This window comes from Dryas octopetala, chromosome 8 (genome assembly GCF_963921425.1).
Source record: "Dryas octopetala chromosome 8, drDryOcto1.1, whole genome shotgun sequence".
Classification (NCBI taxonomy): Eukaryota; Viridiplantae; Streptophyta; class Magnoliopsida; order Rosales; family Rosaceae; genus Dryas; species Dryas octopetala.
In genome coordinates this window covers 14,844,600-14,916,688 of record NC_141373.1, presented here as the reverse complement: position 1 = coordinate 14,916,688, position 72,089 = coordinate 14,844,600, and the positions used below count along the sequence as shown (strand labels likewise).

Genomic DNA, 72,089 nt, shown 5'->3' with positions numbered 1-72,089 from the left:
TTGCTTATAATATACAATCCATCGGCCCATTTGTGAAAAATAAAAGAAGCCCAACATGAAAATAATAACAATTAACGATAATAAACATTATCATCACCCTATTGTCATCACTTTTTTCATATTAGACAGGTGTTCCCTTTTCTTTGCTGTGGAATATTTCCATTGGAGCAAAACGCCAAACTATATCATGTCTCACGCTAAACTTAAAAAATTAACAAAATCCTAAACCAGATCATTTATTATTAATCAAGTGGTTGCTTTTACTTATAGAAATAGAAGCCAAACACAAAGAAGTGAAAAGCCCTTTTACTTGACTTTGATAATTTCAGCCTCTAAACAAAGGATACGATTTGTGTTGAACGAATTGAATTGTTGAAATTGGCGTTATTATCTTGATTCAATTCCTATAATAATTGAATAATTTCATTAGTTATAAAATTCAACAAGAAAGATGTTTTGAAATTGAGTATATATTAATTTCTCAACTCTCATATAAATTATGTTAGTTTATTCTTAATACCATTAATTTGGAGGAAATCAAATAATTGGGAGCTAAGGACCAAAATGTTATAATTAAACATGTCATACTATTCGGTTCGGTCTTCGGTTTAGGGGTTTCGGTTCGGTTACCGATCCGAACCCACATTGTGAGTAGTATGGGCTGGAAATTCTTGTTTGCAAGTATTACATCTAGCAAAAGGCCACATAATCTTACGCTGCTCATGCATTTTTTCAAACTTGGTGCAATGTATCCACACTATAGACTTGGTCTTCTTAGATTTGGTTTCATTCTCTACTTGGTCATCATTCTCATCTTGGGTTTGGGTTGAAGGTGAAGGTGTAGGTACTGGTTGGTTTGGTCTGTTTAGAGGTGACATTATTGTAGGGCAATTAAGGTTAGTAGAGGCATTCATAGTGCTTGATTGGCTAGACTCCATGTGCCCTAAATTCCTAATTGACAAAGTGTAATAAACTCAATTAAATTTAGACAACAGCAATCAGCAATCATGATAAGTGAAAACAAAGAAAAGTAGAAATCACCAGCTGAAAACAGATTGCAAATTCCATTTACATTTACATTTACATTTAAGAAGCTAGTTCAACAATGAATCACACAATCAGCAGGCAGCACCAATAATCATTCAATCATTATCAAAAATTCAAAATTACAAGGCATACGACATACCTCAAGCAGGCTAAGCAACAGGTAGCAGCACCAACAAGCAGGCTAAGCAGCAGCACCAACAAGCAAGCTAAGCAGCAGCACCACCAACAAGCTCTTCAACCTTGCAAAGAATCCTACATTAATTAATAAATCATCAATTCTGAAACCCTAACCTAAACTGATTCAAACCCGAATATTGACCCCAAACCCTAAATTAATTATTAATCAATTTAATCCATAATATTGTGACAGGACCGCCCCCGGATTCCACCCTGAAACCCGGAGAGGTCCTGTGGGATCCAAAATCAAGGAAAATCCTACCAAAAATTCGGCAGAACTTTTTTTTTTTTTGGTTACAAAGGGAGGCCAAGGAAAGAGACCTAGAGGGGGGAGGGGGGGATCGAAACCCGGTGAGGAGGGGGGCAGCACAAATGCTTGGCCAACTGGCCTACCCAAGTCCTCAAAATTCGGCATAACTTCCCCAAAAAATGGACTAACCCAAAATTTCAAAACCTGTTAAAAAGCACTTCTAAGATAACAACCACCTCTACCACAACCAAAAAGGGGTCTCAGACCCAACAATTTCAAAATAACCTTATAGTTCAAGTATGGTTATCAAAGTCACTACTCCTATTACAGCAATTATTACATTTAAAGAAAATGAACTTCCAAAATGGAAACGAATCCCTACAAGATCAGGGGCAAAAAATGGATGTGATTTGCCTCAACACGAATGGCACGACCTCCACCAAAGCTATTACCTGGGGGGGGACAATTTAAGACATAAAATAGAGAAATAGTGAGTTAACTCAGTGAGTGGACAGATTTATTGAAACGAAACAACATTAAAATGTCATTTCAGTACAATCCTGTAAAACCATGTTTAACTTCTTCTTTGAAATCCGCCAGTTTTAAAACGTTTTCAGAACACATTCCAAGCTGCTATCATAATTTAAATAACCAAACTGAGGCGTAAATCATTTATCAAATAAAATTTAAACATTTAAAGTTTGAAATAGCTTATAAATTTAATATGAACAATCGCATTAAAACTGTATGATACATTCATAGTAAAACACACCCAGTTAGTTACCTGTAGAATCTGTCATACATGCGCAGAGCCGAGAATCTGTCATAGCATGCAGAGCCATAAATTTTGTCTTACGTGCACGCAGAGCCACCCCCAAAGGGTTAAGCATCACGACACATGGCCCAAAGCCTATGTGTGTGCCGCAATGGGTCCCAAAGACCTATCTAATCTGATAACCTAGAAGGGTACTGAAGTGGGTAGTTTGAAAATCAATAACAACTCATAAATTCATAAAAACCAATCTCAAGTCCTTTCATTTTCTTTCCAAAGCTCCCCATAACAAGTCCAAACTCATCAAATATGCATTTGTTCAACTCACAATATCTAAATTCATGAATCCATGAAACTTTGAAAACAAAAACCATAACTCTCAATTTAAACTTAGGAAAGAAGAATTTAAAAGCCAAATTTTAACTCAAAAATCCTTTAGCTTAAATTCAAACTCAATATAGCCAAGTAATAGAGTTTAATCATCAACATATAAAACATTTCAGAAAAATTAAAAGTTAGTCCACTCACAGTGAGAAAATCAAATGTCGATCCTCCGCCGGATCATCGCGAACCCCGATCGTATCGCCTATACCATCAACGAAAAAGTAAGAAATTAGACTCAACTCCAATATATTAAATCTTGTGTGTGCGTGTGTGTTAATCCTAACGTCCCGCTAAACCCACGCTCAACGTAATGGTTAAAAAATCATTTTTCTCAAAACTATACGCTCCCTAACCTATTTCTACACTGTCCCGAAACTTCCCGGCTCACACCAACACCACTCACAATTCTAAAACCAAATAAAAACCTCAAAAAATAAATCTACGTAGCCAATCTAAAATGAGCACACCGTCTGAGAAAAGTTCGGTATCTAAAAACTATCCAATTACGATCCAAATTTGAAATTCTCGTCAACCCAAGGGGCATCCACCTAACCAAAATCAATAATCAACTTAATTTGAGTCTCAAATTTATATTATCCAAATAAATTGACGACTGGGTGGTCAGAACCATCACCGTCGTCGCCCAAAGTGACGGATGTCTAGCCTAAAAGTCACCAATTGTCCAATTTCTTAAATTTTCTAATTCTAATAATCAAATATCATTTCCTAGGGGTGTAAATTGTCCACAACTACATTAATATCATCCAATTTCCGAAATTCTCAAGAGGAACCCGAAATGGGATCTAAATCCCCAATTTCAATTCTCCAAAATTACTCAAAATAAAGCACCAAAACGCCGAGAAATGACAGCCCATACCTCAAGGAGAATAACCCACTTAAACCCTCGAAAATTGATGCTGAAATCTGGCAGGAAATTGGAGGATGGGGCCGGCGGTTTTGAGGTGGTTCTTGAGTTGTTTCCGACCCAGGGGAGCTGCTCGGTGCAGGAGTAAGGCCGGGCTGAGCTGGTCAGCCAAATGAAGGGTCGCCGGAGGTCTCAGATGGCCGGAATGGCCGGCGGCGTGAGCGATAGTGGTGACTGGGTGCAGGGGTTGGGTGCGCACAGAGTAAGGAAAGAGAGAGAAAACACGGGGAGAGAGAGAGTAGGCTCGGGGGAGGTGGTCGGCGCTGGGAGGGGGTGTTCGCCGGAGCCAGAGGTTGGCAAGGGGTGGCCGGTGATGGTGGGTGGTGGTGGCTGGGTGATGCGCGCAGGGGAGGGTGCGGGAGAAGGAAGAAAATGAAGAGAGAAAGAGAGAGAGAAATGGGTTGATTTAAATTGTGGGGTTTGGGTTTTTGAAATTACCCAATTGCCCTTTTTAGAAAATTCTCCATCTTTCCTACTAAAATTCCTAAATTGAACACCGTTTTTGTTTACGCGTTTGGAAACTCAAGTTCTAATTAACCGTCTCGAACTTAAAGGCTACAAATTTGAATTAAAACATCCCTCTAAATGCTAGAATTCCTTTTCAAAAATTTTAATAAGGCCCGCTCAAAAGATTAATTTTTATTAAAGAAATAAGACTTGGGTTCGGGTCGTTACATATTGACCCGACCCTAACCCTTAAATTGACTCAAATCTGAAACCCCAAACCCTAAATTAATTACTAATCTATTTAATCCCCAATATTGACCTCAAACCCTAACCCTTAAATTGACTCAAACCTGAAACCTCATACCCTAAATTAATTATTAATCCATTTAATCCCCAATATTGACCCCAAACTCTAAATTGATTCAAAGTTTCAAACCCTAACTCTTACCTGCGGAGGTGGTGGTGACAAGCGATGCTGCTCTGTGAGGTGGTGGTGACGAGCGGTGCTGCTTTGTAAGGTGGTGGTACTGGTGATGAGCGGTGCTGCTTTGTAAGGTGGTGGTATTGGCAGAGAACAGAGACACAAAGAGATCGGTGAGAAGATAGCCATGAAATCACACAGAGAGTGAGAGTGTGAGAGAAGAGTGACAGAGTAAGATCAAGTACTTACTTGGATCGAGACTGAGAGAAGAGGCAGAGACTGAGAGAGGAGCCAGAGACTGAGAGAGGAGGCTGAGAGGAGACAGACTGGCAGAGAGTGAGAGAGGAGGCGGAGAGTGAGAGAGCCAGAGAGGAGGCGAATTCGAGAATGAGAGAGGCAATGAAAAAAATTAGGTCTGTTGACTTAAGTTAGTTTTGTTTAAGTTTTTTTTTTTTTTTAATTAAGACATTAGGGTATTTTGGGGTTTGGTTTAGGGTTTAGGGTATTTTGGGGTTGGAATTGGGGTTTGGGTGGGGTTTGGATTTTTTTATTTTTATTACATATGTTTTTTAGTATATTGTTTATTAGTTTATATGTTTTTTAATTTATTTCATATCTTAATAAAAAATATTATACCATATCCTAAAATAACCTTAGGGTATAGGACTATAGGATATACTATATAGTATATAGTTATATACCATCATACCATATACTATATAAGTATATAGTATATTAGACTATAAGTATATAGTCTATACAATAATACAATATAGTGATATACATATAGGATATTATTGTATTAAACCCCAAACCCTATATAAGTATATAGTATAACTATATAATAGTATAATACCATATAGTCATATACTATTATACTATATAAGGCTTATAAGTATATACTATATAGTAAATTAATTATATACCATAATACCATGTCCTAATATAGTAATATACTAATATACTAATATAGACTATATAGTAATATATACCATAATAGTATAATACCATGTCCTATTGTCCTATATAAGTATATAGTTATATACTATATAATATATTAATTATATACCATAATACCATCTATGGTATATTAATTATATACCATATATGATATAAAGTATAAACCACAACAATGAATCACACAATAGGGTTTAGGCCCTTAGGGGCTTAGGGCTTAGGGCTTAAGGCTTAGGATATATACATACTCATATAGGATATAAATTATAATGATATATAGGGTTTAGAATTTACTAATTTAGTATAATATATTAATATTATGGTTTAGGGTATTTTTAATTAGTTTATATATATATATTAAAAAACATATAAATTAAAATTATAGGGGTTTATAAATTTATATATGTTTTATATAAATTATAGAAATGTATTATATAAAATTATAAATTATTTATTAGAAATGTATAAGAAATGTATTAGAAATGTATAAAAATGAATTATGTAAATGATTTGTTAAGTATATTCGGTTCGGTTCGGTTTACCGACGGTTTAAGGATATGAGAACCGGGACCGAGTCCAAACCTCCCAGTTCCGTAGTCAAACCGAACTTCTGGTACGGTTTTCTTTCGGTACGGTTTTTTTCGGTATCGGTTGGGTCGGTTTCAGGCTCGGCCTCAATTTTTCGGTCAACCCGACCCAGCCCTAGGTTATATGCAGGATGGGAAAATGGGACCAGTGATCAGGACTGTCCATGTGTGCTAAATTGAGGTTAAAAGTGCATGTCAATTATTCATACTTATCTTTCTGCAAACTTGTAATTATTGATGGTAAGTTTGGGTCAATTACATGACATTCAAAGCTGAACTTTGAGTGGCCAAAAAATAAAAAGCTGGACTTTGGTCTTTCATTAATGCTCTCAAATCAAATTTTTGCTTTAACAGAATAATATACATTTATATACCACATGTCCACAGCTCATATTTCTAATAAAAGTAAAATTTATTTGTTTTAGAGATTTGGTCAGCAATGCGAATTGCAACTACTAAAGATATCTGACAAAAAAAAAAAAAAAAAAACTCAGCTAAAGACATGATTCATGTTATGGTTTAGAATCTTTAGATACATAGTTTTATTATTATTAATTGCTACTATCATCTGCCTCCTTTCAGTTCTGGCTTCAAATGACCAACTTGGAAATTCCTGTTTGGGTCTTTCTTATATAAAAAAGGGGGAAGGGGGGTTTTAAATTTGTTGTGTGCATGTGAAGGTGGCTAAGGTGGGTTCAGGTGAGATTCAATGGACTGATGACGGTGGTCTTTGTGAGATTGATTTGGATTGGACTCCTGAAGCCCTGAACTGACACTTCTTTCTTATTGGAGATCTGAAAGCCTTGCGATTGTCCTCAAGTGTTTTTGTCCACACATCATGGGGCTCTTATTGAATCCAGTCTTTCTGTGAATAAAATGGAAGCAAGGTTGGGGCCAACTGGGTTAAACAAGAGAAGGGGGTTTTACGAAGTTGGGGCCAATTGGGCAAGTTGTGTGATAAGGTGCAGTGTCATTAGACTCATTACTCTGCACCTTTTTTATGTTGTAGGGGAAGGCAAGGGCAATGTGGGTGAGGTCATCCCAAGTTGGTGCTGTATATGGGGGCCTCTATGTTATGTTACGGTAGGCGCCTCAAAGCTGGATTCCTATCTCTCATTCATTTATTATAAAAGGAGCCAAAAAGTAAAATGTAGGTCTTCACCTTTTTGTTGAAAGAAGTAGATGTTCTTTGCTTTACTTACCAATGCATACATAGAACATCATTCTTATTTACTTTGCTTTATAGAAAACTATGGTGCAAGCTGCCTCATGTACCATCACCATCCTCATGAATTGGGTTTGATCATGACAAATTCTTTGGCTTCTATATTGAAATTCAAACATATCACCCGCTAAATATACTTTTAGCAGATGATAGCATGTCCTTTTATTGTAGATTGTAAAGGTTTGTATGAATGGAACACTAACCTGAATTCACCATAGCAGCATCCATCTTGTCGAAACAGAGATAAGCCTAGACCTTCTTCACACTGCAGCACCTTAACACTATCTACGTAATGAGGAGTAGGACCTTTTGTGTATCTGCTGCGTGCAAAGGGATCTATGCTTTATATATATATAATGACTTTATCCTAAGAGTTCGAATCCCATAACCAAACTCATTAGAGTATCCTTATTCATTTAGTATACTGATTCATTATCCTATAATAACTAGGAATCCCTTTAGCCTCTATAAACCATTAACACTTAATCCTTATAAGGCTGCAAGGTGTAATCCTTATGAAATTCTTGGTATATGCTTGAACTACAATTTCCTGCTGCAACTAGGTGACCAAAACCATATTGAAGTTGAAAACGATTCCAACATTTATGACAACTGCACAGCAGAAAAGCTTTTCATTTGAACGAAAAAGAGAGATTGTGAAGGTGCATTATTAGATAGTTTGATGAGACCGTCTCTAGTGTGGACAAGGATTTCAACATCCACCGCATTTAAGGGCAGATAACTATACCTTACTAGTCCATAATGTATCCTTACAAGTATCTAAGTGATCAGGACGTATGTATTATATATAGCGTCCGTATTAGCATTTTTCTAATTTGGTATGCTATGTTATTAAATTTTAATCAAATATAAACTACAAAATTAAATAAAAAATTTTATAAACCCAATTCAAATTGATAATTTAATAACATAACAAACATTAAAATAATTTCTTATTTTCTAAACATCAAGTTATTTTAATGATTTCCCTCATGAGGATTGCGGCATTGACTATCATAATGTGAATAACCCTGTTTTTCATAGAGATAGGAGGGTTGGAATCTTGCTTGCTTGTATTGAAATCACACGTTTCCATAGCGCATGAAGCAAGAATTGGTTCCATTTATCTCTGTATATTTAAATTCTTTCGATGAACATTAAAATACAATCAATACATAAACAATGATGGGAAATTGCATAGGAGCACGGTCTTGTACATGTCTTAATAGCAACACCTTCATATTAATTTCATGGCAACGGACAACCAATCAAACCCACAAAGAATGGTCACAATCCATAGCAAATCAACCAAAAGTTCAACAAATATAATTAGCATAAATTTGGGCAACTCCTAAGTGAACAAAATTTAGCGAATATATTAATGTGAAAATTTAGTGAGAAAAATTCAGGGTCACTCATCACATAATTTGTTGAACAAAATTGATTGAGTGAATATAGTATGAGAAAAGAAACATGATTTATGATGTGAAGAATGTGACAGAGATGTTTGCATGTGTCCCCACTGGGGGTTATTAGGGACTCGCAAGTTGCAAGTTGTGTTCACTGCCAGCTGCCTAAATTGAACTCTTTCACCACCGTTCATATCTTTGCTAATATCCGATAAGGACAAGGACAATAGCTGTTGGATTAAAATGCTTTAATCTTACTGTAAGTAACCAAAAGCATGAAATGCCTGACATGCCACTCTTCAATGTTGGACAGTCAGGGTCAATCATATATCACCGTAGCAGCTATGGAGCCTATGGTTAAACTAAAATGCTTTAATCTTATTGTAAGTAACCAAAAGCATGAAATTGTGCAGAGCCGGCAGTTGTTTCAATATCATTAAGCAGTCTAAGCAGTTGTAGTGGTACTTGATAATTGCAAAAACTAGTCTCCTGGTTACATAAAAATGGGGCATACTGCATTAGTAAAATTTGCTATCCCACAAGCAGTACAAGTTAAACCCCATTCTTCCCTAGGCCATATAAAATTATGAATTAAAGTTTCACCACTATCCCTATCCTGCAGTGACATATTCAAATTCAAGCACATTATGGCAATCGCACTTGGTCACCGAGAGTTCCAATAATCATCCAATTTACATTATCTTTTCGAAATATAATCTTCAATACCAAAGAAGAAGCCATATATACATATTACAAAGTCATAATTTTCTCCAACTTTGGTAAGTATGAGCATACAAACTGCATAAATGCATAAGCGACAATACATTTCTAATCCACCATTCCCTGGACAAAAAGATCCATCTGAAACAAGCCCTATGTGTATGAATGCACCTCCTTCCCCTTCTAAGTTCTAACATGTACTCAAAAACGGGAAGATGACCAAAAGCTAGTGTTGTCTTCCACCTATGTACTGTTCTGTACAAGGAAGAATTCCCATATCTCCAAAAGCAAAATTTTAGGTCTTGCACCTGTCTATGCAACTATGGCAGCTAACACCCGTCACTGCAATGCTGATCAAATTTAATTGATTATGTAATGTTTGATAACAAAGCAAAACTCAGCTTCCATTGGCTGCTATCCTCCTCCGCTTGTAGCACTTGAAGCCATCTCCATTGTTCACACAAACCCTCTTATACTTGGCATTCTCCAAGGATGAAAACTCTGGGCTGCTCTCACCAAAGTATGGTCTACTTCTGTAAGTTCTGTTACCTGCAGCATTGCTGGTGAAAAATGGCACAGTAAATATTTCTGCGGAGGAAACAAGAAAGCTATGACCAACTTATTAATCCCCAAAAGAAGGTTGGGCATGCTGAGAGGTGATTTTCCAGTTTTTTTTTTTTTTTTTCCTTAATGGGCCAATGTTTAATAATTTTATCCAAACTATTTAACCACAATTGAATACATTCATCTTTCTGACATGGCAACCAATTTGATCTACTAGGTCATGAATTTTAGTCATAATGAACATCAACGCCTTTGAGTGTTCTTGTTTTGATTTCCATTTTCCTCATGTAAAGTAGTGAGAGGTGAGACATACTGAACTCCCTGGTGTACAATTTGTTCCGCTTTGTCATCCTCAATTTGTTCCGCTTGATACACTTCAGAGACAGTACTTGACCCATCAAAATCAATATTATCACTATCAACATAAAGATGCTGGGTTCCTGCAAAATGGCATACAAGGAAATGCATGCAGTTAGTGTGGTAACTTGATGCTGATGGATTATCTGTATAATTAAAAAAAAATAAGAAGGAAAGAAAAAAGCTGAAGAACATTAAAGATACTTTTTGATGAAGTTGCTTCAGCTGGAGGAATCTTCGTTAAGAGTTTCTGACACATAATGGTATCCTGAAAATCAAGGAAAGTGTAATCTAAAAACTGTTGCCTCTCAGAATCTGTCATCTTTGAAAACCCAAATGAAGTAGTCCATGTGTTTAGTACACTGGGGACAGCGGGCAAAACCAATCTCTCTACACCTAATTCCATAAGCATCTGAAAGAATAAAAAATATGGAGACAATAATGAGAAATTGACAAAATAAGTTACCCGCGCAACACATCCAGTGAGTCAGTCCTTTCCACTTCCAAGAAAAGGATAAAACAAAATTAAAAATGAACACACACTCAGGAGGGGTGACAACAAACTGCCGGGACACTCGGTACATTACCTTTTCAAGTTCATTCATTAATATACGACACATTCCAAGTCGACGATATTGAAACCTGGTACCAACAAGAGGTACTTCTGCCACTTTGTCCCCATAGATCCTTTGAACAAGAACACAGCAATTTAGAAACAAAGCACTTATGATACAAAGGTCACCAATTTCCAATAAGAACCAAATAAAGCTCACCTTACCGTAGCCACAGTGATTAATTCATCATTTCTCTCCAAAAGCACAGTATAGAACCCTTGGAAGTTCAATCGATTAAGATCTGACCTGCAAAATTCAATATATTGGTCTTAGAAAGTAAATAATAAATTTATCAAATTATCAAAGTATTATTATTTTTCAATAAACACAAGTTTACAGAGGAAAGTCAACATATGCCCCATGTGCCAAGCTCACTGATAGCAGTATTTTAGCAAGTGAGGACAGCAAAAGAAGTTGACTATGAGGCCTTGTTTGATGCCTAGAATTGGATTGGATAGGATAAATGGCTAGATTCATGTGTGTTCAAGGAAGAAGATGAAGGGTGTCTTCTAACTTGAAGGAAGAAGGTGGGAAGAAGATGGATTAGCTATGAGGGAAAACTTATCCCCACTAACCCACCATTTTTGGGGGTATTGGAAGAGATAAGTTTACCCTTATGATTAGTCCATCTTATTCTCATCTTCTTCCTTGAATACACATGAATTTAGCCATTTATCCTATCTAATCTATCCTATGCATCAAACGAGGCCTGACAGTATGAAATTCTCACCCTCTACTGAAGATGATATCTTCTGCAAGATCTCTCCTGGTAAGAGGTTCCTTAACAGGTGCAAAACACTCATGCATCACACCAAGAGCAACATTGAGCCTGCTGTCACTCTCCATCAAGGCATCAATGTCAGGTTCATCAGTATCAAGACTATCAGACTTCATGGACTTCAACACTGACCAAGTTAGATTGTCAACACCCACTGGAATTTGTTTCCCTAAAAGCTTGTGGAGGCCTAAACATATCTGAAAGTTTGAAAGTCATATCCAACATCATCAACACAGAGAAAAATGGAATAGGCAAGAATCTCATTCATATAGTGTTAGTAAACATAAGATCCAAAACTCACACAAACATCTGACAGAAAAACACAACACTGGACTCTTAAAATAGCTTAATTGAATGAAGAAAAGGTACAAATTGACCCCAAAAAAGAAAGAAGAAAAGGTAAGAGCAATGCTTCTGGATTTCCTTTCTAAATCAAGCTAAACATATTTGATGAGAAAAGGTACAAACAAAAAATTTCAAAGGGTGAACTACACAATATTGGTGGCATGCTTGAGATACCTTTTGACAACTATCGCTGCAAAACCAATTTCCTTTTGGATCACTTTCCAACTTATCTGCCCTTCTTTTTCTCAGGCACCCAATGTGATCTACATCAAATTGATAAAAACTAACATTACAAACTTTTCAAATGTGTACCCATATACTCAAAGTTCACAGGCATGCATATGCTACAATAGCTAAAACAGTTAAAAATTAACCTACATTTATGCTCGCATTGACCACATGTGAGAAAACTGTCATCTATAACAGGCTCATTGTCTTCTTTGAATTTGCTTTGGCCACAAATTCCACAACGGCAACATGGGCAGAACCAGTCACCACCTGGAACATCCTACAGAAGCAAAACAATTTAAGACCAAGACAAGAAGTCAATAATCTCATACTTGTGATCCTTAAGTCAAATAAGGAAAGGAGAATTTTAAAATAATATGAAAAACAAATGGAACAACAGAGATTTTTACAAGGTATAATGAGAGACTCGAGACAAACAATTTACCTTCAACCCAAGGCAATTCTTGTGAAATGATGATGGACATTGGTCGCATAAAATTAAATCACCACCATAGTGGCACACAGTACAAATGTAATCATTTTCACCTCGAAGCCAATTGCCCTTCATCCTATCATGTGGTTCCATTCTTAAGCTCCTCTTCCTTCTTCCATGTATCATTTGCCACTGACAATCAGAGAGAGACCTACCATCTTCCAGAAATATTTTGGCAGCAGGTCTTTGGTAACTTCTGCCAGCATGACTCCTAAAGCCACTAAGAGTATACACCTTTTGACAACACCTGCACTTGATCCCCTTGCGAGTTATCCTCCCTTCTTTCATTGGATGACTATCCTTTCTGCTACGATAATATACTTTTGTCCTTGCCAAAACCACATTATTGTCTATCAACCAAGATAAGACAGTGCGAGGATTGCGGTGTGAGGAAGTAGGAGTAACCACTTCTTGCACTCGTTTGCTTGACCTAAGCACACGAGTTGGCCAACTACTATCCAGACCATTTCTTAATCCATTCAAAGCTCCACATACTTTTCGCCTTTTCAATTTTGGAGGGGCGGCACATTGATCCTTTGGGCACCCTATTTTGTCATCACCTATTAACTCCTTTGTTGATCTATCTTTTCCCGCACTTAAGTTGGGCTGTCTTTTAAGTAAGTGAGGTGTAAGATTTAATAAATTACCATTTGTCTTCCTTTGGTGTTTTCTACTACCTTGAACTTTCAGATGATCAACCCCCACAAGATTACTCGACTGTGACATGTTAACAGAATCTCTAGACCACTTTTCGGATAGAGTCTTTGACGGTACCAAGCCTTCCTGCATATCCAAATTACTTGCTAAAGAAAAGATTTTATTTCTAGTCAACTGGCCCTCATCTTCCTCAACGACATAATTGCATTCAACAGGTCTTCCTTCAGAAGCTCCTTCTTCCATACAGCCTTTGCATGCATCTAGAAGTGTGTTATACACCTTTCCTTTGGGAGACTTGTAGTGCAAGTTGTTAGTTGATTTTATATTTGTGTACTTGAACACCCACCCCACAGCTGACAGGTGCTTCTTTGCTTTTGATATCATAATTCCTTTTTGCTTCTTGGTTGTCCTGTCTACTCCATGCTTGTAATAATCCACAACTGCTTCAGGGCAATATTCAGGTTTGAAAATAAATGCCTTGTGATGAGGCACTGCCATCTGACGACGATAATTAGGAGGCTGACTCTCTTTTTGTTGTTCAGTAAGAAGAGGCTCTTCACGTGAACCATGCAAACCCCGATGTACATCTTTAGCTTTAGAGATTGAAAAATGTGTATCTGTTGTTGATTTACAAGGAGACACTACCATCTGAGGACAACAATTAGGAGGTTGACTCTCTTGTGGTTGTTCAATGAGAAGAGGCTGTTCAGGTGAACCATGAAAACCCCGATGTCCATCTTGAGAGATTGAAAAATGTGTATCTGTCGTGGATGTCTTCAAATCCTTACACACTTGACGAAGAGAATTATAGTATTCTCCATCAGCAGGTGACAGGTAACGGTACCTGAGCTTGCCCTTTTCTCTCACAGACTCTATTTTCCAGCCCAAATATGAAAGATGCTTCCTAACATCATTTAGTAAGAATTTTGAAGGCATTCCCTTATCCAAAGCTGCATATTCATCAACAGCATCAGGGCAAAACTCAGCTATTAAAGAGTTAGGTAGCCAATTTGTGGTATTTCTGCCTCTGGAATTGGTACTAGGAATTCCATCACTACTGATAACGGAATTGGCACAAAAGTTCCCAGCATGATTAGAAAGAAACACCGACAAAACCTGAGGTAGCACACACACTGCTTTATCTTGAGAGGATAAATTTGAGCCCTCCAAAATATTCATATTTGGTCCTTCATGCCCTGCAACAGAAATCAATTGATCCATAGAAAATTTCTCATCAACACGTTCTAAGCAAGAAGAGTCTGGATCAGTAGACAAACCTCTATTTACATGCCGTTCATCAATAATCCCAGCACTGCAGTCCAATACATTCTTCACAATATCTTGATGATCGACTAAAAAAACACTATTCAATGGGTTGTCAATAGGTACAATAGCAAAAGAGTCCGCCATATTTGCTTTAGGAATATTTGCATCAGAAACAAATTGAGCTGACTCCAATTGTACCTGGGTTGTTAACACCCGAGATAGTTCATCTACAGTGATGCTGAAGTTATCATCAATGACCTCCAACACAAGCTCTTCCCACAGATGTCTCATTGGACAAGTCCACTCCTTGACCTTCTCAAAGCCCTCTTTTTCTCGCACATCATACCAAATTTGCTTAATGGAAACAGCAATGTACCTCTCTGGCTCATATTGCTCAATCAACTCAAGAAATATCCAAGTCCCACGTCGCTGCCACTTCTCTGTAACCTCATCCCAGTCCTGCGTAATTCGCAAAGTGTGAATTTTACTCATTAGTTCATCCCCCAAATCCGGGAAGAAGATCCTCCTCTCCTCTAAACCATCTTCATGATCAAAGATCACACCTTCCCACCAAGCATCCTTGTGATATGCATCCACACATAGTCCATAGGGAAGGCCCCATTTTCCTAACTCAACATGAGGCGGCGGCGGCCTTATGCTCCCACGGTAGTTACTCCGATCCTCAGTGACAGAACCAATGCCATCCAAAATGGGTGAAACAGATACAACATCAACAAAATTACCAGGCCCATCATCATGTAGAATATGGTCATATTTAACGCGACGATGGCCTTGCTTGTCGCATGAAATGACAATCCCGGGGTGCCACGAGCCCTGAAACCCATCTTCTACACTCCTCACCTGCAAAAGTTCAGATTTTTCTTTCAGAAACACAGAACTCGAAACTCTTAATAAACAAGTAGCCATATCTATACTGAGTGCCTTAATAACAAACATTTAAACAAAGTACACAATCAGCACAACATTCATTACCTTACAGAGAACCCAAAATCAAGCATTGCATGAAAGACAAAACGAACACAAAGGATAGATGGGATATAATAATGCGAGAAACATAAAAGGCAACACAGCCATAATCAAAGTTTTGGAGAATTTGGCATTAAACCCGAATGCTAATACACAATAAAACTTGGCATTGGACCAGAGATTAAACAAATTAGGCAGCAGAAACAGAGACATAGAGTAACAAAACCATAATCATAGAAGAGACAAATGGGGAAAAAGTAAAACTGAAATTTCCTCCTTCATATGAATTGTATCTAGTCAGTATAAAACGAGGGAAAGAGAGAGAGAGAGCCGAAGGAGAAGAAAAAGAACCATATTCTGCACCAGCTTCATTCATGAGGGAGAAAGACAAAGCAATGTATTCCATAGCTCAAAATCAAACTCGTACAATACTTTCCGACATTGATAAGCATTTTTTTGTATTAGATTAAGGTCATAATAATTAAATCAACCCCTCATAAGGGCTGCTCGGCATATGCATCTTCTGGGACCATACCTTGTAATCATAAACGCGTGAGGAGGCCTGTTGAGAGTATAGAATCTCACAACGGGAATTTCAAGTTTTGCGTTATAATATATATAAGACAATACATGGGCCACTTCACTCATTTCCAACTAATTTTGGGTTAGATGCTTTAACTTCTACTGATAAATCTGATAGAGTTCAAACACCCATGCACTTTTGGAGTCAGGGAACATGCATAGAGAAAATGAAAGAAAATTGTGGTTGAATTTCTTGCTTTTCTTTAACATAACTCAGACTGATTATTACATCAAGCTTAGCTTGTTTAACTAACTAACACTTATTCAAGCATACGATTGTCAACCATTAATCATTTGACATGCTATTAACCACACTCTTTACAAACCTAACTCTGGTTGAGTTATTTTAACTTAATTAGATTTGACTTGTAAAAGCTTTTATGTGACTAGAATCACAATGATGTCTGCCCCTGTACTTGTGCTACTAAACTACTAATGATGCTGCTACTTTAGGTGGCTGAGAAATTCAACAAAATAATTAAGAGATGAAAGTGTGAAAGGATCAAATGAGAGCTGTGAAGCATGCAAACTCTGATATTATGAAGAAAACTTAAGAAAGCATGTTTGGAGTCCAAACACAATGAAATCAAACAAAAAGAAATTTGGGGCTAAATTTCTTGCTTTTCATTAACATAATTCAAACTTATTACAAAGGAATCTTATACATTAATCATCAAACTTTGCATATGATTAATGTATAAGACTTTGTAATGAGTCTGAGCTATGTCAGATGTATATATTGAAGCATGCAACTGTCAACCATTAATCATTGAAAACTGTTAACTACACACTCTATTAGAACTAACTCTGGTTGAGTTGTTTTGGCTTGACTTTGAGTTGTAGGAGCTTTCATGTGACTAGGCTAGCTCACAACACTAATGTCTGCACCTGCACCTGCACTGCACTTGTACTGAATACTGCTACTTTAAGTGGCCGAGAGGGGAATACACTTACATCTTGTTGAATGGAGTCCCATTATTAAAATTTATCATATATATTATGTAACTAGGATCACATTACCAAATAAACCACGTGATTAAGTAAACTGTAAAATTTGAAAACACTACCAAATAAACTATGATGATGACTGCGATGCCAATGAAGATTATGATTACGATTCCTGCATAGAAAAGAATGGTTAGTGACTTTTTTAACTTGATTTTATTTCATTGTTTCACCCTGGTTTTTCCTTGTTAGTGTTCCATTGCTCTTAGTCGCCTGCTCTTGAGCCAATTGTAAATGGTAGCAACCGCTTTATTTGGAAGTGCATTCAAATTTTTCAGTTCATTAGCACCAAAAAAAATAAAGCAAAACCGACCCAAATATAGAAAAAAAGAAAACCCCACATACCCAAACATGCACATACAGCAAAACCAATTTGAAGAATAAAAAAACAACAATCACAGCCCAAGAACTCTTTTTTTCTGGAAAAATAAGAAAGGAAAAAGCTGAAAGAAAGCGGCATTACCTCAACTTTGGCTTTAACAAGAAGCTTTCTGTGAGTCTGAGTCCTTCTACGCTTCCTCTTCCGGAGACAACCCGGGTTTTCAAGGTCCGCGACCGCCATTAAAACCGAGCAAGCAAGAGAGACAGAGAGGACTGCAAAGCAAAGGTTTTTGCTTTTGAAATTGTGTGAAATTTGGAAAGTGCGTGAAATTTGGAAAAATAAAATTGAATGGACTCTCTCACTCTATTTGGGCTCATTTAACAGTTAACACTCGAAAGGCATTTATTTATTTGGTTTTTTTTTTTTTTTTTTTGTGATCAAATATTCGAATGACTTTGACTCCAAGAAACAGACTCAAACACAAACGCAGAGACTGTGACAGAGAGAGTGTGAGGCCTACCCGGTAACACGAAAACGGAATGCTCTGCGTCTGTCCCCACGTTACTTTTCTGTGCTCCTCTTTCTCACTTTACTCCACGTCAGCACAAAATAAGTAATATTTTGCTCTTGGTTTCTCCGTTTGGAAATGCAGCTTTTAGAATGTCCCGCTCCAAATGTCATCAAGAACCACCAAACATCTCCTTCCTATTTGGAAGTGATAAATTCTCTTGGCTATTTCATCATTCTCTAGTTTTGCAATTTCTTCTCTTTGCTTGTTGGTTGCAGAAATAAGTTTAACTAAAATTGTCTTCCAAACATCTCTTAGTTGATATTGTTGAGCAATACATACCCAAGCAAAACAATCAAAATAGCGTCTCACTTCTTTGTGATGATACACTTGTTTTGCAAGAGTGGTCTTCCCCAAACCACCCATCCCCCATATGGAAACAACTCGGGGGCAATTTTCATCTTTCACCAAATGCATAATCACTTCCTTTGCTGAGTCTTCTAACCCAACAACATCATGTTCAATAACATGAGAAAAAGTTCGCCTCAGTAGCTGTTGCCTCTCAGACAAATGCAAGGATGTACTGGGACCTCCAGTCTCCCTAATCTCCATCCTTATGCCATAAGTTTGCAAACTGGACCTCAAATTCGACAGTTTGGTTGTAATGTTCCCAATTTCTGACCCAATCTTGTGTAGATGAAGCCCTTCTTTGAAGATGCGACCATATCTTTTCAGAACATTCTTCATACCTCATTTCCTCTCGGATTCCACTTTTACGACATGAGTTGCAATGACATCCTCCAAATCATAAGCAGCATCTCTAATTTCGGCAACCCAAATGCGTACTCTTGCATCGTCTTTCTGCTTTGCATCTGCATTTTTGAGGAAGGCCTGCATGAATAGTAGCTCGGTCCGTGCACGCTCAACTTGGCCTCTGACTCCGTACAAGGATGTGGCTTCCTGAGTGAGCAAGTCTCCGACCCTTTTGACCACATATGAAACAACAGCCTCAGCCATATTAATTTTCTTCTCGATCCGAAAGGGAAACAAGTAAACCAGATTTAATATTCGATCAGATTGATGATATGAGAGATTGAGAGCTTATTAGCAGTGATTGAGTGAAGCAATATTCTATTCGTTTATGTATGATTCAGAGAGGAGAGAGATAGAGAGAGATGTGTGTGGCTGCGAAAATCTGAAGAGTAATCAAAGCTATCTAGAAGAGCAATGTTGATAAATGATTTAGCAATATTGTACATATGAACAAAGTTTGAAGTTTGGATAAGATATTTGTACCACACATTTTGGCATCCCACTTTTAAAACTAAACTAATTGATATACAGCTAACAAGCTATGAATGTGAAGCTATAGAAAAGTAGCCCACCATAATTTGAAAACTATGATCAAATGCTACTGGAAGCAGAGTCTTGTTGTATATCACAATTGGTTCAAGTGCTAGTCCACCGATATATATATATATATTTGTTTTTAGTTTTTTTCCCAATTTTTTTTTATTGGTAAAAAGAGTGACCTATTATCACCTCAGTAGTTTTTTAAACTTTAACATCAACAAATTCTAAAAGTAAAACACTCCTATATTGAACTGAATTGGATTATATATACTTAAGGCTTAGTTTGGGATTGCTGTGAGAAAAAACAGTTATGAAGTAAAGTCAGATGTGAAGTAAAACAGTTGAGTGTTTGGTAAACTATATTTTCAAAAGTGTTGTGAGTACAAAAAGCAGTATAAAGGTATTTGGTAAATTGTAATGTAAAACTGTTGTTGCTATTTATAATGACTAAAATGGACATGATGCTGAAAGTGTCTTTCACTTATTTGTTTGGTAAAAATAAAATGTTTTTTAACATGTTTTTTAAATTTTTGGCTACAAATTTGTATTAGTATTAATTTTTCAAAGAACAACATTATTAAATAAATATGTCTATTATTTTTTTGGATATATTATAATTTTAATTGTACAAATAAAATATCATAATTAATGTTCACAATATTAAATATGATTAACAATTGACCTATTTTTTCATTTAAGATGTGATTTTCAAAAATCAATGAGGATATTATGGGTAAAATAAAATTTTCGTTGTTGCTGTGATTCACTGCGGCTTTCAAAGCACCTACAAATCTGATTTCTATTTTTGTTGTAGGGAGTTGAGAATTGTGGGGCAAAGCACTTTTTTATTTTTTTTACCAAACACCAAAACTGATGTGGATGATTGAGAATTGTCATCCACAATAGCTTTTGGATCCTACATAGCATACTACTACAATAATGTAAATAGACAATGGTCAATAGATAACGGTTTGTATTTTTTCCATTATCTTAATTTACCACACAACAGTTTTTAAAAAATCGTTATATGAAGGTATAATATCCAATGATATTTGGTCTTATGAATTTTTCTAAATTATTAAATACAATAGTATTAGACAAAAACCATTGTGTGTGACAAGTTACACAAAAATAAAGAATTTGCGGGTGTCCATATTTGGGAAAAACCGGAGGCACGCGTTAATGAATTAATGAAACATTCATATCGCGCCTTAAGTCAAAGAAGGTCAAAGCCCTTTAGACACACACATCCCTCTGACTTCACCGAGCTGCCATGGTTCTTCTCACCAGCTCCATCTCACCTCAACTCTCTCTCTCTCTCTAGTCTTAGATCTCATAGGAGGATCTATACAAGATTTGGATGAGATCTTATCAGATTTGGAAGACCAAAATAGCTCCCATCGCAGCTTTCTATCTCTCTCTCGATCTCATCAAAACCCAAAATCAGTTCTCCCTTTCTTTCTCCACGGCCAGCGACATCATCGGCACTACTCGAATCGTGGTCGAGGTTGGGTCGAATGACGGTCGCCACTTCGGGTTGCTCAAACCCAGATCCAGAAATATCACGCCCAACGACGAGAAGAGCCAAGCTCGTTGTTGGAGAAGATAAATTCAAGGCTCGTTGTGGACGTTGTTGGTCGGGTTCCAGTTGGAGAAGAGCCAAGCTTGTTGTTGGTTGAAGGTATATTCTCTCTCTCTCTCTCTCTCTCTCTCTCCCCCTTTCTCTCTATTTGTATTTCCTCAGATTTATTGAAAATTAGTGTTAGGGTTTGTAATTTGGGGTTTTCTTTAATTATTATGTTTTTTCTTTTTTCTTTTTGCTTTTTGTTTCTATTTCTTCAATTAGAACTCCTCTCTGAAAAAAAAAAAAAATGTTTGCATATCTTCACAAGGTTATTGAACAATATTCGACACTTCAAAGAAATAAAGAAGACCATATTGGTACATGTTATTAGTTTAGCTCTCTAAATAGCTGCTTTGATAATATAATAAAAGAAATACTGCAAGTGCGCATCCCTCATCATGTTTATTGTGAACATGTATAAACTTGTCTGCAATGACCTTTTGTCCAACCCATACTGGAATGCTAGCTATAGGTTCTTACAGCAAGACTACTGCAATATATAAAGAATACAATATGAAATTCTTATATGTATTACATGGCCATAAAGGTGGGATTACACATGTAAGTCAGCATTCCTTTTTCCTTCATTTGACCGGTCTTGATCATAACTCCATATATGACCCAAAACATTTTTCTCTCAAGTCCGGTTCTCAAAGGATGAAAATATATTATTTATATACTGGAGGCTGGAAGGTAAAATGCTTTACATGTTCTATCTTTTTTGGCATTGGTTTGATTTTTGGAAATCCAGTAAACAAGTTGTATGTAACAACTGTTAGTTTATGATATATATGTGTGTGTGTGTGTGTGTGAGCCATAATTTATTTCTCTTTGAATATTTTTGATGTATTCTATTAGATTAGCATATATATGACTCTTTTTTTCTACTCTAAACATGTTTGATATTGGCTTACTAAATTTACTTGAAGGATCCGTATATATATAGCTCAAGATATTATGTTTTTCTATCTTTTTTTGTTTCCTTTGTTTCCTTTGTTTCAGGTTGTTGGCTTTGAGGGGGATGTTCCGAAGGAAGATGCAAAAAGAGTGGCGAAATCAACTTTCCAGCATTTTGGTAGGCTGACATACTTGTGAATGCTGCAGCTAGAAATTTTCTTCCGTCAACATAGGATCTATCCTTTAATGAATTTCAGACAGGTTCAATGTTGTAACAGTTTTTGTAATATGTTTGCACATATGAAATTGTTGTTCATGATAAGATTTTGACCCAAAACACGATTAATTTTATTTCTTCCCTGCAGTTATGGATATTGATATGTCTATATGATATGTTTGATCTATCCTCTAATGGATTTCAGACAGGTTCATTATCCTTATGTTTGCATGTATATATGCCTATATGATATGTCTAACTGCTTTACTCATTTTACCATGGTTCCTTTACAGGATGAGGTTGATTCTAAGGTTATTGTAGCTGTTCTTTCAACAACCTGTAGTTAGAAAATTCACAATCAATTGGTATGTGTTTATTGTACCAAATAATGCATGCTTTGATAGGACAACAACAAAAGTCTAATAAAATTTATGTTTTATCTTCTCCTGTCAGAATGTATTTATAATTCTCCTTTATGTTGAAGGTGCTCTTCTTTTGGAATAGATTATACATGAATATAAATTTGTTTGTCACTCTTAATTGTGTAGGCTTATAGGTTTATATGTTTAGACTAGGTATTGGATCAAATTAATAATTATTGTAGCATTTCCTTCGAGGATTCATGTAGAAGGAAAATGAAACCTGATGAACATACAATTAGATAGAAGGAAAAATTGAACTCCAGTTACAATAATTTGTTTCATATATGCTTTAAACTCTAGTTAGGTAATTGTCATTTTTTCACAACTTCTTCATTTATATCTCTTGCATTTTTGAATTAGTCAAAATTTTGAAGGGTGATAAGATTATATAATTTTTTTTAGGTCCTCCAAGCAGAGTATATATAATTATTTCAGTTCACTTGCACATATATAGATTTGGATTTGGCTCAAACACAGGTCAGATCCCTTTTAATGTTAAATATTAATATAATTTCGAATGAGCACTAGGGTGTTTTTAATCTAAAATCTGATTTTGAGATTTTGATGTTTTTGTCTTATATAATTGTTTTTGTTAGTATTTGTAGAATTTGGTTGTGATTACTTTCATTTTCAATTGTTTTGGGTTTATACGATTGTCATTGTGCATTACTCTGTCCATATAGCGTTGCATATTTCACAGTCGGAAGTGGACCAGTACTGCACTTGGCAGCCAAACTACCAAGCTGAGGGGACTAACATAAAATACTTTTCTTAATTGTTACTTTTCTTTTTGAACTGCAAGATTGACTATGAGAGAAAAGGTCAAGGTTGGGACAAGATCAGACAGGCTTCTCCGGAAGATTGGAAAAGAAACTTAGCTACCATAGTGTAGTACGTGGTCTCCTTATTCAAGTGAACAAGATCTTCTTCAACAAGTAAGTCTCTTCCTCATTTTTTTTTTTCAAATTTTTGCTTTTTCCATATTTGGTGGAATTTATGGTTGAATTAGTATTTTGGTTGTTCAAAATGTTGTTTCCTTTTGTTTAGTCTTGGTTGCTCAGCTTCATGCTAACAGAAAACTGAGTTCGCCGCTGGAGGTCCGGTCCTCAAAGGAGAGGTCCGGACCTCAAGCCTAGGTCTCAAACACCAATCTTATTGGAGGTCCAGTCCTCAAGGGTGAGGTCCGAACCTCAAACCTAAATTTCTAAATCCAATCTTATTGGAGGTCCGGTCTTCAAGGGTGAGGTCCAGACCTCAAGCCTAACTTTGTATTCTAATTTCTTATGGGATTGAATGTTGGATCAGAATGAAATTTTAAAGCTTGCATGATTATTCAAATAATAAGTTGGGCACTAGGAAAATGGACCAAACATGATTTGTGCACAGACTTTGTAGTGATGATCATTTACAGAAATTTCAAAAAGATAAAAATATTCACTTATCTGCAAATGAGAAACCCAACAATGAAAAAAATGCATAGACCCAACAATATTTGGTCAAGATACAACAAGTTAGTGGATTTTCATTCTTTCAAAACTCTTTTACTTGACCAAATAAGTGAATATTTGTATTTTTTAAAAATTTCTCTGAAGTTTATCTAAATGTGACTTTGTGTGTGTTTGTGCTCTTTTACATAAACTTTGTTAGTTTTCTTAGAGCTTTAGAGTTGGGGAAGCTACTTAAAAAGGTATGGGGAGGAGGAAGGACAACACTTATACCCAAGAAGATATCGATGTGTAAATATACAAAATTATCAAGGATTATAATAGTGTTTTCAATTCTTCTATATAGAGCTTGCATATGGCTTGCCTATTGCTTTGCATTGCATTGGTATCCTATTAGCTTTGTTTTGATTGTAGTTGGCAGTAATAAGCTGTCAGATATAGATGCATATGCTTATGACTTAGGGGGTCAAGTTGAAAGGAAGTAAATGTGTTATGTTAAACTAGGGTTTTTTTTTTTTTTTGGTGCCTCTTCTTTTAAGCTAGTTTGACTGAATGTATTTTTTGTACAACTGATCACACTTATGGAACCTATCATGTAATGTAATCTTACTTATATTTATGAAATATCTTTTGGTTTAATTCTGAGCATGAGCGTGCATTGGTATATTATAACTAAGTGTTTTATTGCATTGGTTTTCAATAAAAACCAATGTACCAAAGCATTATTTACATCAAAATCAAATTGAAATGATTATCTTACACAATGGTTATATGATTAAAACCAATTGTACTAAGTGTCATCCTACAATGGTTTTCAACAAACCGTTGTACCAAAGCATTATATACATCAAAATCAAATTGAAATTATTATCTTGCACAACGTTTATATGGTTAAAACCATTGTTTAGAGTGTCGTTCTACAACGGTTTTCAATAGAAACCGATGTACTAAAGCATTATATACATTAAAAGCAAATTGAAATTGTTATTTTACACCACGGTTATTACACATAAACCGTTGTCTTAATGACAATTTCACCTCGTGTTTATACTTAAAACAGTTGTAAAATACATGCATTAGGGTATAGAAACCATTATCTCGCCTATTAGTACACAACGGTCTTTAAATAAAAATTGATGTCTAGATAAGTACACAGCAACGGTATCTTCTAAATCATTGGTTTTTTAGGATGTATATACAACGGTTTTAAATTAAAACCATTGTGTTAATGTTTACAAGACAACATATATTACCCGTTGTCTATTGGTACCCCAATAAACGTCGGTCGATTAGACGACGGTATTTTGACAATTTACACAAGGGATAAAATCGGTTGTATATTAAGTTTTTTGTAGTAGTGGCAATCCCAAACGGGGTCTTAATTGTATTATATTGAACTAAACTTATATTGTAAAGAGATACAAATCTAAAAAATATTTGTTGCTTAAGTCGTATTAAAGAGTTCTTAAAATTTCGTGAGTATTCAATTAAGTGTAATTTATTACAATTTAATATAATTCAGTTGAGTTGAGTTTGACCCAATCCAGCATAACAAACATATATGCATAACTTGTCTAGATAAAAGTCTTGTTCTTTCAGGGACACTAAAGACCATGATTTTTTATTTTATTATTATATGTAAATAGTCCACATTCAGTGGTTTATGTTAAATATGGCCTTTGCCTTCTCGGTCACAAAAAAAAAAAAAAAAAAATTGTCCTTTGCCTGTCATCTGTCAAGGTGGGCATTTAAACCGGGAACCGGGTGCACCGAATCAAACTGGGGGGAAAAAAACAGTAAAAAACCGCTTTGACCAAAACTGGTCAACACCGGGTCCAAACTGGACCGGACTAGTCCAATTCAATTCCAGTTCCAATTTTGCACTTCACAGAACTGGACTGAACCGGATAATTAATATGTATTTTCAATTTTTATACGTATTTAATATTTATACAATTTTTATACACTTTTGATACACTTTTTTAACATTTTTATACACATTTTTACATACATTTTTACACATATTTTACACATTTTAGATAATAAAATTAATATTAACCTAGCTATTTTTTAGACCCTAAAATATATTTTATATAACCTATGGCCTATATAACTATATTCTATATATATAATAATTTTTTAGTATATAATTTTAGTTATACCTTTTATAATAAAATTAGTATATATATTCTTTATACTATATAATCTATACACTAAATCATATATACTAAAATTATTATAGTTCTAGGGTATGGTATATAGTTATAATCTTCTAATAGGGGAAATTCTGTATTAGTGTTTAGCGTTTAAAGTTTAAACGAAACCCTATACCCTAAACCCTAAAAGTAATAAGTATATAACATAATAACATATATAACTAATAACTATATAAGTATATAACCCCAATTGAAACCCCAATTAGACTTATAATCAACTATATATAACCCTATACCTTAATATAATTATAACCATATACCCTAAACTATATTAATTACTCTATACATATATAAGTAATAAGTATATAAGTATATATTATATAACCCCAATCAACCCTAAACCATTTTTGTTATGTTTTTTTTTTATATTTCCAATTGCCCAAAGGCCCTAAAGTTCCAAACCCCAATCAACCATAATTGAAACCCCAATAAGACTAATTAGTAATTTAGTACCCAATTGAAACCCCAATTAGACTAATTAGTCAATTGTGTCAATTACCCAATTGAAACCCCAATTGAAAGTTAAAACCCCAATAAGACTAATTAGTAATTTAGTACCCAATTGAAACCCAATTAGACTAATTAGTCAATTGAGTCAATTACCCAATTGAAACCCCAATTACTCTTAAATTTGTCAATTACCCAATTGAAACTTGAAAGTTTGAAACCCCAATTACTCAATTAGACTAATTTAGTCATCAAATATCACTACTAGGAAGTACCCCAATAGATATCACTAAAAATATATCGGTTTTAAAAAAATCGATATTGTCAAATTTTTTTATATCAGTTGGATTTTTAGTTTTCTAAAAATGATGTCTAAACACATTTATATATCACCAAGTTTACAAATTCGATATCTAAATTTTTGGGTAGAAATTAAAATTCTATGATAATCGATATCTAATCCATGAACTGATATTAATTAATTCAGCTAAAAATCAAATATACAAATTTTTTTGACAACTTAAATGTTTTGACTTAAGTTAGACCCGATACCCCCCCCCCCCTCTCAAACACTCCCTCTCACCCCGAGCTCTCTCTCTCTCTCTCTCACACCCGCAGCCCTCGCCGTTGCTGTGATTTTGCTTCAAATTCCCCCAGACCAGAATCCATGAGGTCTCTACCTCATCGATCCTGCTTCTCAAAAATTCCTAAAGGCTTGACAACTCTTCACTCGCAGACACATTCACTCAGACTCCATCAGACCAAACTCAGCTCCTTCTCTCTCACCCTCGCTCACTGAGACCAAACTCAGATCGACCAAACTCTCCTTCGATCTCTCAATCTCTATGTCTCTCTCCTTTCTCTTCCTCCTAAACACGATTCACTCATCCAAAATTGTAAAACCCCCAAATTCTAGGGTTTCACTTTCTCTCTCCGATGGAAGGCAACGACGAGACCTCGGGACCAATGATCAACGACGAGATCTATCACCCATCGTCCAACACCCACCGCCTAGTATCCATCGTCTAGCTTTTTGTGTAACACCCATCCAACTCCGACTCTGTTCTTCGAGAGCTCTCTCAGGTACTCTCTCTCGCTCTTGTATCTATTTAGGTTTTTTTTTTTTTTTTTGTATTGAATATCTTATTTCTTTCTCTCGCACTTCCCTCTAATTTTATTCTTTGGTTCCTTAGGTGAGCAGATGTCTGGTGTCTTATGTGGTCCTAGGCTAAGAGATCAATTTCAAGGATTCATTCTAAAGGATGGCTTAACAAGGTACCGGCCTATATATATATATCACTGTATGTGTGTGTGTGTGTGTACTTCAAGGTCGGCAATGATCCAATTTCCTTGTGCATTCACACCATGTATATTTGAATATTCTAATAAAAGTTATTTATTTCTTTGGTTGGATTAATATTGTTCTGTATTTGGGATTTTTTTTCTTAAAAAGGAATAGATTTGGCATCCAATATATCAATTATTATTCTAAATTCACATATTTTAAAATCAACTTCATAGCTTAACATTGTTTTGGGAGCATTTAGGATAATATTTATTTAACAAAAGTTCTAGACATTTAGCCAATGTTGAAAAAGGAGAAAAAAAAAAAAAACAGGTGGCAGGGTGGGATGTGGTGAGGATGAGGGCATAACCATATTCTTCACAGGGCAGGGACAGGAAATGCGATTCACGATCCTGATTAACTCTTTGCTGATCCCTAAGAATTGTTTCCATTAGATCTATTTTACTTCCTTGAACCATGATTTGCTTAATGCTTTCGTGTTAGAGGTATGCTTATCTTTTTTAATGGCTTTGTGCAGGCAACAATAATGATAAGTGGCTTATTCCACTGTCTTGGAAGACTGTGTATGGACCACTCCCAGATATGTCTCTCTTTTAGGCAGGATTCCTCTGATCTGAGGTATGATCTGCAAGGATGGAGTACCTCCTATTTCAGCTTCTTACCCTGACCTTTTTGTTTTCTTCAAGCTCCTTCTAATGATCTTTTTTTTTTTTGGCCTTAAGTTCCTTCAAAAGTTTAGTTTGGAAAGGGAATATGTATCAGCAGAATTGATTGGGATGAGAAATTGAATATGTACATTCTTCAGATACATATGAAAACAGAAAATATTCTATCCGGCTGTGGCTTTCCCATCCTTTTCAGCATTGTCAATATCCTTTACTTCTTGTGTTGAATACTTTCTCTATCTTTTTTATTGGTAGATTCTTTATAGGCAGGCTAAACAGGAGATGATGGCTTTGCTTCTCTGTAACACTGATTTGCTGATCTGCAATTAAGAAAATGCTTGAATAAGATTGGTTTTCTGTGGTGTTTAGCGTAATTTTGTCATTTTAAAACACTAGGGTAGCTGACTGTCAGCTATTAGCTTTTACAGTTTGGTTGAGAGTAGGATTTCTTACGAGGACAAAGCTATTTCTGCTATTATTTTCAATATAATCTTTTAACCCATGAATTAATACTAATTATAAGGAAAGTTACTTTCTTTAAAGTACTTAACTTATTTCTATATAATCTTTTAACCCATGAATTAATACTAATTATAAGGAAATTTACTTTCTTTAAAGTACGTTGCTCATTGTTTTCCCTGCTTGTTTGTGCTATTTTTGTGAATGGATTTTAGCTATTTTGTATATAAATAACAAATGCTCTTCAAGAACATACTATTTAATTTCAAGACTATGTCTAGGCTTCAATTTAGAGTATCCAATACTTGAAACCGAGACACCCATATAGAAGAGAAATAGTTTGTTGCTTCTTTGAGCTTTATTAGCTATTTCTTTTTTTGGATTTATTTAAGTTTTTAGACGTTTACTACTTTTCTGCAACTTTTATAAAAACTAGTAATAGACAACTGATTCACTTGGTCTTATTGGTTTAGTGGTTGAGTTTGCTAAGACGGGGTTTTGTCTAGGCTAGCTTTTGAATATGATATTGCAGTAAACTATTGCTATAACAAGTTTGATAATTGTCTCTATTTCTTTTGGGGGGAGGGGGGGAACTTTATGAGTACTAGGTTTTTGTTGGTTCTTTTTAGTATTTACGTTGGAGAACTATTCTGCTATAACATGTACCTATGGATGGGGATTGACTGAAATTAGCCATTGTGCTTAATTTGTTTTTATTGGTAAAGAGTTTCTTATACTTGAACCAAGTAGTTACTATTGTTTATTTGGATGGGATAAACAACAGTAGTTACTGTAAACTAAAGTTGTTTACTGTAGTTACTGAAATTTACACTTGTTCAAATTCGTTATAATGTTAGTACTTTGTGTGATTGGAGATGTTTCTTTCCTTCATTAAGTAGTTAAATATAGCTGATTTTCCTTCATAAGGTATTTAATTCGGATGCTTGCAGTAATTGTTAGTTAAGAACTTCATTTTTTTATCATTGTATGGATGCTTGCAGTCATTGTCAGTTGATGCTTCTTTCTTTTTTCCTATTCTCCTTTCTTAATAATCTATACAAATTTACAATGGTTCAAATTTGTTATAATGTTAGTACTTTGTGTGATTGGAGATGTTTCTTTCCTTCATTAGTAGTTAAATATAGCTAATTTTCCTTCATAAGGTATTTAATTCGGATTCTTGCAGTAATTGTTAGTTAAGTATACATTTTAATTTAATATTGATTTTAGGTTTTGTAAGATGTTAAAGGGAAATAGGTGGATAATTTAATATTGATTTTAGGTTGATTTTAGGTTAGTTAAATATACATTTTAATTTAATATTGATATATATCAGACCCGCTGCTGCAAGGTATTGAATGACTCCCCCCAATCCCATTCATCAGTGTCACCATTTTCAATTTAAAATAACAATCTTGATTCTTGTAGGCATTACTTGGTTATTCCTGTGGATCACATCCCAACTGTGAAGGATCTTCAAAGAACACCTCAAGACTACTCTTTGGGTAATCTAAATGTTGCTCAAGCTTAAATGATTCATGGTTCAACCAATGTGGGACTTTTTTCTTTGTTTTTTCATCATTATATGTATTAATCTTACACCCCATTGTTTTTCATTGTTGTTCAGTATGTCACATGTTAGAAGTGGGGAAAACTCTATTACAACGAGATGCACCTCAATGCCATCAGTACAGGTATTGCCCTGTTCTTGAAAGCTTTTATCTTTGTATTATTTTCTGATATGCAATTATGCACAATTAGATTGATTTTTGGGTGTGCAATTGTGCACAGTTAGATTGATTGTCAGAAGCTGTTCTCTTAGGTTGTTTCCTCTAGCGTTGCCTCTGCTGGAAATTATGTAAATTTGTATTACAACTTGATTCAGTTATTATGCTACTATTCTTGAATTCTTGTGGCACCGATTGCACCAACATTTGCTTCATAGCCCGTCCCTCTTGTTTCTTTAAGCCATTTGAATGCTTATTATGTACCATGGAAACGATGGATGTGAAATTGTGCCTTGGTGGTGAACACTGGATTGTTGACTGTCAAAGAATAAAAAACACTAGATTAGTTTCAATATTTATATTCTATCTGTCCTACTAACATGTCACCCATATTGCTTAATGCAAAGATGGGCTGGTTAAGAATGTGAATGTTCATAATTTCTGTAATTTGGGCTATACATTGACCAATTTGTCCTTTACATCTTCTATGGAAGATGTCTTTCTGTAATGATTTGAAGAGACCTAGGAAGTAGAAGATCAATACATGAGGTATTCAGCAGATTTTGATTCCTATATATCCACTTATACTTGTGAACCTAAAATGATTACACACAAAAAATTGAATAAATGAACTTGAATTAGAGTAGGCATGCATGCAGTATTCATCTGAAAAACAATTAGGTCAAAATAATCATTACTTGGTTTTTACTTACTTTGAACTAAGGTTCTGCAGATGAATTTGGTTATGAAAGACTTTTGAGTGTGATGTTATTATGTCCTTTTGACAGATTTGGCTTTCATCAGCCTCCATTTAATTCTGTTAACCATTTGCACCTTCATTGTTTGGCACTACCCTACATACTCAGGTAAGCTATTTTGGGGTTTACGATATGCCTGAGGTTTCTCTTACCTCAACTTGTTCATTGAAGTGACATACCTAATTACACTTGAACAGATGGAAATATATAAAATATATGTCTGTGGGATCATTTGGATTTCTTGAAGCTGAAAAGTTGCTGGAGAAGATAAAGCCTCTCTCACCAATTACTTCAAAAGTGTGATTTGAGTTATAAATTAGTAGTGAAACATGATACATTGGCTTTCCCTAGTTAGTGGGTAAACTATGTAAAACAGAAAAAAGCATATGTCATGTTAATCGTTATGGTGAATCATATATCATGGTTTGCTTACCCTTAGAATATGTATTGCTTCAAATTCTAATACAAGTATAAATATTTTTATTCTCTATTGATGCTTCTGTTTCAGTTTTGTGGTGCTTTATATTAAATTACTGTAAGTGTAAGTGATGCACATGAGAAATGCTAAGATTCCCTCTCTACAATTTCTCTGGAAATTGGATGTTGGAAATATTGTATGAGAATGTTGGATGAAATTGATGGAAGCATTTAAATTGCACAAATTGGATGGTGCATGTTCGAATTTTGATATCAAATATTTGACAGGAAAAACTGATATCTAACAATCCATTTTAATTTTGTTTTTTTTAATTAAAAAACATTTACAATATCCGTTCAACACTGATATCTAATGTCTTAAATCTGATATTTATACAGGCATATACATCGAAAAACAAAATAATAGCGATATCTAATATAATTTTTATATCACATGGTAGCTCAAAAATGATATTTAAAAGACTTATAATATCTGAAACAACGGACAAACAGATATCTAATCTATATAGATATATCGGTTTTATTTAAAACTCTGATGTGTTAACAATATTAAATATCGCTTTAATAAAAAAAGTGATGTAACAACTTACCAAACATAGCTTTTGCTGAGTTTACAATATCGAAAAATATAACCAAACCGATATATAATATACACTTTAATGTCAGTTTTTAAAAAACTAATGATATTGAAAGTACATTACATATCGGAATCCATTCATATAGATAGCGGAAACTTGAAAATTCGATATATATTATGTATTAACAATATCGGAAATTCAACAAATAGGATGTCTAAGTTTTTATAAACATCGGGTAAAAACCGATATTGAAAATAGGGTACATTAGATATCACGTCTGCCCTTATCGGTCGCAAACCTAATAGACATCAGTGTTCCACTGATCTCTAATGGGGTACTTCCTAGTAGTGTATTACCCCAATACCCCCAATTGAAACAACCGAGTACTCACTCATCTAGTCAATTTAGATGACTAAATTAGTAAATTGACTAATTTAGTCAATTGATCACTCATTCAATTCAGGCTGTTCAGCCATTCACTCTCGCCTCTCGACCCTAACACTCACTATCTCACTCAGTCTCCAAACTTGTGTCGCGCCGCCCTCTCTCGATCTCGAATGTCATCAGCTCTCAGCCTCTCACGGTCTCACCTCTCAGTCTCTAGGTCTCTCACCTCTCACTATCTCACTATCTCACTCTCAGTCTCAATCACTCTTTCAACAGTCACTCGCAGTCAGCTCTCGATCTCCCTTTTTGGGGTCGCCCTGCAGCCCAAATCAGTGCTCATGCAAGCTGTAACATGGATTCAGCCTGCAGAAACTTGCTCTCAGTAAATATGCTGCACTTTTGAATTGTCTGAAGGGTGATGAGCAACAAGTTGTTGTTCAGTAGGTTGTGATCTCAGCTCCTCTGTCTTCGTGTCTCGATCTCCCCTCTCGGCTCCTCTGTCTAGAGGTCCAGTGCACTGTTCTTGTTCAGTAGGTTGTGATCTCAGCTCTTCTGTGTCCGTGTCTCGATCTCCCCTCTCGGCTCCTTTGTCTCGAGGTCCAGTGCACTGTTTTTGTTCAGTAGGTTGTGATTTCAGCCCCTCTGTCTCCATGTCTCGATCTCCCCTCTCGGCTCCTCTGTCTCGAGCCCCAGTCTCAAACAGTGCACTGGACCAAACTGGAACAGTTACAGATCAGTTTGGTCCAGTTCTAGTGCTTCACGTCCAGTTCTTAGCACCGGACCGGACTGAATAACCTTCACCAGTCCAGTGCACGGTTTAGGGGGGGAACTGGACTGTACTGGACCGTGCTCACCCCTAGTCATTTGTTTTGCCTTTATTTACTGTTTGTCTTTAACTTCAAAGTTACTTTTGACTGTCGGTGGCTGTACTACTGGAAAGATAAATAAATATGTAAATATATGAAATTAAAGTGTCTTTGTGCTCAGGTGTGTGACCATTATCCATATACAGCTCCTAGAATAACAATAGTAGAGAGAACTCAGAATAACTAGTTACATATATAATAATAGAGAAAAGATTTTGTGCCCTATCTTGGAATGAAATTCGTGTGCCCTAATTATATGTGGCAAAGTAAAATAATACACATCATTTTTTTTTCTTTTTGGTGATTATACACATCATCATATATTTTTTTAAATCAAATTAATATCATTTTTATTGAAAGACTATCTTACCCATCCCAAATCTAATGGCTATAGTTTACTTTACATTGTTAATTTGTTATCTTCCTCCAAGATTCAAAACCTGCAACCTATAATCTACAACACACGTTGAAGTTCTCCAACAACAACTTTGAATTAATGTTCTCCAACTCCAAGGCTCCAATGTTTAAATCTTCTCTCAAATGATCTAACACTTGTTTATTCTATTCAAGAATCCAATATTTATTCTCTTTAAGAATAAAATTCTCTTATCTAGAATAATTTATTTGTATCTCTGTGTAGATCAGGATTATATTTAGAACTGAAATCATTGTGGTTGAATTACAAGCTGGATTAATAATGGTGAGTGGGGATTGAGTTTTATAACTAGTGAACAGTAAATGGTTAAAGACTCATTAAAGTTTATGTAATTCATTTCTATTCAATTTGAGGCCAGGCAGTTATTTACTCCCTCTACGCTTCCAAGATTAAGAGCGTAATGAAGCTTTAGAATTGAATCAAGCAGTAGAATCCAACTGCTACTTATTAGATCAATATTGATGGTGTATACGTGTTATGCAATCTATGGTCTTGGTCACTTGGTCAACTCACTAGCCATGGCAACCTCGGTTTTGTTTCCTTCTGCAGTTGTAAATGACAATAGCTACTTATTAGATTAATATTGATGGAGTACGTGAGTTAGGAAAAATGGTTATGCTTTGATTTTCTATTCAAGCAGTAGAATCTTTGTTTTTCTTTGATTTATTAGGTTATTTTATCCCATAGATTGTTGTTATCTTCTCAACTTTCAAGTTTTGCAAAGATAAATATTGAAATATATACTAAGTAGTCTTTTAGGATTCTAAAATTGGAAAAAAATGATGAACGTATATGTAGAGGTTTTAATTTTGTTGTGAAACCTTTTTGTAATTTAATTAATATTTTGTAGAATTTTAAACAAAGTTATATTAGTCTTTTTAAAAGTTTATATAGTAAATATATTATTAGATGTATTAAATGATTTAATTGACATGAAAATTTCATGTCATTAACATTGCCCATAATAATATTTCTCTCCTAATTGTTAGAGGAAATTCCAAGCTTAAATCTTTCATTTCCATGCATCTTTAATTCTTACTAAGCCATTAAGCAGGCTCAGTACAAGCACTTCAATAGTACGTCTAATGTCTCATTAACTAAATTCTAATGGCTCTCATGGTGATGTGGTGGTAATTAAGAGACTATTCTAATTAATTCTTGTTGGAAAGCAAAGCTAACTTGGGTAACCCACACACTTAAAAAACAAGTGACAGAAAAGTAGTAGGAGTATTATTTTTTGGTAAGTTTCCTAGTAGTTTCCCAAAAAGCTTGGCCCTGCTTGAGTTTCATCCTACTTCGACTTTCTCACCAACGCATGCAGCTGAACTGACACTAGCAACCCGTACACGCCCTTCTTCAATTAATTTCACCATGCTTTCCAACCAACAAATTAATGCAGCTGGCACTGGGGCCTGGAGGTCTTTCGGTAAGTTTCCCATAAGTTTACCAAATTTGATTGGTTGGGAATCGATGCTCCTGGAATTGCCTGCTGTTCGTATTAGGCAAAGGAGCCATATGTTCATATATATCAGGATTTATAACCAAGACCAATGCTTTTGCAACCACATTATTTTACCATCCTAATTAATTGACCACATGAGGAGGGAGCTGATCGATGCCTTAATGTCATCTTAATTGAGATGTCGTTAATACACAGTAAGTGTCACCTCATGTAATATATGTTCTAAAAATGATAAATTAAGCACATTACTCTTTAGTTATGATGTCATTTGTATCTCATTGGCTGGGACAGAAACGACATGTTGCAAGCAGCAGGATGGGCGACCCGGCTCGCATCTGCACAGGATTGTCGACCCGCCCGTTTCCTACTCATGATTGCAAGTAACGATGGTTTCCGATTAAAAGTGATTTTTTGACTAAACCGTTAATTTTTTATATTTAATCAACAACAATTATACAACCAAACGATTTCCGATTGAGTTGGTTTTTTCAGAGATGATTTATAATAGGTAATGTAAAAAGTGAACGGTTCCGATCATGCGCCAGCATTATCAAAATTGCAATTTTGAGGGGTGGGGTGACCTTGGGGTATCTTCAGAGGGTGACCCAAGTACTGTCCTTAAAAGAATATGCCTCTTTTACGGTGTTTCAAGTAACTAAGGATTGTTTTCTAAGGTGGACCTCTACTTACCAGAAAAAAAAAAGTGGGCTTCTTATATTTTAAGTGTTATATATAATAAAGGTTAGCCTATTTTATTATTTTATAGGATAATCAGATAGTAGTCCCTCCACAGACGGACCCAAGATTTTATAATGGGATGAGCTGGACTTCCCAACTAGTTCTCACTTTTCTTAGTGAAATTTTTGTTATGAAATTTCGGCTGAATCTTGTTTGTTTTAGTACATTTCCCAAATTCACATAACATGTTAAACACTTCATTGATCTAAAATAAAATTTGTATAAACAAAACACGACGGTACAAGTGAATCTCATTAATAAACTATAAAATATATACTAGTCAGGGGGACATAAATATTTACCTTTTACTTAGACTTTGGGGTTGAGTGAATGAGAAACTCAAATAACACTTTGTGGTTGTGAGACAAAATATTGGATAAAAAAGAAACCGAAAAAAAAACAAAAAATTATATTAGAGTGGCACTATTCCCACCCAACATATTTTTTCACCCTCTTTCAAATTTTTAAAAATCGCTAATCCACTTATTACACCCTTGTTATTCCTAAATTGCCCTCTTCCCTTTCCCTTGGTCTTCCCCATTCTCTCCCAAATCAACCCTAATTGTGAAAAGAAAAATAATAATAAAGCTACCAAGGATGGCAGCGCTGCAATCACAACACCTTCTCTATAGTTAGGTTTCATATGATGGAAGATCTCCATGAATAAGTTTTATTCGATTGGTCATTCCATATTTCTCCACGATTACATATTAGCTTAAGTGGGTAAATGCTAATGGCCTCATAGGTAAGTGCCTAATGGTTAAAGGTTTATCGATCATAAAAAATATATAGAAGAGTTATTGTGTGAATGTATAATATATATATATATATGTCTAGTCCATGAATTTGTTAAGCAATCTCTTTTCGAAACATATGATAATTCTACTGAAATCAATCCACTGCCCCATCAAGTAGAGGCTCCAATGTACAACACGCCATGGCAGATAGACTCTCAATTAAGGCTGCCATGGCAACCATAGTTTTCTTTTATTTTATTTTTTATTTACATTTGTCTTTTTTAGTAATTTCATAAAATAATAGAATTGTAATTAATTAAATTTTTTTTTTTTTACAAATGGGTGGGAAAATAAGACTGATGGGTGGGAATAACACCACTCATTATATTATAAAAGAGGAGTGATTAAGAATAACAAATGACAGAGCTAGGTTGATAGCACTTACAATTATTGACTCGCTGATTGAGAGGGAAGAAGAGTGATTCAAAAAGCACAAAAGAGAGGAAAGATGCAGAGGATGCATTGAGGTGGTCACGCCTTGTCCAAACTCTAAAGCAAAGATCTGTTTTTGCGTCTGGGTTAGTGAGGGTATTGGAAAGAAATAAGTCAATTGATAAGGTTTGGGTATTAGATAAAGTATTGGGCTGAAACTAGTTGGGTATTGGGCTGAAAGTTGTAATTTGGGTCAAGACTAATACATATAATTTTTTTTTTTTTTTTTTTTTTTTTATAAAAAAATGGGGTGGGCTGATGTCCATCTCTGAGTCCCTCGTGCTAATGTAAGATTTTTTAATTGGCAATTTCCTAAGACAAAACACATTATTATGTAAGCATTAATTTATGATAAAGCTTTTGAGTAAAATAGATCAAGTTTGTATCAAGAGAAGTGTGAAGTGAAATATGTTGATCAAGGTTTAGGATCAAAGCGAATATGAAAGGTATGATTCGATGTTTAATCTCTTAAGTAAAGGTAATGTGACTGAGAGATTTTGCATGCATTCTAGGTGATTAGAATTCTGTTCATATGTATTTAAATGTATTTACATATTTTAGGGATTGAGAAGGATGTTTGAAAATGTGTTAAAAAGGTGTTTCGGTCAAGGAGGATCGATCCTACCCTTGAGAATGCTTCCAGTTCAATGGGTTGGCTTCGAGTAATAAAGCTGCTCTCAAACTGTGAAATAGGGTCAGGGATGTTAGTTTCTAGGATTTGATATATTGGCTTTTCCTTGTCAAAACTATTGTATTTATTTTTTAATTATTCACTCACAAGCTCTACGCTAGAATTAAGGGTAAGATCTCTTGTGTTGAAGAAATCAAGAATGAAGTTGCAATGCAAAAAGATCTAAGGTATACTACACTTCATGCATTTCACGAAAAACAATTTTGTGTCTATTTGACTAGTCATTCACTGATCATAAGGACAATGTTCTTCACGTACAGTGGTTAACACTTAAATGACAGTGTCACTTCAGTGGGCCATTTCGAGATTTGTTTCTTAAAGCCCATTTCATTTAAAGCCCAATTTCTGTTTTTCTAAACATGCATATGCACAGCACATGAATTGGTTCTTTCACTGAATCAATCAGATCAGATCTTGCTTCTTATCATTTTCACGCCACTCACTCACACACCTCAGCACTATTCATCTTCTTCCCCATTTCTGAATTTTGCAAAATAAAGAAATATCTGATTATACAGCTCCACATTCTTATCCCCAGCTGTACTAGGATACCACTCTAGGACAAAAGGAATATGCCCTTTATTTGTCTCTTGCGGACAACCATTAATTGGCTAGCTTCCGCGTGGTACGGGCAGATATGGTGAATGTGTGTGTGTGTGTGTTGTACGGGGTATATGGGTGTAATGGTCTAGCTTTTTCTGAGTGGGTTGATGAGCATATTTTTTTGTGGGTATTCTTGCTGCGTTTCAGCTTGGGCGTTTTTGTGGGTGTATGCTCATCCTTTTCAAGTAACAAAATGCTTTTGATTTTCAAAAACTAAATGATTTTCTTAACTTGTTTTTCACCTTCTAAAATCTGAATAGGTTTGAGTGTTGTTCTAAATCTTTTCACATATTCATAAACACTATCATTTAGATTTTAGATTAAGGATTCTCCATTAGCCTTTTCATGTCTTTCGCTTGAGAAGGCTAATTTTTAAAGAATCCAAATTTGCATATTATTTCACAGCGTTATCATTGGAATCCACTTGTTTAGTTGCGATCGGTGCCGTGCGTTGAAGAGCTCAAGGAGGAGCTGCCAATGATATGAATGATTGATTGCTAACTTCAAGGTGTTTGCACAATGATGCACAATGGTAAGAAGCTGCCACTTAGTATTAGTCTAGTGATTGAGCTTGTTGTGTGATTGCTTGGATTGAAACCATTGATATTGGATTACTTGGTCAGTTGAAAAAGACCCTCAGTTTTTAACCGTTAGTGGTTTTCTGGGTGAACAATCTTGTGCCTTGTTCGTTATTTGTTTCTATTGTGTTGCTTATTATTAATCTAGAAATTCTATCACAATATCACACACTCTACTTTAGCATGCATGTTAACTTAACCTTTTGAATGTTAAATGAAAGTTTGAAAATCTGCTCACACACCACTTTAGTTGTTGATAGCACTGGGATGCCTACACTGATGGATCCTTTGAGTGCATAGGTTGTCACTTAATTCTTTGGTGTGTTTGATTTGTGTTGTTTACAAAAGTTATTTTTTGAGTTACAAGTCAATCTGTGTCTTCAGATTTTAGCCACTATGTCGTTAGAGTTTTGTCTGCTTGATTAGTCCCTGAGTGATCATATAAAACAAAAATTGGGGTCCAGTGTTTTTAATCAAGTTAATTAGGTAAATAAATCACATAATACAAACTTTCAAGGGATGTCTTTCCCAGCTGTACGTACCCACCACTTTGTTTATTTCATTTTTCATTTTTTTTCATCTCAACATATCGTTTTGTTTTATAAACTTTAAGACTACCTGATTTTTTTAAGGGTGTTTTTTAAAGCCCATTATAGAAAATATGCTTTCTTATAAGGTCAATTATAAAAAATAAAGTCCCAACCCACATCAACTTTTTAATGAAATACGTGAAAAAAATGTGTTTTTTTTTTTTTCCACAGTAGGAGAAATGTCACTGTACAACACTGGAAATTACAGTCATTGTTCAACAGTGAAAAAAAGCAAAAAAAAAAAAAAAGCAACTTATATAAATAATCTCAATTTTTCTTGCATAAACATGTCAAAGAAAAGATAAAACCAACATAACACACAAATTCAAGCATTTGGAGTAAAAAATCCTAATCTTAGTAGTAACAAATCATTGCCACTATTAAACAGTAATTATCGAGTATCGACACAGGACCTCCAAATCGATTAATTAAGAAACTCCAGCCTATAAAAAAAAAGGTAGGGGTAACTAAAGGCATAAATGATTCAAAGAGAATTCCAAGGACAAAGGCCAGAACAAAGAAACAACACTAGAATCGCATGGGCCTATAAAATTAACCCAATAAAGTTCTCAACCAAAACGTACTCAAAGGTAAGAGGCCCAACAAGGGTTGAGTAACCCAACTCCAAGGGCAAGTTGGCTACGCAAGCATCAGTGTCTATATAAACACATTTAAAAAAAAATTAAAGAAAAAGAAAGAAAAGAAAAAGGGAAGGCCTGCACTTTTACCTCATTTCCATGATGACAGTAAAATATCCATAAACATTAACACTCAATTTGTATAGTGTTGTTAAAGTAAAGGAAGAACTTACTCTTTGTTGCAGCACACACGCATATTTGATAATCGCATTAACACAAACAAACAAGTGTTTTTGTTTTTTGGCCACTCACAAACAAACAAGTCTAAATGGTTATTAAAAAAATATGTAGTATATATCCACCAAACAATTGCAACACACCAAGAAAAATTCATTACAGAGTAATTGAATTGCTGCAAAACACCACAAAAAAGTAAATTTCTAGTTCTCAAATCTTAGTAAGTATCTGACAATTGCTCAACTGATTCCATGTCACATGCAGTTCTTGCACACTTAAACCTAGAGGAAGACATGTCACATGTCTTTTCCTTCTTTGATCTATGGGAAAAGTCTGTTTAACATGCTCCCTTCTCCATAGCTTCTCAATTTTATGTGCAGCTGCAGAGTAGGAGAAAGCCAGCAATTGAATCCCAAAAGTGCAACATGAATTTTTAGCATTTACCAAAAAAATGAAATATTCATATGTATCATGTATGTATATACAATGCTATGAAACAAATATAGGGCCTAAATTGGTACCAAAAAAATGAAATATTCATAATCACTTTTTGGCATCCATCTGTTTAGGCCAAAGAATAATAGAGACCTAAGGTGGCAATTCCTCTCATCTCTTGATGGAACCAATTTATCAGCATTCTCATCTAAGTAGATAGCAAGTCTTCGAACTCTGCCCATTGGTGTTGCCTTCGTAGCCATGGATGAAGAAAAAGGATGCATTGTGACTATTTGGAGAAAATTTTCCTCTTGCGCCTTTAACAGACACAAGTCTCTCATAAGATCATGCATCCGACAAGTTTTGATTCTAGTCGAACCCCGCTCTCCAACTTGAACCATACACCTTTCCACTAACTCATTCAAGCAATTGTATGATGTATCCTCCATTGTTTCCCCTAAGCCTTGTTTTTGTTGTGTTGAAGAGATAAGACCTTCTGCTAGCCATAATTGAGTCAATCTTTTGACTGGAATCTCAGAATCCTCTGGATAATGGCCTAAATATTGAAAGCACGGTTTTAAGTTATATGGTAAATCATCATAACTCAATGCTAACACCCATGATGCACCTGCATATTCTTGGTTCTGATCTATGCCTCTCCTTATGTATACAGTAACATTTGCATGCACTGTACCCCACTCGCTAATTGTTTTCTTTCTAGCTAGAAGTCTTGCGAGCACATTGATGGCTAGTGGCAAACCTTTACAATGTTGAAGCATGATCTTTCCCATTTCTTTCTTTATTTTGTAAATTTCAGAGTCTGAAAGATATAATAATAATAAGTAAAATCAATGAAACTTTTTATATTAGCAATATTACAATATAAACACTACTACAAAATCACTTATTCCTGGCGGAACTAATTCGTCAGGAATAAGAAAGATGGAGGAGATGGAGGAGATGAAGGAATCGGCGCGAGCTAGGAAGAAGAGAAGGGAAAGAGAAGAAGAGGAAGAAGGAGGAAGATGCGGCGCGAGGAAGAAGAGAAAAGAAAAGAGAAGAAGAAGGAGGGATTAGGTTAAGCACTCAATCCTGGCGGTTTGGACCGCCAGGATTAATCAATCCTGGCGGACCAATCCGCCAGGAGCAAGTCAAAAAAAATACTCCCGCGCCTCACTCATTCCTGGCGGTTTAGACCGCCAGGATTAATCAATCCTGGCGGTCCAATCCGCCAGGAATGAGTGAGGCGCGGGAGTATTTTTTTTGACTAGATTCTGGCGGATTGGTCCGCCAGTATTGATCAATACTGGCGGAATAAACCGCCAGAATTGATTAATCCTGGCGGATAATATCGTCCGCCAGGAATGCTTAAGCATTTGTGGCGGACACCTCTAATCCGCCAGCATTGTCCGCCAAGAATACCCCTTTTTGTAGTAGTGAAAAGAAAAAGTAAAACATTTTATGAGCAATGTCCATTGTTAAAATGAATTTAGGCCCCGTTTGGGATTGCGGTGGAGAATCCAAAAGCTGCTGTGGATGACAATTCTCAATCACCTACAGCAGTTTTGGTGTTTGGTAAAAAAATAAAAAACTTTTTTTCCCCACAATTCTCAACTCCCCACAACAAAAACAAAAAGCAGGTTTCTAGATGCTTTTGAAAGCTGAAGTGACTCACAGCAACAATGAATATTTTATTTTACCCATAATACCCTCATTGATTTCTATAATTTTTATTTGTCTATTTTAAATTAAAAAATATGTTCATTGCTAATTATATTTTATATTGTGATAATTAATTATGATATTTTATTTATAGGATTAAAATTATAATATACCTACAAAAATAATAGGCATACTTATTTAATAATGTTGTTCTTAGAAAAATTAATGCTAATAAAAATTTGTAGTAAAAAATTTCAAAAACAAGTAAAAAAACATATTATTTTTACCAAACAAATAAGTGAAATATACTTTCAGCATCATGTCCATTTTAGTAATTATACACGGTCACATCATTTTTATATTAACATTTACCAAACACTTTGATACTGTTTTTTGCACTCACAACACTTTTAAAAACATAGTTTACCAAACACTGAATTGCTTTACTTTACAGCTGAATTTACTTCACAGCTGTTTTTTTTCACAGCAATACCAAACTGGCCCTTAAACTCCAACTACGAAAAGAAGAAAGTTTAAATTGGTGTCTCTTGTAATATATTTTTATTTTCATGATATTATGAAAACAAAATGAGAATGCATCAAGTTTAATAATTTGTCTAACAGGACAGAAAGACGTTTGGGATAGGGTTCAATTAGCAAGTTTAATATTCCTATTCATTTTCTAACACAATATCATATTTGGATAATTAAAATCAATGGGTTCAATTAGAAATTTAGAAGCTGGATTTCATTGGCTTGTATGCTTCCATTTCAATGGGTTGGCTTCGAGCAATGAAGCTGCGCGCTCTCATGCAAACAGAGAAATAGGGACAGGGATGTCTCTCCACTATTTCATTCTTCTTTATTATTTTATTTCAACTTTTCATTTTGTATGATTTAAAGACTATCTCATTTTTTATTTTATTTATCACTTTATAGTCAAGCATATATCTCCTGTAATATGGAGAGATGTAAGAATTTACATTATCCATGCTACACTCATAAATTATATTTTTGAAAAATATCATGTATGTACGTAATATTTGACAATATATATTTGAAATTTATGTCCAATTAGGATTCTTCAATTATAAAAAGAAGGACTGCACTCAAAACTTAAAAACAAGAAGGTTGAAGTATATATCCAAAAAAGCCTGAAGTAGAGCAAATTAAATTGAATGCACAGATATCTATTAGGCTCAAATTGTAAATAAGAAAAGTAAAGATAAAGGGGTTGAGTGAGAAAATACCTATAGCATCATTTCCAAGTACTGCTATCTTCTCAAATAGATTCCAAGCTTCATCCTCATTTAGTGGCAAGGGCTGATAACGGAAACCATTTTGGTCCGCATGCAAAGCTACTGGTTCTTTGCGTGTGGTAAGCAATATTTTGCTCTTAGCTTTTCGGTCTGCAAATGCAGCTTTCAGAATGTCCCACGTCTCGATGTTCCAAATGTCATCAAGAACCACCAAACATCTCCTTTCTATTTGGAATCGATAAATTTTCTTGGCTATTTCACCATCCTCTAATTTTGCAATTTCTTCCCTTTGCTCCTGGGTTGCCGAAATAAGTTTAATTAAAATTGTCTTCCAAACATCTTGTTTGTGGGAAAATCCACATCAATCCGAACAGCCAGTCACAGCTCGACACGTGGCTGGTCAAACGTCCACCTCGGAGTCAATTCTCAGTGGTCAAACTTTGACTTCCACGTCATCACTGATCAGCACTTCCTCTACCAGCTCAGACCGGATCTCCACACCGCCCCTCCTTGTTCGGTCCGAGCCGAACCGATGATCTTCCATGGGATCGAGTGTCCATCTTCCCACGATCGTCCCGGCTCGGCTCGGCTCGGCACAAGAGATGGCTTCCTTCCGAGTTCTGGCGTCGACCAGTTAGGGCTCGGAAAGACTCCAATCTATGGACCGGCTCGGCCTGGAATCCCATGTCCGATCCGACCACATATGGACTTCGTGTCTTCGCATGGGAACATGTGTTCGTATCGGCTCGGCTCGGCTCTCCGCCGCCATTCCCAGGAAGATCACGCCAGGATGTACAACCACACTTAAATGCACCTGACACATTCTTCTGACAGATAGAATATCAGGCCTGCATTCATGAATGTTGGAGCAGTCTATCTGAACCCTCCAACCTTGCATTTAATGGAGCATTCAATGCAGCATTGAATGCTGAGGAAGCAAACAGCTGAGCATGCAACTAGGTCTGACCAGGTGCGTGGGTCTCTGGCAACCATTCATTCACATGCAGGTATCTTACTCATTAAGGTTTCCTTTGCTTATATATACCAAGTGATATGTGCAAAATAAAAGGGCTAGTAAGCTACTGATATACAGGAAAAACACTTGCATTCCCATCCACAAAAGAGCCTACCTAACTTGCTGAGAATAACCCAGAACATTTGCCTTGTTCTTCCCATTCTCCCAAGTTCTTCCTTTGTTCTTCCTTATCCACCATCAAACATCACCACTGATTTCATCATCGGAGTGTGTTTGGCTGGTACCACACCGGTCCATCTCCTTTGATCTTGTTTTTGTCTGCAGGAAGATCTCAACCAGTATCCACTTCATCATCCAGCGAAGCACCTGATCAGCCAGATCATCTTATCTAAGTTGTTGCATCTACCCTACGAGAATTTGCATCAACAGATTGGCGCCGTCTGTGGGAAGATCGACTTCAGCCGTTGTGCTCATCACTGCAAGCGCTGAGCTCTTCCTTCAAACAAGTCATCATGGCTACCGTCTATCGGGACACCAGTTCTTCTTCAGGAGCGTCTCAGAATGATGAACAACATCAGCCTGAGACACCTGAGAAAACGAGGGGAGCACAACTCCCCAGAACACCAAAGTCCAAAGGCTCCTCCAAAATCCGAGCCGCTCACAAACTCCTTAAGGAGAGTCAGCGACACCTGGCCGCTGAGAATGCACTCCTGAAGCAGAATAACGAGCTGCTCGCAAAACAGGCCGAGCTGGCCGGGGAACTTGCACGCCATCGTGCTCAGCTCGAGAACAGTGGGGGATCGGGTTTCCGATCGCGCCGGACCCGAACCGAGCAGGAGGTCCTTTCACCGTCTCCTTCTCGGCAAAGCATTCCTGCCGAGCCGAACGACCAGACCGATCGGCAGGATTCTGATTACGTCTTCCCGGGCTTCGGAGACATGCCCCCGGCCGAACAGGCCGAATGCCTGAACGCCCACCGTCTTCTTCAGCAAAAACAGGCGGCTTTCGGGAAGCATGCCCCCAGGAACTCGGGCGGAAACCGTGCCGACCCGAATACAAACCGACGACCCCCGGCCCAATCAAGATTGGGGGCCAACAGTCCGGCCGGTTCAACTGAAACCAGGGGCCCGATTCGGGATAGACTCGGCCCTATCGCCAACCAGGATCCTTCCCCATCAGGAGCTCACTCGGGGAGGCGATCAGTGAGCGACCGACTGGGATCTACCATGATCATGACCGATCGGCAACCGGCGAGCGAAAGGCTCACTCGTCAGCCGGTGAGTGAGAGACTCGGCAACCGGGCCGAGTGCTCAGGAGAGAATGTGGCCGAGCCGACCCCACCCAATGTGGAAAATCTTGTTCGGACTTTGGTCCAGGACCAAATCCGAAGCGTCCACGATCGGCTCGGACATGTCGAGGTCTCCAGGGGGTACACTGGTAGGGCCGACCACGGAGAGGAACTCCCCCTCCCGTACACCAGCAGAATTATGGATGCTGAGGTCTCTCGTGACACCAAGCCCCCCAAGATGGACCAGTATGACGGGACCAAGGATCCCTACGACCATCTTGACAGCTTCAGATACGCCATGGAGGCCCGCCAGGCATCTGAAGCCACGAAGTGCAGAATCTTCCCTTCGACCTTGAAGGGCTCGGCTCGGAGTTGGTTCCGAACCCTCCAACCGAACTCCATCGACTCTTTCCCCGACCTCCGGAGGGCCTTCCTGGCGAGATATCGGGTTGTATCCGAACGACTTTACAACTTGAACGATATGTCGCTCATCAAACAGCAGGAAGGGGAGAGCCTCAAGGCCTATCTAATCCGCTTCAACATCGAATACACGAAGTGCGACGATTGCGACGATAGGTCAGCTAAGAATGCCCTCATGCAGGGTCTGCACGCCGGGGGACTCCGCTCCCACCTAATGAGGAATCCTCCCTACACTTACGATGAGCTTTCTGCCGAAGCCACTAAGTGGGCGCGGGCTGAGGAGTGGGATGCCCAGGTGGAGGCCCTGAATCCCAGGCCGACCTCGGCCAAGAGGAAGGAGGGAGAGGTCGCAAGTCCCAAACCCCAGGTCCAACCCAAGAAGACCAGGACCGAGGAGCCACGCCAACTTCTGGGCAAGGGACCCAAGTTTGTCCAGTACACGGAGTACACTCCCCTCAACGCCGGTCTGGAGACAATCTACTCCAAGGTCAAGGATCAACTCCCAGTCGCAAGGGAGATCAAGGGACCACCCCCGGACAAAATCAAGGAGGGCGTCTTCTGCAAATACCATTCCAATCACGGCCACGTCACGGGTGATTGCTACGCCCTCCGCGACGGGATTGAGACTCTTGCCCGGGCGGGTAAGATCAATCAATTCCTGGCCGGTGGGCCTAGGGTGCCCAAGGCCGCGCCGAAGAAGCCCACCAACACCATCGAGGTCCAGGATGCTGCCATCGGATCAATCGGCGGGGGACCGACCTTCGTGGGAAGCTCTAACCGATCCCAGAAGGAGTATGTCAGACAGGCGGCTCAAGCTCACGAGTCCCTGTCGATCCAGGCAGATCAGCCCAACACTTCAAAAAGACAGCGGAAGGACTGGGCGCCGGTCACCTTTGAGCCGAACGAGGCAAACGAGATCATCTTCCCCCACTATGATCCGGTCGTCATAGTGGCTGAGGTGGCCGGAACAACCGTCGCGCGTTCCTTCGTCGATGGAGGGAGCTCAGTCAACATCCTCTACCACTCTGCGTTCGCGCAGATGGGCATCGGCGAGGATAAGCTGGAGACCGATACACCTGCCTTGGTCGGGTTCGGGGGAGAAGTGGTTCAACCCCTCGGACACATCTACCTTCCCCTTTCGCTCGGGAAGGGGCCGATCAAGAAGACCTGCATGACGTACTTCATTGTCGTCAAGCGGCCGTCAGCCTACAATATCATTCTGGGCAGACCGGCTCTGGTCGACCTTGACTGCATCGTCCATTACGCCAACCTCCTCATCAAATGTCCGGTGGGCGACGACTGCATTGTCATTCAGGGAGACCAGTGCTCGGCTCGGTCATGCTACGCCGCTTCGATCAAGCAGAAGGGTCAGCTGCCGAACTCGCAGGAGCTTGACTCCATCGCCGATTCGGGCAGGTGGCCGAGGGCGGAGACATTCGACTTCACTTCCGAGCCGAGCTCAGATTCTCGGCCCCTCCCCGCCGAGGCTTGGGAAGAAGTGCCGATCTCGGCCGAGACACCGGATCGGCTCGTCCGAGTGGGGACTCAGATCAGCCCCGAGCAGCGCTCCGCCATAATTGACTTCCTCCGTGCCAACGCGGAAGTGTTCGCCTGGTCTTACGATGACATGCCAGGCATATCGTCTGACGTGATCACCCACAGGCTGAATACTGACCCGGGATGCAAACCGGTCCGTCAGAAGAGGAGGTCATACGATCCGGTTCGATACGCCGCCATGGCTGAAGAGGTAACCAAGTTGCAAAACAACGGGTTCATCCGGGAGGTCAACTACCCCGACTGGCTCGCCAACGTGGTCATGGTGAAAAAGAACAACGGGAAGTGGAGGATGTGCGTGGACTTCACCGATCTGAACAGGGCTTGTCCCAAGGATAGTTTTCCCTTGCCCAGAATAGATCAGCTCGTCGATGCAACAGCAGGACATCAGCTCCTCAGTTTCATGGACGCCTACTCTGGATACAACCAGATCCTGATGCACAAGTCCGACCAGGAAGGCACATCTTTCATAACTGATCGCGGCATGTACTGCTACAAGGTCATGCCCTTCGGCCTCAAAAACGCCGGAGCCACCTATCAAAGGCTGGTCAACCACATGTTCCGTTCTTCCATCGGCAAATCCGTAGAGGTTTACGTGGATGACATGCTGGTCAAGAGCATCAAGGCGGACGATCACGTCAAGGACCTCTCAGACATGTTCGGAGTCCTGAAGGAGTATCAGATGCGGCTGAACCCAGCCAAATGTGTCTTTGGGGTTCGGTCAGGAAAGTTCCTGGGCTACCTGGTCAGCCAACGGGGGATTGAAGCCAATCCGGAGAAGATCCAGGCTTTGATCAACATGAAGCCCCCAAGGACACGCAAGGAAATCCAGAGTCTGACTGGAAGAGTTGCCGCCCTGAACCGGTTCATCTCAAAATCTACTGACCGGTGCCTCCCTTTCTTCAAAGCCTTAAGGGGAGCAGGGAAGAGCATAGAATGGACCCCCCAATGCGAGCAGGCCTTTCAAGATCTGAAAAGGCACATGGGGGAACCTCCCATCTTATCCAAACCAGAGGAAGGTGAGGAACTTTTTCTCTACCTCTCTGTCTCTGACTCGGCTCTCAGCTCAGTTCTAGTGAGAGAGGTCGGCGGTGTACAACACCCCGTCTTCTATACGAGCCGAGCCCTCGCCGATGCCGAGACCAGGTATCCAAAATTCGAGAAAATGGCTCTCGCCCTGGTTAGCTCGGCTCGGAAATTAAGGCCCTACTTCCAGGCTCATTCCATCGTTGTCTTGACGGACCAGCCGCTCAGACAAATCCTGGCAAAACCAGAGACTTCGGGTCGGCTCATCAAATGGTCAATCGAGCTCGGCGAGTTTGACATCATCTACCGTCCCAGGACGGCCATCAAAGGTCAGGCCATGTCGGACTTCATCTGTGAGTCAACCACCTCGACGGAGGATCCACCACGCACCGACGCTATGACAACAGCAGCCGATCCGAACACAATCGGCGAACGCGGCCAGGTTGATCTCCTCACCTGGACCCTCTATGTAGACGGATCTTCCAACGCCATGGGAAGCGGAGCCGGGCTTGTTCTGATCTCCCCAGAACAAGTTGTGATGGAGTATGCTCTTCGCTTCAGATTTCAAGCATCAAACAATGAAGCAGAGTATGAGGCACTCATCGCCGGGCTCAGATTGGCAAAGGAGCTCGGCGCGACCAAACTAAACATCTTCAGCGACTCTCAGCTAATCGTCAATCAGATTCTGGGAGAGTATGAGACTCGAGAGCCCAGCATGACTGCTTACCTCGAGAAGACTCGTCTGCTACTTGGGAACTTCCACGAATACAAAATATCCCAAATCCCGAGGGCAGAAAATTGCAGGGCCGACGCCTTGGCACGCTTGGCCTCGGCCACAGACACCGGATCCGCCAGGCATGTTCCAGTCGAAATCCTGGACAGACCTAGCACCGCCGAAACCGAGGCCGCAATTATGCAGACCGAGGCCGAGCCGAACTGGATGACGCCGATCATCAGCTACTTGGTCTCCGGGATCCTTCCCCCGGAGAGGGATAAAGCACGTCTCATCAAAACGAGGTCGGCTCGGTTCAGCATGATCGATGGTCAGCTCTACAAGAGGAGTTTCTCCCTGCCTTACTTACGGTGTGTCACTCCCCAAGAAGGTCAGGATGTGCTGAGAGAAATCCACGAGGGGATATGCGGAAACCACTCTGGAGGAAGAGCCCTCGCCTACAAGACGATCAGACAGGGTTACTTCTGGCCAACACTGAACAAGGACGCAGATCATCTGTCTCGCGCTTGTATCAAATGCCAGCAATTTGCCGCGGTTCCCCATCAACCTCCCCAGTTGCTGACCTCCATATCCAGCCCCTGGCCGTTCGCGCAGTGGGGACTTGATCTGATCGGCCCTATGCCGAAGGCAAAAGGGCAAGTCACCATGGCAGTGGTAGCAGTCGACTACTTCACCAAATGGGCCGAGGCCGAGCCCCTAGCCACAACCACAGCCGAACGGATGGAGACCTTCGTCTGGAAGAACATCATTTGCCGGTTCGGCATGCCGCACACCATCATTGCGGACAATGGCAAGCAGTTCGACTGCAAGAAATTCAGGAGTTTTTGTTCACGTCTGAACATCAACTTGCGCTTCACCGCGCCTTACCATCCGCAGTCGAACGGACAGGTCGAGGCCATCAACAAGATCATCAAGAAAACCCTCAAGACTAAACTAGATAATGGTAAGGGAAATTGGCCTGAACTCCTGCCAGAGGTGCTTTGGTCTTATCGAACTTCCTATCGCAACTCGACGAAGGAAACACCCTATGCATTGGCGTTCGGAACTGACGCCGTCGTCCCGGTCGAAATGGGGACTCCTTCATTCCGGACCGGCACATACAATCCCGAGACCAATGACACCGGACTTCGGCTCGGCCTGGACATGGTCGAGGAGAGGCGAACCGACGCCAATCTCTGCCGAGCCGCCTACCAACAGAGGGTAGCCAAGTACTACAATCAAAGGGTCAGACCCAGAAGCTTCGGATTGGGCAATCTCGTCATGAAAAAGAATCCCCTTGCCATCAAAGAGAGCTCATTCGATCCGAACTGGACCGGACCATACAGAATCACGGGCATAGTCAAGCCCGGCACTTACAACTTGGCCACTCTGGCTGGTAAGCCTCTCAAGCATAGCTGGAACGCTGAACACTTGAAGACTTATTACCAGTAAAAATGTAGTTAGGGTCGGGGACTGTCCGACCTAACACCCATTCCAATCAATGAAAGGATAAACACATTTCTACTCATTTTCCTACTTATTTTTCGAAGCAAACACTGGGGACTCCACTCCTATACACTTCTAACAAAGAGGAAAGATCTAAGTGTTTCCTTCGAAAAAAATAGTAAACCCATGTGCCGAGCCGAAGTGCCATTTTCGGCCCGACGCTCGGTGCATTACAGACTCATCAGGTCTATAAACTCATGTGTCGAGCGGGCGCGCCATTTCTGGCCCGATGCTCGGCATATTACAGACTCATCAGGTCTATAAACTCATGTGTCGAGCGGGCGCGCCATTTCTGGCCCGATGCTCGGCATATTACAGACTCATCAGGTCTATAAACTCATGTGTCGAGCGGGCGCGCCATTTCTGGCCCGATGCTCGGCATATTACAGACTCATCAGGTCTATAAACTCATGTGTCGAGCGGGCGCGCCATTTCCGGCCCGATGCTCGGCATATTACAGACTCATCAGGTCTATAAACTCCCGTGCCGAGCTAGCGCGCCACTTTCGGCCCAATGCTCGGCATGGTACAGACTTATCAGGTCTATAAAAATCCCTGTCTGAGCCGAAGTGACTTCCTACAGTCCTAACGTTCAACAGGATATTTCTAAAAGAAAAATATACACTCCAACCAAAACTTTCATCGTGCATACCGAGCCGATCTGAAAGTAGGTTTGAATATTTTTCTCAAAAAACTGCATTCCTAAATATCTCAATGGGTATGCCGAGCCCATCCGAGATGACTAGGGTCTTTAAATTTTTACTTATCTTGGTTATGCTTATCAAGCTGATCCGAAGACAAGTTCTAATTTATCATTACCATTCATTTTCATCACGATCGGCATGCCGAGCCGATCTCCAAGTTCTAATTTATTATGTTTTTCATTTTTATCATTTTCTTGTCCATGTGTTATTAGTTTTGTCTTTAGCTTAATTTCCGAGCCGAACTGACAACAACTTGTATCACAAAAAGAAAATACTGATAAAATTAAACGAGATAAATCCAAAATATAATATGTTCCAAAATTAGTCAAACCCGAGCCACACCTCGGCTCGGGGAGAAATATAAAAAAACATAAACTTTACAATTAAGCAAAATAAGCCATCATGCAGATCGCTCGGCAGGGCCTTCCTGGATCGGCTCAGTTGACTCCTCGGGCGTCTCCTCGCCGAGCTGCACCACCTCAACCCCGCCGATCTGCATCTCAGCGTTGGGATCGGATTCGGGGACCGGGGGGATCGGGGTCGGCTCGTACGCAGGCAGTGGAGGGTCTTCCGGAGTCGGCTCGGCTTCTGCGGGGACTTGGCGATCGAGAGGAGGAAGCTCATCCTGATGACTCCCCTGGGTATCTTCCCCCTCGTCATCGGACTCGCCGAGGAATGAGACATCCCAGTCCGGCCTCTTCGCTTTGATCGCCTCCAAGAGCTCCTGATACCCATCAAAGTGGGCATCAGCCAGTGCTTGGGCGCTTGGAAGCCCAGCTCGACGCCGAGACTCGGCCGCCCTTCGTTCAGCCTCATCAACATCTCGCTGTAGCTGGTCAGCAAGTTGCCCCAGGTCGGCCACCTTTTGCTCTGAAGAGGCAAGCTCCTTGCCGAGCCGAGCGACCTCCTCCTCCTTCCCGGCCAGCCTGGACCGCAGACCCTCCGACCGTTCACACTCGGCATTGACCGTCCGCTCGGCCTCGGCTAGCTTTTCTTTTAGCTCCAGGATTCGTGCCCGAAACCTCTCCAGTTTCGCCTCGGCATCGACGGCGGCCTTGGCAGCTTCGAACTGCCTCATGGCGAGCTGCAAAAAAAAAAAAAAAAAAAAAAAAAAAAAAAAAAAAAAAAACAAATTCATTACTAATCCGAGCCGAGCGAATAGACGAAATCCGAAGTAAAAGAGACTTACCAACATGGCCTGGCGGGATGCGATCAGAGCCTGGTGGCTGAAGCCCGGCTCGCCATGATCGGCCCACAGCCCCTCCTGCACCCTCGCGGTCATCACGCGCTTAAGGCCCGTGACGAACGGCTCGAGGCCGGGGTCTACCTCCACCGCCTTGAGGGGCGCCGAACCAGACGCTCCGGCACCAGAACCGCCGGGCTCGGCCCGAGCCCTCTTCTCCACCGGGGCCTCGGCCTGGGGAGCCTTCCTCTTCTCCGCTTGCCGAACCGGTCTCGGCGCAGGAGATCTAGGCTGAGCTGCCGCTGGGGCAGGAGCCTGGACCGGCTCGGCGGGGGCCCGTCCTGCGGCCCTCCTCTGGACGCTCCGAGCAGCCTTCCTCCTTAGGCGAGCCTCCAGTTCGGTGGGCGCCATTCCCCTTTCTGCCCGAGGATTCCACCTGGGTACAAACCAGGAGATTCCGCTCTGTCTGATCTGGGTTTCCCCGAGCAGAAACTTGGTTGACAAGTATTCTGCTGGTGAGTCCCTGATCGCGGCGATCTGGTCCTTGAGCTCGCCTCGGAGCTTGTACTTGCCCCAGCTGACTGCAAAGACGAAACCAAAAAGAGTTAGGAAAAATACAATTATTACAAGACATATACAAATTGTCCTCGGACCGGCCCCAAACTCCCAATGCCCACCTGGAATTCTAAAAGCTCTGGGGACCCGAGCCGAGGTGATTCTGTTCGGATCGGCGAACTCCCAATCCCCAGAGACAAAGAAGTATCTTTTCTTCCATGTCTTCTGGGAGGAGGGATTCCCACCGAAGAGTGGTCCCGAGTACGCCTGGAGGTTATAAAATCCGAGCTCGCTCTGCTTCGACCTCAGCGCGTAATTGCAGAACAGGATATCCTTGTGTGGCACACACTTGTGCACTTTGTGCCACAAGATGTGCATGGACAGGATGATCCTGTATACGTTCGGGTTCAGCTGGTGCGGCGCCGCGCCGATCGTCGCGAGCCAGTCCTGCAGGAAGGGATGCAGGGGAAGCCGGACCCCATTTTCAAACATCTCGGGGTACATTGTCACCCATCCAATTGGGGGTCGGCTCGGCTTCTCCCCCTCGTTCGGCAACCTCATCAGCACGGAGTCAGGGACTGAGTACCTATCCCTCAAATCCCTGAGATGATACTCTGTCATCTCATTGGGGATTTGATCGGCCTTCCACGCCAATTCTTCGTAGAAGTCCGGGTCGATCGGACTCCCCGTCACCCCCTGAGCCGAGGTCGACGCCTCGTGACCCCTGTCCCTTTCATCCGAGCCTGAGGTGAGTCTGCTCGGGATGGTGGCGATCGGCTCGACGTCGAGAGGCTCTTCGTCGCCCCCTTCGGCCGTTCCTTGTTCCCAGTCGGAACTCAGTATCTCGGGATTTTCTTGGTCCCCTCGGGCTCGGCGCTCTCCGCTTGGATTGCGATTTAGTGCCGAGCCGGCCTCGTCCAATTCTTCGGACAACCCGTCCCAACTCGCCTCACCCGCAGGTGGGCCTCGGCTCGGCTCGGCCTCACCCACCGATGGACTTCGGCTCATCTCGGCCTCACTGTCTCCTTCAAAGGCTTCTCCCGAGCCGAGCCGGCCACTCGAGTCAGTCTCAGACATTACAAACACTTTCTCACTTTTCTCTCTCTTGCTTTTTGGATCAAAAGACAGTCTCTCTCAAGAACACCAAGAACACACACCCACAAACCCGAAAATACAAAAAACTCAAAAGTGAGGAGAATCACTTACTGGTTTTCCTCCGCCCAAAGTCTCCACCCCTCACACACTCAGACCAACCTCGCCTACGGCCACGCTCGGTCGGAACTGCGGCCGGACTGCTGCACTGACGACGGAGATAGCAGAGGACTCGCGGTGGAGGAGAGGATTCGCAGAGAGAGAGAGTGGAGATTTCTGGAAAAGCTGGAAAGTGAACAGGAAGAGAGAGAGAGGGGGGCCTTTTATACCCCATGCAAATCAAATCTCAGCCCTTCATTTCTGGCGCTTCGCATGCCACATCTTGACACCTGTCAAGCATTCAAAAATACCCATAACGAGGTGACCCTTACGTTCCCCCATGCAGAAAACCAAACGTCCCTTCACATGTCCCTGAAATATTTTGGCCAATCACAAGTCGTCTTGTGTTCGGATCTTCGGGAATATGGGCTCGCAGGGTTCGGCTCGGATCGAGCAACCTGCTATCTTTGGGGTAGCCCTTACACTTCAACTTCCAATCCACGACTGCCCGCTCGGATCGGAAGTTGGGGGACTCCTGTTTGTGGGAAAATCCACATCAATCCGAACAGCCAGTCACAGCTCGACACGTGGCTGGTCAAACGTCCACCTCGGAGTCAATTCTCAGTGGTCAAACTTTGACTTCCACGTCATCACTGATCAGCACTTCCTCTACCAGCTCAGACCGGATCTCCACACCGCCCCTCCTTGTTCGGTCCGAGCCGAACCGATGATCTTCCATGGGATCGAGTGTCCATCTTCCCACGATCGTCCCGGCTCGGCTCGGCTCGGCACAAGAGATGGCTTCCTTCCGAGTTCTGGCGTCGACCAGTTAGGGCTCGGAAAGACTCCAATCTATGGACCGGCTCGGCCTGGAATCCCATGTCCGATCCGACCACATATGGACTTCGTGTCTTCGCATGGGAACATGTGTTCGTATCGGCTCGGCTTGGCTCTCCGCCGCCATTCCCAGGAAGATCACGCCAGGATGTACAACCACACTTAAATGCACCTGACACATTCTTCTGACAGATAGAATATCAGGCCTGCATTCATGAATGTTGGAGCAGTCTATCTGAACCCTCCAACCTTGCATTTAATGGAGCATTCAATGCAGCATTGAATGCTGAGGAAGCAAACAGCTGAGCATGCAACTAGGTCTGACCAGGTGCGTGGGTCTCTGGCAACCATTCATTCACATGCAGGTATCTTACTCATTAAGGTTTCCTTTGCTTATATATACCAAGTGATATGTGCAAAATAAAAGGGCTAGTAAGCTACTGATATACAGGAAAAACACTTGCATTCCCATCCACAAAAGAGCCTACCTAACTTGCTGAGAATAACCCAGAACATTTGCCTTGTTCTTCCCATTCTCCCAAGTTCTTCCTTTGTTCTTCCTTATCCACCATCAAACATCACCACTGATTTCATCATCGGAGTGTGTTTGGCTGGTACCACACCGGTCCATCTCCTTTGATCTTGTTTTTGTCTGCAGGAAGATCTCAACCAGTATCCACTTCATCATCCAGCGAAGCACCTGATCAGCCAGATCATCTTATCTAAGTTGTTGCATCTACCCTACGAGAATTTGCATCAACACATCTCTTACTTGAAATTGTTGAGAAATACATACCCAAGCAAAACAATCAAAATAGCGTCTCACTTCTTTGTGATGATACACTTGTTTTGCAAGAGTGGTCTCTCCCAAACCACCCATCCCCCATATAGAAACAACTCGGGGACAATTTTCATCTTTCACCAAATGCATAATCACTTCCTTTGCTGAGTCTTCTAACCCAACAACATCATGTTCAATAACATGAGAATAAGTTCGCCTCAGTAGTTGTTGCCTCTCAGACAAATGCAAGGAAGTACTAGGACCTCCAGTCTCCCTAATCTCCATCCTTATGCCATAAGTTTGCAAACATGACCTCAAGTTCGACAGTTTGGTTGTAATGTTCTCAATTTCTGACCCAATCTTGTGTAAATGAACTCCTTCTTTGAAGATGCAACCATATCTTTTCAGAACATTCTTCATACCTCCTTTCCTCTTGGAATCCACTTTTACGACATAAGTGGCAATGACATCCTCCAAATCATAAGCAGCATCTCTAATTTCGGCAACCCAAATGCGTACTCTTGCATCGTCTTTCTGCTTTGCATCTGCATCTTTGAGGAAGGCCTGCATGAATAGTAGCTCGGTCCGTGCACGCTCAACTTGGCCTCTGACTCCATACAAGGATGTGGCTTCGTGAGTGAGCAAGTCTCCGACCCTTTCGACCACATATGAAACAACAGCCTCTGCCATATTAATTTTCTTCTCGATCCGAAAGGGAAACAAATAAACCAGATTTAGTTTTCGATCAGATTGATGATATGAGAGATTGAGAGCTTATTAGCAGTGATTGAATGAAGCAATATTCTATTCGTTTATGTATGATTCAGAGAGGAGAGAGAGAGAGAGAGAGAGAGAGAGAGAGAGAGAGAGAGAGAGAGAGAGAGAGAGAGAGAGAGAGAGAGAGAGAGAGAGAGAGAGAGAGAGAGAGAGAGAGAGAGAGAGAGAGAGAGAGAGAGAGATGTGTGGCTGCGGAAATCTGAAGAGTAATCAAAGCTATCTAGAAGAGCAATGTTGATAAATTATTTAGCAATATTGTACATGTGAACAAAGTTTGAAGTTTGGATAAGATATTTGCACCACACATTTTGGTATCCCACTTTTAAAACAAACTAATTGATATACAGCTAACAAGCTATGAATGTGAAGCTATAGAAAAGTAGCCCACCATAATTTGAAAACTATGATCAAATGCTACTGGAAGCAGAGTCTTGTTGTATACTTGTATATCACAATTAGTTCAAGTGCTAGTCCACCGATATATATTTGACTTTTTTGTTTTTCTCCCAATTTTTTTATTTTTTATTTTTTTTGCTTTGACTGTCGGTGGCTGTACTACTGGAAAGATAAATAAATATGTAAATATATGAAATTAAAATGTCTTTGTGCTCACATGTGTGGCCATTATCCATATACAGCTCCTAGAATAACAATAGTAGAGAAGACTCAGAATAATTAGTTACATATATAATAATATTTACTTGTTAGAGGAAATTCCAAGCTTAAATCTTTCATTTCCATCTTTTATTCTTACTAAGCCATTAAGCAGGCTCAGTACAAGCACTTCAATTAACTAAATTCTAATGGCTCTCATGGTGATATGGTGGTAATTAAGAGACTATTCTAGTTCTTGTTGGAAAGCAAAGCGAGCTTGGGTAACCCATACACTTAGAAAACAACAAGTGACAGAACAGTAGTAGGAGTAAAATTTTTTGGTAAGTTTCCTAGTAGTTTCCCAAAAATCCTACTTTGACTTTCTCACCAACGCATGCAGCTGAACTGACATGTACTAGCAACCCGTACACGCCCTTCTTCAATTTCACCATGCATGCTGTCCTACCAACAAATGCAGCTGGCACTGGGGCCTGGAGGTCTTTCAGTAAGTTTTCCCATAAGTTTACCAAACTTGATTGGTTGGGGATCGATGCTCCTGGAAATTGCCTGCTGTTCGTATTAGGCAAAGGAGCTATATGTTCATATCAGGATTTATAATCAAGAGTTCAAGATCAATGCTAGCTTTTGCAACCACATTATTTTACTATCCTAATTAACTGACCACATGAGGTGGGAGCTGATCGATGCCTTAATGTCATCTTAATTGAGATGTCGTTAATACACATGCAGTAGCTAGGTGTCAACCTCATATATGTTCTAAAAATGATAAATTAAACACGTACATTACTCTTTAGTTATGATGTCATTTGTATCTCATTGGCTGGGACAGAAACGTCATGTTGCAAGCAGCAGGTTGGGCGACCCGGCTCACATCTGCGCAGAATTGTCGACCCACCCGTTTCCTCTCACTCATGATTTCTCATAAAAAACTCCTTGTTTTGTCCAGCAATCAAAATACATGCAATCAAGTCAAAATACTTCCTGAAATGTTTCTCTTGATATTGTTGTTGTATCACAACATTTGATGTTGGAATTTTGAAAACTTGATACCAAGTTGAAATTTATGAACTGCAATTCAGTATCTAATCACTAGTTTATGAAAGAAAAGAATTTGCATAAAAGATCTTAACTCATGGTGTGATGATCCATTGTCATCTACAACTCATGGAGGATTCATTTTTCATAAAGATCGATTATGATTATCGATTGTTATGTAAAGCTTGGGACAAGTCCCTAAGTCTACAACATAAAGATCTCAACTCATGGTGTGATGATCCATTATCATCTACAACTCATGGAGTTGATGATCCATTGTCATCTACAACTAATGGAGATGATGATCCAATGTCATCTACAGCTCATAGTGTATCTGTTGATCCAATATCATCTAAGTGATATTTATATTAAGTTGCATAAAGCACTTGACAACATAAATATCTTGAGGAGGTTTATCTCAGCCAATTACACGAGTTTGAGTATCAAACATTTCTACCTAGATTTCTTAACAACTAAGGAAGCATAAAGTGCTTTAATGCAAAATATCTAAGGTAATGATCTCAGTCATATATTTGTGTGCCTGATGATCTTATCATTCAAAGATATATATAAGATTTAGCAACTAAGTAAAAGCATAAAGTAAAACAGTAAAATATATTTTCTGTCAAAGTTGTCTTGACGATCGATTGTCCTTCTAACTTCCAGTTTTTTGAAAAAGTTGGCTTGAGTCACATTTTTCAGAATTTTTGTCTTTGTGTTAATATCAGTTTATACATTAACTTCAACATTTGAGGCATGAATTGTAGAGAATGTTTTTTTCCATCATGTCTTCGTCAATTAATTTTTCCCTACATAACTTTAATTGGGAGCTAATTCTGAACAAAGTAGAATCGTACTCGGCCACAGTCTTGAAATCCTGCAATCGTAGATGCATGCATCTAGCTAGTGATATCGAGCCTTTGGGAGAATCACAGTTCTTTGGTGATCATAACACTATTTCAATTGATTCCATAGAGCCAATAGATCTTTAAGGTACTCATTTTTCAATGCCTCATGGATCAGAGAAAGATCATGACCTTTGATCGATCTTGTTCAGATGTATCATTGCCCTCCTTCATTGTATCACCAAGATTCTGAGCAGCCAAATGCATCTCAGCATCAAGATCCCATGAAAAGTAGTTCTTTCTCATAATGTCAAGTTCGACGAACAAATGCTTGTTAGATTCAACATTCTCGGGACACTGCATAGCTAGCATAAAGCTAGGCATATATATATATATATATATATATAATTAGGATCCAGTACGTAGACAATAAATAATCATATATATTAATTATGAAACTTCCGGTTCATATATAATATAGGATCCATGAATTTCAGGTTCATCAAATTCAATATACCGAAACTTAATTCAGGTTCGGAATATATGTCCACTTTAGAACTTTTGGTTTTTAAATAGGTATTGGAAACTTCAGGTTCCAATTTCTTATATAAAGAACTTTTGGTTTTTAAATAGGTTTTTAATCCAAGTTCCTCCACCAAGGAGAATAGGGTATGGAAGACTAAGAGTGGGCAGGTAAGTAAACTCTAAATGTCTGCAAGTTTATTTACTGTCTAAAGCTAACTTGAGTCATGGCTGGACTTATTTGAATGCAGGCACCAACACAACGTCCAATTAACCAACCACCTCATCTGCACCACAACCACCTGCCCCTTCAATTCAAGAGTCTGGAACTGCAAGAGCAGATCATAATGCACCCAAGAAAAGGAAATAAGTCAAGAAGGGTACTGCAAGAGCAGCCAAAATTTAAGGGGTACGTTTTATGATTATCAGTTAGGCATAAGTTTGTTTTTGTTTTACACTATTTAGTATTTAGACGCTTTTCTAAGGGGTTTAATGACTAATCAGTTAGACAAATCTAATTTAATTACTATTTTGAACTTGGTTGTAATTTGTGGTTATTTTTATGTTTTGGCAGTTAAGTTTTTTTGAATGGTTGCACAAATGGCAGTTACGTACATAATTTGGAAATGAATATTGTAATTTGTGCTTTGATGGGCAGTTGCTTGTGTTTTGTATTTTGTAGGTTGATGATGATACATAGACTTGTATTTGAGGTTAGATTAATTGAATGGATTCAGGTTGGTAAATGTATTTATGTGAATGAATAAGTTGGTACGTGCGTACTTATTGGTTACTGTCCTTGGATTGCAGGTATTCGGCACAGTTGAAGTGGTTTGCCTCTGTACAATATTAATGTCGACACTGGTCTTTATTTATATTTTTGTGTTTTTTCAACTGGAGCTATTATAGGGTGACTTCTATATCTTTTCAGGTTCTTTAATTCTATATTTTACTGATTAAAGCCTTATGGCTTTTAGAATTATAAATAAATTTTAATAATATTGTAACTATTTCACGCTTGCGCGTTACATGATATTGGTCAATTAGTCTCTATTTTTGTTCACGTATACTAAGTACTGAGCGCTCGGCAGTCATATATTGCCGAGTGTTTTGCAATGCATTCTTGCTTCTTCCTCGAGCCCTTGATACTGGTTTATCAGCTTTATGTTAGGTTTTAACTCCGCCAAAAACTCAGAGTTAAAACCTAATATGAAGTATATATCTACAAACTTCATTCTATACGTACTCTAGGATGGTATGAGGTGAACCCGTATCCTATACTCTCAAAAAATTAAAAAATGATGACATACATATTTCTTTGACGTGGCCGTGGTCAAAAAACTTTATTTAGGAAAAAAAAAAAAAAAACTCATAAGGTTTCAGTCCAAAGAAGAAATATAATAAGAACTAAACTCTAATTTTCTTTATATTTGATTGGGCTACTCAAATGTCTGATTGCAAATTTAGAAAATTTAACTTAAATATTAGTTGATTTTAAATGACATGATGTCATGAATCCTAAAAATGGTCCTAATATTCAACAACACAAATATTGAATGTAAATCACATGATAATGGAGGCAATTTAACTCACAAATGAATATATATCTACAATAAACACAATCTCGTTGTACATATTCGAATTATAAACAGAATTAATTCGATATTCAATTCAGTTCAATATATAGTAATTAAATTACAATAACACTTAGAAGGACTTGAATAAAAGCCACAATTAATACTAGACAAAACAAGTTTACACGTACACAACTTTTGGAAAGGTAATTAACATAAATTTTTGAGGAGCATCTAGTCGTAGTTGATCTGCTGCTGCAGGAGCTGCATATATAAGAATCACCCTGCAAATTGCAGCAGCTGATTGATCATATCCAAATGGACAAGACTATTGCATCGGATTCAATTTTGATGCATATATAGTTACTTTAATTTGTTTGTTAGCTAAAACTTGGGCACGTACAGTTGTAAGTTGAAACTCTTAACCCTGAAGCCATATGTGTACAAATTATATAATTTTTTATGCAAAAAGTGACGAACACTTGGCCATACATAGTGTGACTTGTGTTGTATATATAGGAATGACTTATCAGATGAAATGAATAGAAAATTCTTGTATACGTACGTACGCTTGCCATGCTTGACTTATTCAATGTATTTTAGTCAATATTACTAATTAATTTGTAGGACACTAACCTCATGATTAGATTAATTACCATGACTTCAATGGGTACCTATGAATGCAATCATCCCATGGATTATCACTCTCTTGTCGTAAATCCGAAAGTGACTTCCAAACAAGACTCCCAACCTTAAACCCTGTCCCAAACGCCAACATCCAAACCCTATCTCCCTTCTTAACTCTCCCTTTGGCTTCAAAATAAGCCAACTCATAAAACACAAGGCTACTCGAAGTGTTCCCGAATCGGTGCAAACTCATCCGAGCCGGCTCAGTCAGCTCGTTCCCCAACCTCAGAACCCGCCCAACCTGCTCGATCACCGCCTTGCCGCCGGTGTGAATACAGAAATGATCAAAGGCCGTGGTGAAATCCGGCACAATTGGTTTAGAACCATCACTTAATTTCAAGAAACGTCCCACTACCGAGTACACGTACAGAGCGAGTTGACTCAGTGGAAGAACTCGGGGAGCGAGAATCTTGATGTGCTCGCGTAAAAACATGCCGGCAACCGGAATCAAATCTTTTGTTAAGGCAAACCCAATGGTGCCCTTGTCATCTTCCTCCTGAAACGCAGCTCGATAAGCGCGGTCGTTGGCGCCATGGTGAGTTCGGAGGGAGTGAATGAGTTCCATCTTGGCGACTCGGCGACAACTCGGGTCATTGGTAATCAACGCTGCCGCAGAACCAACACGGAAAATACAGTTGGTTACGAGCATGGGACGACTATCACCGAAGTACCAATTCAAACTAATACTCTCGTTTACAGCCACAAGAGCATAACTAGCCTTTTTACTTTGCTGTTTAAGTAACTTAGCAGCCAAGTCAATGGAAATTACGCCAGAACTACAACCCATGCCACTCAAATTATATGTTTTCACGTCGGGTCTGAGCTTGAAACGGTTGACAATGAGGGAAGAGAGGGAGGGAATGGGAGAGAAGCTCCCACATGTGACGATTAGGACATCGATACGAGATGGGTCGACACCAGTTTTCGAAAGGAGTGAGTGTATAGATGAGAACGTTCCTTGTTGAGCTTCTTCCATGGCATATTCAAGTTTTGCACCACCATCTTGGTTTGATTGGAAGACGAACTTCGGCGCATAGGTTTCGTCTCCCAACCCGGATTTGTGGTAGATTCTGCGCATGAATTCTTCGCTTTCGGGGCTGAATCTCCTCGTCCTGCCGAGGAAGGACTCGGACTCTTCGTAGCTGCATTTCTGGTCAGGGTTTGGTTTGAAGCACGAGAAATCTAAGAGAAATATGGGGTTGGGACGCGAGGCGTAGTAGTAAAGGATGGAAATGAAAAGACACCAAGTGAAGGACAAAGAAAGGGTGGGGTAGGTGGAGAGGAGACAGAGGCACTGATTTAGGGGTTGTTTGATGGATATGAGGGTTTGGAGGAGGAGTGTTAGGGTTAGTAAAAAAGCTGCAAAAGAGGCTTTGAGGAATTGGAATTGTAATAAGGACTTCATTTTCATGTTTGGTTCGGAAGAATTGGGTGAGAAAATGGAGATGGTGGAGTGAAGAGGGTTAAAGACTTGAAGAGAGTTTGGGTATATATAGTAATATATTTGAAGGGTCAATTTATAATTTGTTGGGTTACAGGCACAGCTGGTTTTGAGAGAGATGAATGTACAGTTGGGAAATGTGGAATTTATTGCTTGAGGGGGGCCATATATGCATAAATGTGTTTGGCGCTTGGTGCTTGATTTCTTACGAAAATTTGTCAGGTTTCTTGGGCAGTGCATGGCCATTGTGGTTTTTTTAATTCGAAATAGCTGTTTTTATAGGAAAAAGTTGTGTAATTATATGTAATGAGTTGGACAATTAATACTTAATAATCTTCACTCTTCAGCAACCGCACTCTCCACCATCATATGCCATTACACTGTCACACTACTCAGCAGACTACTTATGACACGTTTATCTATTTATAACTGGTTGTTGTAGACGTAGGTACAACTTTCACATATAAGCATGGTTTGAAATAATTATGTATCTATCTGAAAAATATATCTTATGGTATATATGCTAGCTTATTAATTATGAGGAAAATAATTGTCTTTTTTTTCGCTTGCAAAATAAAATTAACATGAAGCACCACAAAGCCGGCCAAGTGCCTGAATATCCTTTAGGCAGAAGACAGTACAACTCAGTATATGGTTGCGATTTGAAAGTTAAATTATTTTGCACAACGGTATTTTAGTAATCAAACTAGTTTTGATTATGTTTTTTGAAAATCAGTCAACATTTTAGTAGAAATTAGTTTCATTCTCACTTTCATTTCAAAAAATTAGTAAACACTTAATGAGAATGAATGATTTTTTGTCTTTCCCATTTCAATCCTTTTATATTGTGGTTCATTCTCATTAATTATTTTGTCAATCTAATCCTATTTTCATAAATCTGCTATTAAGTTGAGGGAACTATATTCATTAACTATTGGTCTAGTGGTATCTCTTTCTACTTTGTTGGATGAGATTCTAAATTTGAATTCATCCCCTCATGCATATTTTTTTAAAAACAACGTACGTTACAATGTGCATATTGCTAAAATTTAGTATTAATTTAAGCACTAATTTCCAATGGTCAAAATAAATCGCAATCAAGGGGTTTTCCTATATTCAATATATCTTATCTATATATTTATATATCTATATCCATATATATAAAGAAAACAGGGCTGCTAGTTGAAATTTTCAAAATACCAAAAAATGTCCATGCTTAATTAAACAGTAGTGCTAGATATACCACATTTTTATACCATAATTTTATACCACCTTATGTGGCAACTTACATGGCATTCATACATTGGATACTAAAAAATAAAAATAAAAACCCAAAATGAAAAAGAAAAACTCTGTCCAATAAAGTAATGACACGTGAGATGGTATAAGAATGTGGTATAAGAAATGTGGTAAGTATAGCATTATTCTTAATTAAATTGTCAATTTAAACAATATTATCAATAGAGGGTAAAATAGTAAAATAAACAACTAATTAAAAAATTGAAAAACTAATTAAAAAGAAAGGAAACATGAGCACATGCTCCTAAATTATTAATTATCTATATGTCTTCAATTTCATGTACTAACAATTATTATGTATCTATATATCTTTTTATTTTATCTAAATTATTCAATTTGCATGTAAAAAGGCCAATTGGCCCTCGCGTGAACGCCTGCCAAGGGCTAGTATGTTATAATCCTTCTGGTATTTGAGGCAACTTGGATCATGATGTTTCTTCCTCCTCTAGTGGGACCTGGATCATGATGATTAAAATTCTGGTCGATCGTGTTTTGATTCATATAATTAATATGGCCAGGAAACCAGTCCACTACATCTTAATTGGTTGTACGTACAATATAGTAATGTAAATCAACTTGGTTGTTGCAGTTACATGCCCTGACAGACATTGAAGTCCTATTTATGTTGAACGTTGCTAATTAACATAATGGAAATCCATAATGGAATCTTTGTTTGCCTCTCAAAAAAAAAAAAAAAAAAAAAACATAATATATGGAAATCCATAATAAATATCCCCCAGAAATAGAAAAAAAAAATAGACCGTAGCACATACACTAGCTTGTTGCTTTTTCTTTGCTTTTAGATACATAATAAAAGTCATTTAATTTCTGTTTATTATTTTCTTTCCTTTTCTATGTTTATTTTCTTTCTTTTTTTTTTTTTTTTTTGTAATCGAAACTGTTGTGAAGTTATTGTTTCAGTTGAACAGGTTGTTATTGCGTAATGTAACCAAATAAATGTTTGCAGCTGATTTTGCAAAGAGTAAGTGGTATCTGGGAGAAGGTAGGAGGTAGTAGGTAAAGCTATATAGGGAGAATGAAATGTCACAGTTTAAGTTTAATTAAAAAAGAAATAATTAGAAATAAACCTAAAAGGTATACATGATTTTGGGTAAAACCCAAGAGTACGTTTTTCACTTTCAATTTAAACCCATTTTGATTGATGCCACGTTGGATTACTTTCCTTTTATAGGTTTTGATGAGTCACCCACTCACTCTATTACTCAACAGCCACATATTGCCTCTATGTTTTCAAATGGCAACTTTTAATGTTGAATTAATGAATACCATATTTTAAGCAATTATCAATTAACAATTATGATTATGACAATTAAATTTTTTCCATTTCAAGTTGTAATTTTGAATTTTGAATGTTCCTACATAATGATTGTGTGCTGGAGTTTAAATTTCGAAAATTTCGCCGAAATTTTCGATTTGAGGAGGGGTCGAAATCGAAACCTAGTTTTGTTAAATTTTCGGGATAATTTCGGCGAAATTTTCGCCGGTGATCTGGTTTTGGAATTTTGGGTTTTTGGAGAGGAGGCTAGGTTGGAGAGGAGGCTGGGTTTTTGGAGAGGAGGCTGGGTTGGAGAGAAAAAGATGGTTTTGGGAGAAAAATGGGGCGGTGGCAGGGGGCGCGGTAGGGGGGAGATCGAGGGAGAAGAGGAGGGGGTGGTGGCAGGGGGGGCGCGGCAGGGGGGAGATCGGGGGAGAAAGAGGAGGGGCGGCGGCAGGGGGGCAACAATGGAGGCGTGTCAGGGGGGAGAAAGTGGTGAGGGTGAGGTGGGTTGGTGATGGATTGGGGAGAGAGAGAGAGAGAGAGAGAGAGAGAGAGAGAGAGAGTGGAAGGATTTTGCTGGAGACTCGGGCGGAAAAGAAAGGAAAGGGAAGGAAGAAAAGAAAAAGAAGAAAAAAAAAGAAAGGAAAAAAAGAAAAAGAAGGAAAGAAAAAGAAGAAGAAAAAAAGAAAAGAAAAAAAGAAAAAAAGAAAAAAAAAGTAAGAAAGAGAAAAAAAAAAATTAAAAGGTTTACGGTTGATTGGGGTTTGGGGCCTTTGGGCAATTGTAAAGAAAAAAAAATAATTTGGATTTTCATTTGGCCTTTTTGGAGTTTCATTTAGTTGTTTTTAAAACCTAAATTTGTAAACTCTAATATATTTCTATATAAAAAATAATTTAAAATACTCTAAAGAGCCTAAACCCTAATATCATATACCATATCCTAGTTTGAGGTTTTTGGGCAATTGAAAAAAAAATGATTTGAGATTTCGTTTGGCCGTTTTGGGGTTTCGTTTAATTGTTTTTAAACCCTAAACCAATAAACTCTAATACCATTTTATATAAAAATAATTAAAAATATTCTAAAGGGCCTAAGCCCTAATATTCTATACGATATCTTAAATAATATAGAGTATAGATTATAAAGTATATAGAATTTAGTGTATATATTATAGAGTATAAAGAATATATTAATTTTATTTATTCATTATACTAATTTTATTTCACGGTATTTACCTTCAGCGCGTATTATATTCATCTTATATCATATGAAACTTACTATATAATTTGGTTTCTTCAATGTTTTTTATCAATGTAGTAGATAATATGTTAAATAAACATATAGTAAAGTTTCATTCAAAATTTCCGTATTTTGATAGTAATTTCCATCGTTTCCGTTTAATTTATGTTGAAATTTAAAAATCTTCGAAATTTCCGTCGAAATTTCCTCGAAACCCGAAATTTTATTCCTTGATTGTGTGTCATTATTTTTCAAAGCTATATGTATTTGTGTGTTTGTATATTTTTTTCAGAACTTCTGATAACAAGGTAAATAAAATTGTCATTCTTCTTCTTCAAACGCCTTCTTATTCTTTCTTCTTGTTTCATCTTGTTCTTCTTGTTGCATCTCTCATCTTCTTCTTTTATTTTATTTTGTCCTAATTTAGAGGTATAATTTTCTCTTTTTTTATGTCCCCTTCTTGTTGTTAATTACCTTTTTTTATTTCTTGTTCTTACCTTTTTTTTTTATTTTAATATGAACCAAAAGGATCTCTCCTTCTTTCATCTTCTTCTTTACCTGAGCCAAATGTATCTTCTTCTTATTTATTTAACCTAATTTAGAGGTTTCTTATTCTTCTATCATTTTTACCTAAGTTAGAGGTGATGATACTTTGTATTTTTGAGTCTATACCTATTTTATGTAGGGATACCTTTGGTTTATACACCTCATGAGGAGGTTGATTTTTTAGTGGAGTTGAGTATAGAGTTTAGATGACTATTTGGAGTGTGTTAGGTGATGTTCTTAATTTAGATACTTGATGAAATGTTGATATGAATTTTTTGTTGAATTGTATACCTTATAGGGAGGTTGGGAAAAACAATAATGATTTAAAGTTAGAGATTAGGTGAGTTTGTATATGGGGATGTTGCACAGGTAAAGGCTTTGTTACCTATAGATTGGCTGGTAATGAAATTAATATAATTATACTTGTTTTCTGGTGTATTGTTGCATTGTATGACTATGTAAAAAAATTGTGATTATATACCTTAGAAATAGGTTCGTATTTGTGTTGACTTTATTACCTTAAATTTTACTTGTTCATTTTTCTTTATATATCTATATAGTAGGTAAATTATACGTATATATTTAGTGTCTAACGTGGTCATGATAGTTGTGTATTTGAAATTAAATATAGGTGCATCATAATTAATATTAGGAAAAAAAAAATTTTTAAAATTCAAAATTAAAATTAATGAATGCCTAAATTTATGGATTCTTAATTGATTTCCATTATTTACCCTAAGGGGTAAAATAGACATACAAAATTAAGAAATGGGCCTAAATCGAAAACAAAAAACACTTGGGTTAAATCAAATAGCCATTCTACTGATTGAGCTTAAATCTAAAAAAAAATTATATTTAAACAAATTATACAAAACAGACTGAAATGCCCTTAAAAATGTAGTCACTTGTTGTGAACATGACCATTTTTCGATGGAAGTTAACGTTTATACTGCTTTGGTACAACTTGAAAATTCGTGGACTAAATTGAAATTCATTGTAAAATTCATGAATTATTTTTGTATTTAACCCATTTCATAATTACATAATAGTGGGTGTTACCTTTAATTTTATATATATATATGGTTTGGTAAATGAGTTTTATATTATGTTTACAAATGCTCAATAGACAAGGCCCATATTCTGACTCTTCCTTATAATTTGGGCTTCGAATATTATCAATTTGCCCCTCTTGATTTTAAGCTAACTATGGCTGTTAAAATTACTAATGTGCCCTTCATTAAAGGTAATAATAAAGAGCACATGATAGTTGTTCTCAAAATGTCTCAAAATGGAATTTCCAAATTCATTTTTGGACCTTTTTGTTTGAGAATTTGGGGATTTCCTTGGATTTTCATCAACCTGGTCGTTCTTCATTGCATTTGGTTCGATTTTATTTGATTTTGGATTGCATTCTTGCAATTGTAAATGTTTCATATTGAGTTAATTGTTGATTCAATATGCACACTGTTGCTTAGTGCTTTTTTAATTTCTAAAGAATTAGTTTGAATTTTTAGACCACTTGATTATTTGACTATAGTATGTTGTTAATTTTAAGTTTTTTTTTTTATTTTTTTTTTCTTCTTCGAGGTTGATTGTAGTGATTAGATTTTATTTTCTATATTTTAGGATAGTGTTGGATGTTATTGTTATTGTTTGGTACTTATATATATATATATATATATATATATATGCAGAACAACTACATTGGTTTCTATAATGATTGCAAGTTTTAATTTCAATTTGAAATGTAATTTGTTTTTGTAGTTGATTCTAATTTGTATAGTTAGGTTTTCAAGTCGATGTTGATTCTAGGAAAATTCCTAGTTGTGCTACATGTTTTCTTGATCAAGAACTCCAAGTTCTTCGGATCTTGATTGTTTCCTTGATTCGTTCTTGTAAATTCTAATTTTTTGATCTCACTCTAATATCTTCATTGGGATTTCTAAGGTACATAATGTTGAAGATTTCTTGATAATTTAATATTAGGTCTGTGTTGTTTTGAGATAGGTGACATGCGAAGGACTGCATGTCGCACCCTGAACCTCAGGTATGCCACAGAGGCACCCACCTTGAATGCCCCAAGGAATTAATACCATTAAATCAAATATTAATCCTCCAAGATACCTAAGGAGGGTTAAACTTTTTAGTTTAGTACGGGTTGGATCAGAGATAGTAAATAGCGGAAAACATGAGAAGTAAAAATAAAACTTCTTTATAAATCCAACCTCCAAGGTTACGGTAATATTTCATTGCGCAACCTTGAAGAATTAAATAAATTCGCAATACAAAGCAAACATAAGATAAAGCTAGGTTCCAAAACTACGCAATACGTAATATCAAAGTAGATAACTCAAAACCATCTCCAAAAAATAGAGAAAAAATCATTTAAAATGTACTCGACACGAGAAAACAATTAAATAACATCACCATTTGAATCCAGGAAGTTGACAAGTCCCACAATGTTGCTCTACTCGACCCTCGTCCAAATTTCTCTACCATGTTTCGTACTTATAAAAACATCCAATAAACAAGGAACAAAACAAATGTAGGGGGTAAGCATCACATATGATCTTAGCTTTCTCTCGAGGGATCCTGACTAGTTTGAAAACCACAAAACATTTTTCAGTGTAAATCATAGTGGAAATCATTTTCTGTTGAATCCTTAAATCATCAAAAAAGTTTTTCAAACCTTTCCTTTGAAATCCTTTCAAAACATTTATAACTTGGATGTACATATACATAATTATAATCATGCAATTTCATAACAAATCATTCATATATGATGGTTGATACACGTTATGTACAGCTACAACCAACTATAATCAAAGAACAAGCTACCATAGTGAGAGCACCATGGTTAACAGAAATAGGAACTCGCAATTGATCGAGTAACCGTACCATCTGCCACCTATAAGTTATCAGCAATTGCTTCGCACATGCATACGTAGCAACACAGTGCCTTGGCTAGGCCCTTTACAACTTAAAATACTTCTAGAAGGTTTAAGGATTTGAATCCAAGGTCACAAGTTATGCTACATTTACTCTCAAACTCATCGTAATAAACATAATAATCATAATACGTTATAATAATTTAAAATCACGCACATACACACAAAGTCCATAGTCCAGAATATAGGATAAATCCCTCTATCTGGAATCCAATGCTCTGC

At 38.2% G+C, this 72,089-nt stretch overlaps 2 protein-coding genes, 1 long non-coding RNA gene and 3 pseudogenes across 6 annotated transcripts in view; 1 reads left to right on the top strand and 5 right to left on the bottom strand.

Moving 5' to 3' along the window:
- Positions 1–3,944, bottom strand: part of LOC147277517 (uncharacterized) — a 5,527-nt gene extending 1,583 nt beyond the window's left edge. The window contains exons 1-4 of one of the 2 annotated variants that reach the window (XR_015123786.1): positions 3,508–3,944; positions 2,775–2,832; positions 1,857–1,926; positions 1,187–1,299 (exon numbers count right to left, since the gene is read on the bottom strand). This is a non-coding gene — a long non-coding RNA (uncharacterized LOC147277517). The remainder of the gene's footprint in view (positions 1–1,186; positions 1,300–1,856; positions 1,927–2,774; positions 2,833–3,507) is intronic. The other variant, XR_015123785.1, reaches the window with a different exon arrangement.
- A 5,331-nt stretch (positions 3,945–9,275) lies between these two features.
- Positions 9,276–17,782, bottom strand: LOC147277516 (uncharacterized). 2 transcript variants are annotated; one of them, XM_086253515.1, is made up of 11 exons: positions 17,661–17,782; positions 14,635–15,484; positions 12,653–14,553; positions 12,358–12,487; positions 12,154–12,242; positions 11,587–11,831; positions 11,016–11,102; positions 10,830–10,929; positions 10,447–10,654; positions 10,199–10,325; positions 9,276–9,881 (listed from the first exon to the last, which is right to left on the bottom strand). In XM_086253515.1, the coding sequence occupies exons 1-11, from the start codon at positions 17,757–17,759 to the stop codon at positions 9,719–9,721; spliced, it is 3,999 nt and encodes a 1,332-aa protein (XP_086109641.1). In that variant the 5' UTR covers positions 17,760–17,782; the 3' UTR covers positions 9,276–9,718. The 2 variants fall into 2 exon arrangements, with proteins under 2 accessions (XP_086109641.1, XP_086109639.1); XM_086253513.1 differs by having other exon boundaries at positions 12,653–15,484.
- A 336-nt stretch (positions 17,783–18,118) lies between these two features.
- Positions 18,119–19,044, bottom strand: LOC147277515 (putative disease resistance protein At1g50180; annotated as a pseudogene).
- Positions 19,045–27,643: 8,599 nt separating this feature from the next.
- Positions 27,644–31,941, top strand: LOC147277514 (bifunctional adenosine 5'-phosphosulfate phosphorylase/adenylylsulfatase HINT4-like). The gene is made up of 7 exons (XM_086253516.1): positions 27,644–27,731; positions 27,842–27,923; positions 28,472–28,572; positions 30,507–30,583; positions 30,706–30,772; positions 31,594–31,671; positions 31,761–31,941. The coding sequence occupies exons 3-7, from the start codon at positions 28,481–28,483 to the stop codon at positions 31,864–31,866; spliced, it is 420 nt and encodes a 139-aa protein (XP_086109642.1). The 5' UTR covers positions 27,644–27,731; positions 27,842–27,923; positions 28,472–28,480; the 3' UTR covers positions 31,867–31,941.
- A 1,404-nt stretch (positions 31,942–33,345) lies between these two features.
- Positions 33,346–57,921, bottom strand: LOC147277513 (putative disease resistance protein At1g50180; annotated as a pseudogene). The gene is made up of 5 exons (XR_015124096.1): positions 57,043–57,921; positions 49,561–49,567; positions 44,322–44,658; positions 41,522–42,229; positions 33,346–33,683 (listed from the first exon to the last, which is right to left on the bottom strand). The product of XR_015124096.1 is annotated as a putative disease resistance protein At1g50180 (transcript).
- A 5,126-nt stretch (positions 57,922–63,047) lies between these two features.
- LOC147277512 (3-ketoacyl-CoA synthase 17 pseudogene) lies at positions 63,048–64,543 on the bottom strand (annotated as a pseudogene).
- Positions 64,544–72,089: the final 7,546 nt, after the last annotated feature.

What these genes read in the sequence shown, in the direction of transcription:
- LOC147277516 (XM_086253513.1), bottom strand. Translation starts at nt 17,759, where the DNA reads ATGGCGGTCGCGGACCTTGAAAACCCGGGTTGTCTCCGGAAGAGGAAG. An exon ending in TGGTCAATGCGAGCATAAAT is followed by an intron (nt 12,243 to 12,357) that starts GTAGGTTAATTT and finishes AATTTGATGTAG; the next exon opens with ATCACATTGGGTGCCTGAGA. An exon ending in GATATCATCTTCAGTAGAGG is followed by an intron (nt 11,103 to 11,586) that starts GTGAGAATTTCA and finishes TGAATTTTGCAG; the next exon opens with GTCAGATCTTAATCGATTGA.
- LOC147277514 (XM_086253516.1), top strand. Translation starts at nt 28,481, where the DNA reads ATGATAAGTGGCTTATTCCACTGTCTTGGAAGACTGTGTATGGACCAC. An exon ending in ACCTCAAGACTACTCTTTGG is followed by an intron (nt 30,584 to 30,705) that starts GTAATCTAAATG and finishes ATTGTTGTTCAG; the next exon opens with TATGTCACATGTTAGAAGTG. An exon ending in CCTCAATGCCATCAGTACAG is followed by an intron (nt 30,773 to 31,593) that starts GTATTGCCCTGT and finishes TCCTTTTGACAG; the next exon opens with ATTTGGCTTTCATCAGCCTC.